The following is a 72,089-nucleotide window of genomic DNA, read 5'->3' as shown; positions in this document are numbered from 1 at the left end:
TGCCAAACACTGTTCTAAGCACTGAGGTAGATACAAGTTAATCAGGTTGTTCCACGTGGGGTTTACAGTCTTAATCCCCATTTTACAGATGAGGTAACTGAGGCCCAGAGAAATTAAGAGACTTGCCCAAAGTCACCCGGATGATAAGTGGCAGAGGCAGGATTAGAATCCAAGTCCTCTGACTCCCAAGCCCATGTTCTACCTGCAAAGCCATGTTCCTTTGACTTTGAGAGCTCACTCCCAGCTCATTGAACTGCTGCATTGGATTCTCCCAAGCATTTAGTACAGAGCTCTGCACATAAAAAGCATATAAAGAGGGAGGGAAGACTTCAATTTAGATACACTGATGTTGTGGGAGAAAGAATAGGACTAAGTCAATCAATTCATTCATTCATTCATTCAATCGTATTTATTGAGCGCTTACTGTGTGCAGAGCACTGTACTAAGCGCTTGGGAAGTACAAGTTGGCAACATATAGAGACGGTCCCTACCGAACAGCGGGCTCACTGTCTAGAAGGGGGAGGAAGACACCAAAATAAAACACATTAACAAAATGAAAATAAATACAATAGTAAATATGTACAAGTAAAATAAATAGAGTAATTAATATGTACAAACATATATACATATATGCAGGTGCTGTGGAGAGGGGAAGGAGGTAAGGAAGAGGAATGGGGAGGGGGAAGAGTGGGAGAGGAAGGAGGGTTCTCAGTCTGGGAAGGCCTCCTGGAGGAGGTGAGCTCTCAGTAGGGCTAGCCTGGCGGATGGATTTGCGGAAGGAGGGCATTCCAGGTCAGGGGGAGAAGGTGGGCCAGGGGTCGACGGCGGGACAGGCCAGAACGAGGCACAGTGAGGAGGTTAGTGGCAGAGGAACGGAGGGTGTGGGCTGGGCTGTAGAAGGAGAGAAGGGAGGTGAGGTAGGAGGGGGCGAGGTGATGGAGAGCCTTGAAGCTGAGAGTGAAGAGTTTTTGCCTGATGTCTAGGTTGATTGGTAGCCACTGGAGATTTTTGAGGAGGGGAGTAACATGCCCAGAGCGTTTCTGCACAAAGATGATCCGGGCAGCAGCGTGAAGTATAGATTGAAGTGGGGAAAGACAGGAGGATGGGAGATCAGAGAGGAGGCTGATGCAGTCATCCAGTCGGGATAGGATGAGAGATTGATCGAGCAGGGTACCGGTTTGGATGGAGAGGAAAGGGCGGATCTTGGCCATGTTGTGGAGGTGAGACAGGCAGGTTTTGGTGACGGATTGGATGTGAGGGGTGAACGAGAGAGCGGAGTCGAGGATGACACCAAGGTTGCGGGCTTGTGAGACGGGAAGGATGGTAGTGCTGTCAATAGTGATGGGAAAGTCAGGGAGAGGGCAGGGTCTGGGAGGGAATATTCTGTTCCTTGAGGACCTATAAAGGACACGTGATCACTGCCCCGAAGGAGCTTCCATTCTATTGGAACCACCAAGGTTCGAACTGTATAGAAGTAGGGTGCTATTGGGAAGAACGCAGGCCTGGGAGTCAGAGGACCTGGGTTCTAATCCCAACTCTACCACCTGTCGGATATATAGCCATGGGAAAGTGACAATTTCTCTAAGCCTCAGTTTTCTCAATAGTAGAATGAGGATTCGATTCCTGTTTTCCCTCCTACTTTGCCTGTGACTTCTTTGTGAGAAACGGATTGTGTTCTACCACATTATCCTTAATCTCTCCCAGCATTTAATACTGTGCATGGAACATTGTAAGCACTTAATAAATACCAAGAGTATTATTTTTGCTAGAGAAGACTGAAACTAAAATGAATAGGGCATAGGAGATGTCAGAGAACATAAGGATATGAACATGACTGTTGTGAAATTTTTTCGGTGATTTTAGAGTAAAACAAGAAGTGACTTTATACGTAAATTCATCCATTTTGTGCAGAGAGAATGAACCTGGTAGACAGACGGACCTGGATTCTAATCCTATATCCGCCCCTTCTCCCCTGTATTACCTAGGGCCAGTAACTTACCTTCCCTGTGCCTCATTTACTACATCTGTAAATTGGGGATTATGACTGAAAGCACAATATGAGGCATGGACTGTGTCCAACCTGATTAGCTTTTATTCATCCCAGTGTTTAGTACAGTACCTGACATATAATAAGCACAAAACGATACCATAAAACAAACAACAAAAAACCCTACATATACATCAAACTGATTCTATTTACTTACATTTCTGCATTCACACCTGCATACTCACAAAAACAAGCATAACTCATCATTCATCTAATCCTTTCCTAATGCATCGCTCAGCCTATGTCTTCTCCTTTCGTCAACCTGTGTCTTTTCACAAGCAAAAAACCTCACAATTGGCTTGAAGTCTTGCCACCCTCTGACTGCACTTCACCTCCTTTGCATCGTTCATTCATTCAGTCGTATTGATTGAGCGCTTACTGTGTGCAGAGCACTGTACTAAGCGTTTGACTCAACTCGTCTTCTCAGCTCTCAAAGCAACTTTCTAGTTGTTACGATCGACTCACCCATTTCATTCATTCATTCAATCATATTTATTGAGCACTTACTGTGTGCAGAGCACTGCAGAGCACCATTTCCATCCTAGTCTGGAACTCCCTCCATTATCTATTCAAAATCAGAGAGAGCATAGGTCTCCTCGAATTCTGAGCACTGCTAAAATCCCCCCTTCCTCCAACCAGCTTCCCCGATTCATTTCCCAGCCCTCTAAACCCACTTCACCTAACTGAAGCGCAAATCAACTCATTTCTATCCTCATTTAGTGCAAAAGGTATGGGCCCAGGAGTTCTCTTCCTGACTGTGAGCTCCTTGAGGGCAGCAAACACATCAACCAGCTCTGTTCTATTGTACTCTCCCAAGCATAACTTAGTGGAAGTCAGAGGACTTTGGTTCAAATCCTGTCTCTGTCCCTTTGCTGCTGTGGGACCTTGGGCATGTCGCTTCACTTCTCTTGTCCTCAATTTCCTCATCTGTAAAATGGCACGCAATAATTGCATATTCATCTTTTCATTCTTTTTTTCCTTCTAGAAGGGGCAGTGATTCTGTCTCTTATGGCATTATAAAGTGGGTAGAGCACGAGCCTGGGAGTCAGGAGTCAGGAAGACCTGGGTTCTAATACCGTCTCCACCTCATGTATGCTGTGTGACCCTGGGCAAATCATTTAACTACTCTGAGCCTCAGTTATCCCATCTGTAAAATGAGGTGTAAGAAAGTGAGCCTCATGTGGAACAAGGACTGTATTCAACCGGCTTAAATTGTGTCTACCCAAGTGCTGGTGACAGTGCTTGGGACATATTAAGAGCTTAGCAAGTACTACTATCATTAGTATTACTCTCCAAGTGCTTAGTAGTACCTCCGGGGGCCTCTCAGGGAAACTTTGTGGCTGGGTGTCGGGGTGTGTGGGGAGCAGTATCCCTCCAACCTCTCCCAGAGCCAGAGCAGGACCTGTGGGTGACTCTGGCCCGAGGAACCCAGAGGATCCGGGTCATAGTGGGTGGGGACGGTTAGGGCCTCTCAGTTCCCTGTCCTGCATTTTACAGAGGAGGAAACCGAGACCCAGAGAGGCTAAATTGCTTGCTCACAGCCACCCCGTAGAACTGTGGCAGACCTGGGACTCAGACCCAGGTCTTCTGGCACCCAGTCCCACTCCCTTTCCAACGTACCACGCGACTCCCCAGGCTGCCCTGGGGCCTTCCTGTCCATAGAGCCTCCTTCCTTGGGTGGAGGATGGGGGCTTCAGAGAGGTGGGGCCGGTCTTCTGCCTGTCTCCAATAGACTGTCCTCTTTGTCAGGGCACTGCCTGATAGGCAGGCTCACAACATCCCGTGAGGCGGGGATGATCGTGCAATCTCGGACACTGGGCCTCAACGGCCTCCTAACCTCCCCTCTCCACTCCCTTTACCGCCGGGCAGAACTCCTGCCGGCCCTGGCGCTGGTGAATGGGGCAGCGAGAACGGGAAAGTGGAGGAGCTGTGGAAGAACGGGCATGTCGAGAAGGAGGAGGGGAATGGGCAGCCGGGCGACGAGCAGGATGTCATCGACATCCAGGGAACAGGCTTCACCGCCAAGATTTTCGCGCCAGGGACGGAGCCATTTTCTCTACAGGTGTGGAGAGGCGACGGGAGGAGGAGGGCGGCTGATCTGTTGGGGAGAGGAGAGCCAAGGTGGAGTGAGGGGCGGCAGCTGCAGACCGAGAGGACATCCCTGGGCTGGGCGCCAGCCATCGCACCACTGCTGAGCAGAGCCCTTCGGCTGAGTCAACCCAGCCTGCCCGTGCCTGTGGAGTGACTTCCTGTGGTGAGGACCGGGCTTAGTCGCCGAGGGTGATGGCGGCCCGGGGGCAAGTTCTAGCTAGACCCCCTGCCCCAGGCCAACCCAGCCCCTCCTCTCATAGGCGAGGACAAGCTGCTCCTGCTCCTCCTCCTTCCGTCCCCGTGGAGGAGAGACATTGGGATCGGAGGCTCCGGGGCCGGCTGGGAGCGGACAGAGGGGACACCCAGGCTGGACCCTGATTGTTGGCCATGTCGGCTGCAGGTCTCTCCGCAGGAGATGGAGCAGGAGATCCACCAGGTGATCCATGGACCGTGAAGGCACCTGTTGCCGCCCCTGCGTCTCCCTGCAGCTGGACTGCAACATCCTAGACAACTTTGCTGAGCTCAAGGCAATCGAGGGGTGCAGGAGGGGGCCTCGTTTCGAGTAGTGGAAGGCAAGCCCTCCCCCTCATCCCATCCTGTCCGGGCCCGAATCATAGGGTGGCCGGCCTGGCTTCCCGCCGCGGGGGTGGGAGAAGGGCATGGGACCCCGTTCATCCTGGGGCCTTGCAGGTCTGCATCTCTGGCCGGTGGGGGGAGATTCTGGGATTGATTCCTCTTTGCCATGTCCCCAGCCTCCCCCCGCCCCGACCATCAGCCCACTTTTGGCTCTCCCCCTCGAGGTCCTCGAGACCCTGGTCCACGTGCGCCACATCCAGAGCCTGCTGAAGAGACTGGATCCGTCCGATGCCTTCAAGGGCCTGGACTGCAGCTCGCTGTCCTTCCTGAGAGTCTTCACAGACGGCGACCTTGGCGGTAGGAGCCGGGGGGGGCGGCAGCGGGGCCTTCTGGGAGTGGGAGAGGTAGGGCTTCCCATGCCTGCTCTGGCCCCGAGTGGGCGGCGGCAGGGCGCTGATGGCGGCCTCCACCGCAACAGACAGCGGCAAGTGGAAGGAGAAGGCCGGGGAGCTGGAGCAGATCGACTGCACGACCCCCGAGCACATCCTGCCCAGGATCAAGGAGCGGCCGCTGGGCGCCTTGCAGCTGCAAAACCGCGACTGGAATGTGGGGCGGCCGCAGAGGCCGGGTTCGGCACCGGAGGGGAAATGGCACAGACCCCTGGTGGGCAACAGCCTCAGCCGGCCTCCCTTGATGCCTAAGCCCCCCCGCCTCCCCAACCCCTTCAGTGCCTCAAGATGCTCACCGTGAGCTGCTGGAAACCAACCCCCGGCAACTGCACGGGGACCTGATCTATCTGTACGTGGTCACGGCCGAGGACTGCCATATCAACATCACCGCCTCCACCCGCTGCTTCTATCTAAACCAGCTAGTGCGGGGTCTCCTCGGACGGGCTCTGGGCTCATGACATGGGGGCAGGATGGGTCGGAGGGGAGGTGAACGCGCCATGTGCCCCTGCAGTTCCAGGGAGTACAGCTTCAACCAAAAGCATGCCAGTCCCCGCTTCCTCAGTCACTCCTTGTTGGAGCTCCTCAACCAGATCAGCCCGGCCTTCAGAAAACTTTTTGCCGCGTTTCCCAAGAAAACGTACGGCGGGGAGCCTCCCCCATTCTGCCCCTGGGTGCAGGGTGACAACGGCCATGGCCTCCCAGCAGCCCCCGCTTGAAGGGATTTGCCCCCAAGTGGTCAGGCGCGGCCCAGGGTCCAGTCCCTGGGGAGGGGAAAGGGCATAGCATCGGCACTCCGTCCGTTCTCTCCGAACTGAGTGGGGAAGCGGTGGACACTGGGGCTACTGAACAGCTGGAGAAAATGAGCCCAAGAGCTGGGCTGGGCTGGGGGGATGCTGGGAGCCCCCGGGCTCGGTGAAGGACTGGGATAGTCAGGAGCGTCCTCGTGCCCTGGGGCTGATGGCTGTGCCCCCTCCCCCACAACTCTGACTGCAGGGTACAGCGCCACCCCTTCAACAAAATCGCCATCCCATTCCCGGTATTCAACTGGACGGCGCCCCAGGCCCAGTACTCCATGGACTGCGTGCGGGATGAGGACACTTACACCTTGAGGCTGGGCTACGAGGAGCACATCCCTGTTCAGGTGCCTGCCTGCCCATCCTCCTCGCCCCTTACCCCGTGGGGACAGCACCCAGGCATTCCCAAGGCCCGTCCACCCTCCCTGGCATGTCACTGCTGCTCCAGGTTAAAGGGGGCAGGGCACGGGCACAACCCTGTCCGTGGAAGTGGCTGTGGGGGTTTGGGTTAAGCACTGTATGCCCTCCCTATCTCCCTGGAGTGAAGCCCTGGCAGAGTCGTGGCATCGCCCCACTGAAAACCTAGCGAGGCAAAGGTGGGGTGCATGCCGTACCCTGCAGAGTGATGGCACCCTGACCCTTGCCCTCCCACCTTCCCTCCCCCACCCACCAGGCGCAGGATTGGAACTAGACGCTGCGGAGAGCGCTTGAACTGCCTCTGAGGAACCTGCCCGAGCGGCTGCTGAAGAACCGAGCCATCTTCAAGGTACGGGGTGACTAGGGGCTGGTTCTGTGTGGGTGGAGTTTGGGGGTGGGCAGCTGTCCCCAGCCTCCCCCCACACCGACTCTCGGCACCTGAGCCCACAGCCTGACCAGCAGCATCCATCCCGGGGACCACTTCATTCAATCGTATTTATTGAGCGCTTACTGTGTGCAGAGCACTGCACTAAGCGCTTAAGCTACTAAACTACTTCCCTGAGCCGAGCCCCTGTCCGCCCCAGATACACAGTGGTCTAACAGCGTCAGCCACCCGGGGGGCCATGGTCGGTGATCGACGGCAATGTGATGGCCATCCACCCCAGCGAGGAGACCAAGCTGCAGATGTTCATCTGGAACAACATCTTCTTCCGCCTGGGCTTCGATGGTCGCAACAACTACTAGGACTTCAGGGGCGACCCGACCACCTATGCCGCCCCCAGCCACGACCTGAGCAGCATGAGTACCTACAACGCCGTGGACGTGGAGGGCCTGTACACGCTGGGCACCGTGGTGGTGGACTACTGCGGCTACCTAGTGCACACAATAAGCGCTCAATAAATATGATTCAAGATTAATTGATTGATAGTAAATTATACTGTGTCAACCTAGCCCAGTAGGCTGGAAAATTATTGAGGGCAGGGATTACAACCTTTTCCACTATTTGTCTTCTCCCAACATTTGGGTACAACTCTTAGAGGAAGGAATTGCTGACAGTCCCAGTGATGGTCCAGATCTGGTCATGCTCTCTCAGCCCTGCTTGTCATTTAGTCACTGCACGGGATTATGGGACCCACTGAAGGCCAGATTCATTGTCTACAGTGCTGACACTGTGCTGGAGCACCGTAGCCCAGCGAGTGGTTGACATAGGAGGTTGGCATAGGTTTGAAGATGAAGGAGAGGTGGATGATTGTTGGGGGTTACTGAACTGCAAAACACCGCCCCTCCTGCTATGATCCCTAACCCGTTGGAAGCCGCTGCCCTGGTCCGAACCCCAACTTAGACACCAGACTGGCTCCATCACTTCCATCCTCATCCTCGTGCTCCAGACCTCTCCATCCCACTCACCCCCGGTCACTCTCACCGAGGCAGAGTGGGGCTGGGGGTTGCTGACCTCTGCAGGGCTGGGCTGATCCCCTTTTTCCCTTCAGACTCCTGGGTTTGGTCAGCCAGAAAGGAAGAAAGACGAGCTCTCGATAGCACTCCTCTCTCCCTCAGACCCTGTGAAGCTCTCCAGACGGCCCACATCCCTGTAGATAAAGCAGGAGCTGCTCTGAGTGGGATCCATGGAGGATGCCTCGGGGCCCAGGCCACGTGGACTTGACAAGCCAAGCGCTCTCTGTTCACGTGGTTTCTGAGGCTCCTGGAAGATAAAGGCGCGTCCCTGCAGCAACAGGGATGCAGCCCTCGGGGTTCCCGTGTAAACAGTGGCATCTGCATCCCAGTGTCCCAACGGTTCTTGTTTTCAGCGACAGTTTAGCCACTGTGAATGGTTTCATCTTTGTCTAATTCATAACCTGAGACACTCGATCTGTCAGTCAATCATCCAACTGTAACTTTTTCTTACAGCCTTTGTGAAGCGCTTACTATATATCGGGCACTATACTAAGTGCTGGAGTAGTTACAAGCTAAACAGATTGGAAAGAGTCCATGTCCCCCGTGGGGATCACACCTTAATCCCCATTGTATAGATGAGGGAACTGAGGCACCGAGAAGTTAAGGGACCCTGCCCAAGGTCACACAACATACATTTGGTGGAACCGGGATGAAAACCCATGTCCTTTTGAATCCCCGGTCCCTGCTCTACTCTCTAGGCAACGCTGTGTCTTCTGACTTGTCCTGATTGAAAATACTCTGAAGCTCTGTTCATACTGACTATATAAATTGTACTCTTGAATCAAGCGTTCATCCACTTTCTCAACTTTCCCTTCTCTCCTTCCTCCTCTATGTAATTTATTCTGTGTCTATCTTCCCCATTAGATCATAATCTCCTAGAGAGCAGGAACAATGCAATTTTATCTCTTTTCAACTCTCCTGAGAGCTTACTACAGTGTTTTGCACACAGGATGTGGTCAATAAATGCCATTGGTAATAATAATAGCAATAATTATGGTCTTTGTTAAGCACTTACTATGTGTCGTAGGACATGGCCTTGAGAACCAACAGCTCTGAGCAGGCAAACCAGACCACGGAGAAGAGTTGGGCAGCACAGCCCAGGAGGTTGATTTCTCTATGGTCAGTCAGAGAGTTTTGGACGGATTTAGGGACGGTGACGGAGATGTAGCAGAGGCCGAGAACTGACAGGTTCCTGAGGAAGAAGTACATGGGGGTGTGGAGGCGCCGGTCAAGGGCGGTGACAGCGACGATGAGGAGATTCCCCGTTAGGGCCGCCAGGTAGACCAGGAGGAACAGCGCCGCCTGGACTAGCTCCAACTCCCGGACCAACGAGAATCCCAGCAGGAGGAATTCCCTCACAGTGGAGATGGTGGTCATTGGTAGGTGATGATGACTTCCTGCGCAGGGCAAAGATCTTGATGAGGTGAACAAATCAACAGGAGTTTTGCCAGTGAGTCTATGGAGGAGCAATGTATGGTATGTTGGAAGAGTGGTATCAATTACAAAATGACCCAGACACTTGGTAAAAGACTTCTACGTAATTAGGACAGAGTTCCAAAGGAGGACTGACACCTAAATTCTCCAAGTGAGGGCAACAAGATGACAAAATTGTAAGAGGGGAAATCGATCACAATAATAGGTGCAGTAATAGCAGCAAACGCCCTTGTAGAATTTGTAGTATCAATCAATCAAGCAATTAAGAAATAGTATTTTTGCACATTTACTGTATGCACAGCACTGTACTAAATATTTGGGGGAATACATGTTCCCTCCCCACAACAACCTTACACTTTAAAGGAGGATAAAGACGTTAATGTAAAATAAATTACGGATATGTACAGAGACTGTAAGCTCGTTGTGGGAAGAGAGTGTGACTATAGAAGCAGGGGATTCCGTTCCCGAGAGGCCCTCCCGCCATCACAGAGCGTGGCTCTAGTACTTCCGGTAGGATCCTCTCCGCAGAACGCCGTCATTGGCGCCCACGACTCCGTTCACGAGAGTCCCTCCCAGCATTACACCGCACGGCCTTGCTGCTCCCGGAAGGATCAGAGGATCCCTCTCAGCAGAGTGCCACCATAGAAGCCCGGGACTCCGTCCCTAGAGGCCCGTCCACCCGCCCGCCATCACACCGCGTGGCCCGGCTGCTCCCGGTAGGATCCTACCCACCGGACGCCTTCGCAAGGGCCGGCACTCCCCCACTCTCCCTCCCTTTCTCCCTCCATCCATCCGCCCGTCCGTCCGTTCGCCCGTCCATCCATCTCCGAGCAGCCCGCTATCGGGCGCTTATGCACCGCGTCCGGGCTCCTGGCCGTCCCCCACCCGGGCATCTGCATCCCTGCCCGACCACACCGAGGGTCCTGGGCTGGGCCCCCACCCCCCATCATCGCTACACTCACCCCTCGAAGCCACCTCCACTCTGTCCAAGTAGCCAACTGGGATCATGGGACATTGTGTCGCCCTGCTTGTTCATAGCTCATTGTATCCCCTTGCTTGTCAGTGGATCCTTGTGTCCCCCTGCTTCCATTCCCCACACACTGCTTAAGCGACCATCTTTGAGGAGCCCCCCAGTCCTCCCTTCCCGATCCGGACCTGACTGATTTTCCCCGTCCCCCGGGAAAAAGGCCCTTGTTATCACCAAATTACTTTAACGACAACTTCATTCGCACCTAGTCAGCCCTCCCATGCTATTTGGCTGTTCACTCCTCTCCCCAGACATCTCCAATCCCTGACCCCCCTTAACAGTTTCGCCATACTACAGAACTGCCATCCATACGACTCCATCCTCCTCCACCTCCGAGACAGGTTTGCCAAGAGCCCCGAACTCTGTTTGCCATTAACCCCTTTGACCTGATTTGACTGACCTATGGACAATTCATCCTTCTGCTTTGAGCATCATCTGCCAATCTTATGGTCGCTTCTGCATGCTAATTGTTAACCGCTCTCTGTGATGTCATCGTCTGCTTATTTTATTATTCCTATCGAATGTTAATTGCTAACGTCTCTCGCTGATGTCATCACCTGCTTATTTTACTTCCATCGCATGTTAATTGTTAACTGCTGTCGGCGATGTCATCATCTGCTTATTTTTTGCCATCACATAGTAGTTGTTATCTGCTCTCTGTGATATCATCATCTGCCTATTTTATTATTGCCATAGCATGTTAATTGTTAACTACCCTCTGGGATATCATCACCTACTTATATCATTGCTACTGTGTTATTACTTCTGCATTTCAATTGTAAACCTCCCGCTGTGCTGTCATTTACCTTGCTAACCTCACCATGAACTATCAGTTCCCCTGCTCCCAACTGCCATTCCCATTCCTCACCTTCCCCTTCCCCTCTCCCACCCAGCTTTTTCCCTCCCTTTTCCCACACCACCAACCCTCCCCCTCATCCCCTACCCAGGATCCCTCTGTACAAGCGCCAACCCTCAACTCCCCCCTCCCAACCCCCTCCCTCCCCTCCTCCCAGCCCCCACCCCAACCCAGTTCTCCTTTCTCATCGCCATCCCTCTTCCGACTCTCCCCGCCAGGGCCCCCGCCAACTCAGCACAATCCAAACTCTCCCCAGCCCTTGAACCCTTCCCCTTCCTCCCTTCCCTCCACAGCTGCTGCCAAGTATGGCCTCTGAAACCCCCGCTCCATTATAGGTAAGCTCCCTTTCATCCTGGATTTATTCCTTCCCAGCTCTCTACTCCTCCTCGCCCTATCTGAAACATGGCTGTCTTCGGGCGACACGGTCTCCTCTGCTGCTCTCTCCAGTGGAGGACTCCTTTTCTCCCACTCCCCCGGACTCACCAGAAAAGGAGGACGTGTCGGTTTCCTTCTCGCCCCCCAATGGCGCTTTCGCACTACCCCTCTTCCCGCTTCCCTTTCCTTCCCTTCCTTTGAACCCCATATTATTCGCCTCTTCCACCCCCTCCAGATTCTTGTAGCCATCATCTACCGCCCCCGCGGCCCCACCTCCAAAATCTTTAACGAATTTGACCCCTTCCTCGCCTTCCTTCTCTACTTTTCCATGCCCACTCTGATGCTCGGAGATTTCAACATCCACATGGATATACCTGGTGACTCCTCTGCCGCCAACCTTCTATCTCTCCTTGACGCTGCCAACCACCTGCTCCACCCCACCTCGCCCACTCACCAACTTGGTCACACGCTCGACCTCATCATCCCCTACCGCTGCACTATCTCCACCCTCACCAACTCTGAAATCCCTCTCTCTGATCATAAGCTTCTCACCTGCCTCATCACTCACGCTCCTCTCCCCGTAAATCTATATTACTACCTCACAGAGACCTCCGCTCTCTCGACCACATCCATCTTTTTGAGCCCCTCACACCCTACCTCGCCTCCCTTTCCTCTCTACCCAATCTTGATGATCAGATTACTGCTCTCAACTCTACCGTCTCTACTCAGCTCGATTCCCTCGCTTCCCTTTCCCTTCGCCGCTCTCGTACCACTAACCCACAGCCCTGGATCACTGCCACTGTCCGCCTCCTTCGCTCTTATGCTCGAGCTGCTGAACGCTGCTAGCGAAAGTTTAAACACCAAGCCAACCTCGTTCACTTCACGTTTATCCTTTTCTGCCTTAACTCTGCCCTCTCCTCTGCCAGACAAAACTATTTCTCCTCCCTTATTGACACCCAAGCCCATCATCCCCGTGAGTTCTTCCGTAAATTTAACTACCTTCTCAGGCCCCCTGTTCCTCCCCCTACTCCTTCCCTCACCCCTAAAGATCTGACTTCCTACTTCATTAGTAAAATTAACTCCATCAGGTCTGAGCTCCCCAAAGTCACTCCTCCCCCTTCTCCAACGCCCTAGCTCTCAACCCTCTCCGCTACTCTCCCATCCTTTCCGGCAGTATCCTCAGATAAGATCTCCTCCCTCCTTTCAAGTGCTACACTGGCCACCGGTGCTTCTGACCCCATTCCCTCTCATCTTATGAAATCTCTCGCCCATTCCCTCCTCCCCTCCTTTACTTAGATTTTCAACCCCTCACTCTCCACTGGTTCTTTCCCCTCTGCCTTCAAACATAGCCACGTGTCCCACAAAATAAAAAAACCCTCTATTGACCCCACCTCCCCTTCTAGTTATCGCCCTATCTCCCTCCTACCATTCCTTTCCAAACTCCTTGAGCCTGTCGTCTACACCCGCTGCCTCGATTTCCTCATCGCCAGCTCTCTCTTCAACCCACTCCAATCTGGCTTCCGTCCCCTACATTCCACCGAAACTGCCCTCTCAAAGGTCACCAATGACCTTCTGCTTGCAATATCCAACGTCCCCCACTCTATCCTAATCCTCCTCGACCTCTCAGGTGCCTTCGACACTGTGGACCACCCCCTTCTCCTCAACACGCTATTCAACCTTGGCTTCACAGACTCTGTCCTCTCCTGGTTCTCCTCTTACTTCTACAGCCGTTCATTCTCGGTCCCTTTTGCGGGCTCCTCATCTCCCTCCCATCCCCTTACTGTAGGGGTTTTTCAAGAGTCAGTTCTTGGTCCCCTTCTATTCTCTTTCTACACTCACTCCCTTGGTGAATTCATTCGTTCCAGCGGCTTCCACTATCATCTGTACGCCGATGACACCCAATTCTACATCTCTGCCCCTGCTCTCTCTCCTTCCCTTCAGGCTCGGGTCTCCTCCTGCCTTCAAGACATCTCCATCTGGATGTCTGCCCGCAATTTAAAACTCAGTATGTCCAAGACTGAACTCCTTATCTTCCCTCCCAAAGCCTGCCCTCTCCCTGACTTTCCCATCACTGTTGACGGCACTACCATCCTTCCCGTCTCACAAGCCCGCAACCTTGGTGTCATCCTCGACTAGCTCTCTCGTTCACCCCTCACATCCAATCCGTCACCAAAACCTGCCGGTCTCACCTCCGCAACATCGCCAAGATCCGCCCTTTCCTCTCCATCCAAACCACTACACTGCTGGTTCAATCTCTCATCCTATCCCGACTGGATTACTGCATCAGCCTCCACTCCGATCTCCCATCCTGCTGTCTCTCCCCAGTTCAATCTATACTTCACGCTGCTGCCCGGATCATCTCTGTGCAGAAACGCTCTGGGCATGTTACTCCCCTCCTCAAAAATCTCCGGTGGCTACCGATTAACCTACGCATCAGACAAAAACCCCTCACTCTAAGCTTCAAGGGTCGCCATCACTTCGCCTCCTCCTACCTCACCTCCCTTCTTTCTTTCTACAGCCCAGCCCGCACACTCCACTCCTCTGCCGCTAACCTCCTCACTGTACCTCGTTCTCGCCTGTCCCGCCTTCGACCCCCCGCCCCCCCCCGTCCTCCCACTGGCCTGGAACGCCCTCCCTCCACACATCCGCGAAGCTAGCTCTCTTCCTCCCTTCAAAGCCCTACTGAGAGCTCACCTCCTCCAAGAGGCCTTCCCAGACTGAGCCCCCTCCTTCCTCCCCCCTCCCCATCGACCCGTCCTACCTCCTTCCCCTCCCGACAGCAGCTGAATATATGTTTGTACAGATTTATTACGCTATTTATTTTACTTGTACATATTTACTATTCTATTTATTTTATTTTGTTAATATGTTTTGTTTTGGTGTTTGTCTCCCCCTTCTAGACTGTGAGTCCGCTGTTGGGTAGGGACCGTCTAAATATGTTGCCAACTTGTACTTCCCAAGCGCTTAGTACAGTGCTCTGCACATAGTAAACGCTCAATAATTACGATTCAATGAATGAATGAATGAATGAATATTATTATAGTGTACTCTTCCAAGCATTAGTACAGTGCTTTACACACAGAGCTCTGCTCTGAGATCAATAAACATTCATTCATTCAATCGTATTTGTTGAGCACTTACTTTGCGCAGAACACTGTACTAAGCTGATTGACTGGTAATAGTAATAAAGGTGTTTATCGATCCCCCCAGTGGACACAAATGTCAAAAATATACCAATCCTGCAAGGCACACTGAAGCACACAAATTCATTCTCACGCCCCAAATTTCATCTAAACATAAGTGCATCCAAACACATAATCATCATCAATCGTATTTATTGAGCGCTTACTATGTGCAGAGCACTGTACTAAGCGCTTGGGAAGTACAAATTGGCAACATATAGAGACAGTCCCTACCCAACAGTGGTCTCACAGTCTAAAAGGGGGAGACAGAGAACAAAACCAAACATACTAACAAAATAAAATAAATAGAATATATATGTACAAATAAAATAAATAAATAAATAAATAAATAGAGTAAAAATATGTACAAACATATATACATATATACAGGTGCTGTGGGGAAGGGAAGGAGGTAAGATGGGGGGATGGAGAGGGGGACGAGGGGGAGTGGAAGGAAGGGGCTCAGTCTGGGAAGGCCTCCTGGAGGAGGTGAGCTCTCAGCAGGGCCTTGAAGAGAGGAAGAGAGCTAGCTTGGCGGATGGGCAGAGGGAGGGCATTCCAGGCCTGGGGGATGACGTGGGCCGGGGGTCGACGGCGGGACAGGCGAGAACGCGGCACGGTGAGGAGATTAGCAGCAGAGGAGCGGAGGGTGCGGACTGGGCTGTAGAAGGAGAGAAGGGAAGTGAGGTAGGAGGGGGCCAGGTGATGGAGAGCCTTGAAGCCGAGGGTGAGGAGTTTTTGCCTGATGTGTAGGTTGATTGGTAGCCACTGGAGATTTTTGAGGAGGGGAGTAACATGCCCAAAGCATGGGCATGTTCTTTTGGCTTGCTGATGCTGGGATCAAAATATCTGGTCTCTTTATCCGAGCGGGACTTAATTGGAGTGGAGGCCAGGCAGCATTCCTGGGAATCTATGGAAAATCTATGTTGGAACCAGGTGATTCCTTTTTCCAGATTGCACCTATCCTCCGATCTCTCTGAATAACCCAAAATGGGCAGACGACTGGAAAAGTGAACCCTAATACCATTTGGCAGTTCACCAACAGAGGAGATTTTTCTTTCATGTTGAGTAGAACACTCAGCATGATGGACGGTTGCATATAAAAGAGGCCATAGAGAGCGACTAGGGCCACCACCGTATTGGCGCTCTGACTTCGGGCATCTCCTCGGGGGAACATCCGGGGCCGTGGAGGTGACGGACCCGCCAGTGGTTGTCTGTAAAGGACAAACACCAAGTAGCAGCTAGGATTAGAACTAAGGTCCTGCTGAGTCCCAGATCCGGGTTCTATCCACTCGGCCATGGTAAGAGCACGGGTTTGGGAGTCAGAGGATTTGGGGTTTAATCTGCTGTGTGCCCTTGGACAAGTTTCTTAACTTTTCTGGGCCTCAGCTGCCTCATCTGCCAAATGGGGATGAAGACTGCGAGCCCCACGTGGAACAATCGGGGCGGGGTGGGGGGGTGGGGATTTTAGCAGTGCTCAGAATTCGGGAACAACTGTGCCGTCTCTGATTTTGAGTGGATAAGAGAGGAAGTAACAACTAGAAAGTTACTTTGAGAGCTGAGAAGACAAGTTGAACGACGGACAGGAGGTGAAGTGCAGTCATAGGGCAGTAAACCTTCCAGCCGATTGTGAGTTTTTGTTGCTTGTGAAAAGATACAACTTGTCCTGAGGGAAGGTTGAGGAGAAGAGAAGAGAAGAGAAGAGAAGAGAAGTGATGCTTTAGGAAAGAACTATAATGAATGATGAGGTATTCTTGTGTTTGTGTGAGTCCAAGTGTGAATGCAGATACTGAGCAAATGGATCAGTTTGATATATATGTGGGTTTTATTTTTGTTATTTGTTTTATGATATCGTTATCAATCAGTCAATCAATCAATCGCATTTATTGAACGCTTACTGTGTGCAGAGCACTGTACTAAACACTTGGGAAGTACAAGTTGGCAACAAATAGAGACAGTCCCAACCCAACAGTGGGCTCACAGTCTAGAAGGGGGGACAGAGAACAAAACAAAACATATTAACAAAATAAAATAAATAGACTAGATATGTGCAAGTAAAATAAATAGAGTAATAAATACGTACAAACATATATACATATATACAGGTGCTGTGGGGAAGGAAAGGAGGTAAGGCGTGGAGTGGATGGGGGACGAGGGGGAGAGAAAGAGGAGGCTCAGTCTGGGAAGGCCTCCTGGAGGAGGTGAGCTCTCAGTAGGGCCTTGAATGGAGGAAGAGAGCTAGCTTGGCGGATGTTGGTAGGGAGGGCATTCCAGGCCAGGGGGATGATGTGGGCCGGGGGTCGACGGCGGGACAGGTGAGAACGAGGCACATTGAGGGGATTAGCGGCAGAGGAGTGGATGGTGCGGGCTGGGCTGTAGAAGGAGAGAAGGGAGGTGAGGTAGGAGGGGGCGAGGTGATTGGGAGCCTTGAAGCTGAGGGTGAGGAGTTTCTGCCTGATGCGCAGGTTGATTGGTAGCCACTGGAGATTTTTGAGGAGGGGAGTAACATGCGCAGAGCATTTCTGGACAAAGATAATCCGGGCAGCGGCGTGAAGTATGGATTGAAGTGGGGAGAGACAAGAGGATGGGAGATCGGAGAGGAGGCTGATACAGTAGTCCAGACGGGATAGGATGAGAGCTTGAACGAGCAGGGTAGCGGTTTGGATGGAGAGGAAAGGGCGGATCTTGGCAATGTTGCGGAGCTGAGACTGGCAGCTTTTGGTGATGGCTTGGATGTGAGGGGTGAACGAGAGAGCGGAGTCGAGTTATGTGCTTACTATATGCTAGGTACTGTACTAAGCACTGGGATAGATACAAGCTAATCAGGTTGGACACAGTCTATGCCCTACATGGTGTTTTCAGTTATAATCCCCAATTTACAGATGAGGTAACCGAGGCACAGAGAAGGTAAATTAATGGCCCTAGGTCATACAGTGGACAAGGAGCGGAGACAGGATTAGAATTCAGGTCCTTTTGTCTACCAGTCTCATTCTCTCTCCACTAGATTGATGAATGTATGTATAAAGGCACTTCTTGTTTGACTCTAAAACCATCCAAAAAATTTTACAACAGTCATATTAATATCTTTATGTTCTCTGACTTCTATTAGCTATTCATTTCAGTTTCAGTCTCCTCAACCAAAAATAATACTCTTGATATTTATTAAATGCTTAATACGTTTCAATCACAGTATTAAGTGCTGGGGAAGATTCAGGACAATCTGGTAGAACACAGTCCGTGTCCCACGAAGGATTCACAGAATAAGTAGGAGGGAAAACTGGTAACGAATCCTCATTTTACTATTGAGAAAACTGAGGTGTAGAAAAATTGTCACTCCCCTGGCTATGCAGCCGACAAGTGGTAGAGTTGGAATTAGCAGCCAGGTCTTCTGACTCCCAGGCCTGAGGTCTTCCCAATAACACCCTGCTTCTACACAGGTCAAAGCTTGGTGCTTCCAATAGAATGTACGCTCCTTGGGTGCAGTGATCACTTGTACTACTACCGTGCCCTCCTTAGGTACTCAATAAATAGAATTGATTGACTTATTCCTTCATCCCCAATATCAATGTCTCTAAATCGAAGTCTTCCTTCCCTCTTCCTGTGTAGGGAGTCGACATCATTTCCCAGAAATATTCAATGTCTCCAAGGTGAACTCAAATATCATTTTGAATTCAAAAACTGTCTCCTCTCCATTCAGAACCACTAGCATGTGTTCTGTCAATTCCTTCAGTCATCTCATCAATTGATTCCAAAATTTGCTAATCGCATACAGAAAGTCGATGCTGCCTCCCAGAAGTGCCTAACGTCTCCACTGTGAGGGAATTCCTGCTGCTGGGTTTCTCGGAGGTCCGGGACCCGCAGCTGGTCCACGGCACGCTGCTCCTACCTGGCGGCCCTAACGGGTAATATCATCGTCGCCGTCACCTCCCTTGACTGGTGCCTCCACACCCCCATGTACCCCCATCAGGAACCTATCCGTTCTCGCCCGCTGCTACATCTCCGTCACCGACCCCAAACCTGTTATCATCTCACTGACTGATCGTAGAACCATCTCCCACCTGGGCTGTGTGTCCAAGGACTTTTGGGTGGCTCTGTTTGCTGCTTCAGAGCTGTTCGTCCTCACGGTGATGTCCTACAATCGCTACACCGCCATCTGCCACCCCCTGAGCTACGAACTCATCATGAACAACACGGCCTGTGGAAAGATGTTGGACGCCTCCGGGCTTAGCGGGGTGCTGTTTGGCGTCCTGTATTCAGCTTCAACTTTCTCCCTGAGATTCTGTGGGTCCCACATCGTGCAGCAGCTTTTCTGTGACGTCCTCTGGCCCTTACTGAAGATCTCCTGCTTTGAGAACCACGTCGCCATTGATGTGAACATCACCGGTGGGGTATCTTTAGGTTTCGTTTGCTTCATCTCCATCATTGTCTCCTATGTCGCACGTTCCAGGCCGTTCTGAGGATGCCGGCCTCCGCGAGCAGGGCCAAATCCTTCTCCACCTGCCAGCCCGACTTCACCGTCTTTACTGCCTTCCTCTCTACGGCAGTCATCTTCTACCTCAAGCACGTGTCAGACTTCCCCTCTACTTGCTGGTGTCCGTGTTCTACACCGTGGTGCCGCCACTCTGAACCCACTCATCTACAGCCTGAGAATCCGGGACTGAAGGCCGCCCTCCTCTAAGGGACAAAATGTCTCTTTCCTTTTGCTGACTATGTCACTCTTTATCAGGGTTCTGACCGTGGAGGTATCAATATAAAGAGCTGTCCAAAGAGAAAGTCCAGAGTTTGAGGATTTGTCAATGTCTGGGACAAAGGTTGATAAGACGTGTGTTACTGTAAGCCCGGTGTGGGCAGGGATTGTCTCTCTTTATTCTGAATGGTACTTTCCAAGTGGTTAGTATAGTGCTCTGCATACAGTAAACACTCAATAAATATGTCGAATGAATGAATGAAAGGCTGAAAATTGATTGTTTGGGCGGCATCATGACTTAGTGGAATGAACATGTGGCTGGGAGTCATGAGATTTGAAAGGTCTGCACGGTTCTGCCACCTGCCCGCTGTATGACCTTGGTCCAGCCATGTACCCTCTTTAGGTCTCTGTAAAATCGGGATTCAATATGGGCTCTCTCTTTCTCTTAAAATCTGAGCCCCTGTGGGTCAGAAAACGTGTCCGATCTGATTAGTTTGTTTCTACTCCAGGACTTGGCAGTCTTTTGCAAGTCAATTCTTAATAAAGTCAATAATGATAATGTTGACAGTACTACTGATAATAACAATAATTCTTTGAATTTTAAGATCACTCTTGGTGGTTTTGAAAATCAGAAAATCTGAGGGTGACAAGGGAGAAGGGACACAATCATAGAAACTGTCCCCAACATCTGACTGCCTGTTTACATGTTTTGATGCCTGTCTCCCCTTCCCAGACTGTGAGCCCGTTGTGGGCAGGGATTATCTCTACTTGTTGCTAAATTGTACTTTCCAAGAGCTTAGTACAGTGCTCTGCACACAGTAGGCGTGGAAGTTGTGGGATGACGTAGGGGCTTTGAAGATTGGGAAAGCTGTGCTCTGGAAGGGGGAAGGAAGAAATGTGGGCTGACAGGTAATGTCTCTATCTCTTTATTTATGTCTCTTTAATGTTTATTTAACATCACTAAGATATTTTGAAAGGCTACAGGGCCATTCAGAGGAGAGAATGCAGTGAGCTCCTCACTCCAGTTTGGTACAGTTGCTCAGCTCTGAGATAGAAGAGGATGGACCCTAGGCTACAACCTATTCCTTCTGAAAGCAGGGGTTTTCCCTTCGTGTACAGCCACCCAGTATCAATGATTCCATCCCATCACCCCGTTCCCAGAGCTTCTCAGCCCCTCCCAAACTGAGACCCCATTCCCTCTCATCTCATGAAATCTCAAGCTCCATCCCTTCTCCCCTCCTTAACTTCCATCTTCAACCGCTCACTCTCCACTGGTTCCTTCCCCTCTGCCTTCACACATGCCCATGTCTCTCCCATCCTAAAAAAACCCTCTCTTTACCCCACCTCACCTTCTAGTTATCGCCCCATATCCTTCCTACCATTCCTTTCCAAACTCCTTGAACGAGTTGTCTACACGCGCTGCCTCGAATTCCTCAACACCAACTCTCTCCTCGACCCCCTCTAGTCTGGCTTCCGTCCCCTACATTCCACGGAAACTGCCCTCTCAAAAGTCACCAATGACCTCCTGCTTGCCATATCCAACGGCTCATACTCCATCCTAGTCCTCCTCGACCTCTCAGCTGCCTTTGACACTATGGACCACCCCCTTCTTCTCAACACGCTATCCGACCTTGGCTTCACAGACCCCGCCCTCTCCTGGTTCTCGTCTTATCTTTCCGGTCGTTCATTCTCAGTCTCTTTTGCAGGTTCCTCCTCCCCTTACTGTGGGGGTTCCCCAAGGTTCAGTGCTTGGTCCCCTTCTGTTCTCTATCTACACGCAATCCCTTGGTGACCTCATTCGCTTGCACGGCTTCAACTATCATCTCTACGCTGATGACACCCAGATCTACATCTCTGCCCCTGCTCTCTCCCCCTCTCTCCAGGCTCGCATCTCCTCCTGCCTTCAGGACATCTCCATCTGGATGTCTGCCCGCCACCTAAAACTCAACATGTCCAAGACTGAACTCCTTGTCTTCCCTCCCAAACCCCGCCCTCTCCCTGACTTTTCCATCTCTGTTGAAGGCACTACCATCCTTCCCGTCTCACAAGCCCGCAAACCTGGTGTCATCCTCGACTCCGCTCTCTCATTCACCCCTCATATCCAAGCCGTCACCAAAACCTGCCGGTCTCAGCTCCGCAACATTGCCAAGATCCGTCCTTTCCTCTCCGTCCATACCGCTACCCTGCTCGTTCAAGCTCTCATCCTATCCCGTCTGGACTACTGCATCAGCCTTCTCTCTGATCTCCCATCCTCGTATCTCTCCCCACTTCAATCCATACTTCATGCTGCTGCCCGGATTGTCTTGGTCCAGAAACGCTCTGGGCATGTTACTCCCCTCCTCAAAAATCTCCAGTGGCTACCAATCAATCTGCGCATCAGGCAGAAACTCCTCACCCTGGGTTTCAAGGCTCTCCATTACCTCGCCCCCTCGTACCTCACCTCCCTTCTCTCCTTCTACAGCCCTCCCCTCACGCTCCGCTCCTCTGTCGCTAATCTCCTCACCATACCTCGTTCTCGCCTGTCCCGCCATCGACCCCCGGCCCACGTCATCCCCCAGGCCTGGAATGCCCTCCCTCTGCCCATCTTCCAAGCCAGCTGTCTTCCTCCCTTCAAGGCCCTACAGAGAGCTCACCTCCTCCAGGAGGCCTTCCCAGACTGAGCCCCTTCCTTCCTCTCCCTCTCGTCCCCCTCTCCATCCCCCCATCTTATATCCTTCCCTTCCCCACAGCACCTGTATATATGTATATATGTTTGTACGTATTTATTACTCTATTTAGTTATTTAATTATTTTATTTGTACATATCTATTCTATTTATTTTATTTTGTTAGTACGTTTGGTTTTGTTCTCTGTCTCCCCCTTTTATACTGTGAGCCCACTGTTGGGTAGGGACTGTCTCTATATGTTGCCAACCTGTACTTCCCAAGCGCTTAGTACAGTGCTCTGCACACAGTAAGCACTCAATAAATACAATTGATTGATTGATAGTATAACAACAACAAAAATAATTGCATTTGTTAAGTGCTCACTATGGGTCAAGCACTGTTCTAAGCGCGGGGGTAGATACAACGTAATTAGGGTGTCCTACCTGGGGTTCACAATCTTATTCCCCGTTTTCTAGATGAGGTAACTGAGGCCCAGAGAAGTTAGGTGGCTTGCCCAAGGTCACACACCAGACAAGTGGCAGAGCCGGGATTAGAACCCACGTCCTGTGACTCCCAAGCCCGAACTCTTGCCACTGAGCTATGCTGTTTCTCACGCTGCTTCTCTGAGTTGATCTCCTCAGGAGTCTGGGGGAGGGTTTTAGGATAGATTTAGCGTCATTTCTAGTTCTTTCTAGATTTCCAATCAGAAGACGTCAGAAAATACAACTGATTAAATGGCCGATTGATTGTTCGAGGTCGTGAACAAGATGAAACTCAGAGAAGCAGCGTGGCCTCGTCGACAGGGCAAATCTCTTCACTTCTCTGGGTTTCAGTTTCCTCATCTGTAAAGTGGGGATTGAGAATGTGAGTCCCATGTGGGACCGGGACTATGTCTAACCTGTTGAGCTTGTATCGAATCCCAGCATTTAGTTCAGTGCCTGGCACATGGTAGGCGCTTAAGATGTTCCATTGAAGAAAAAAAATAAAGAAGCTGAAGCGCCTACCCGTTGACCCAGATGGTCACTACCAGAGGGAACCGTTAAGATGCTGTTGCCACGGGAACCCTGCAGATAAGTGCCGTCACCGGGTCCTCATCTCTGTGGGGACTCAAAGGCTGGGGACGGACCGCCATGATCCCGTCCTCCGGGGTCCCCCCTCAGCGGCTTGAAGGCTTTCTTCCCTATGACTGCACTTCACCTCGTCTCCATCGTTCAACTCGTCTTCTCAGCTCTCAAAGCAACTTTCTAGTTGTTACTCACGATCTACTCTCCTGCTTCCAGCCTAGCCCGGAACTCCCTCTCTTATCCACTCAAAATCAGAGAGAACACAGTTCTTCCCGAATTCTGAGCACTGCCAAAATCCCCCCTCCTCCAACCAGCTTCCCCAATTCATTTCCCAACATTCTACACCGACTTCACCTACCTCAAGCGTGAATCAACTCATTTCTAGCCTCATTTAGTGCAAAAGGCATGGGACCAGGAGTTCTCTTCCTCACTGTGAGCTCCTTGAGTGCGGCATATACATCTACCAGCTCTGTTCTACTGTACTCTCCCAAGCATAGCTTAGTGGGAGTCAGAGGACATTGGTTCTCATCATGCCTCTGTCTCTTTGCTGCTGTCGGACCTTGGGCAAGTCGTTTGACTTCTCTGGGCCTCAGTTTCCTCATCTGTAAAATGAGGGTAAAGACTGTGAGCCCCATGTGGAACAAGGACTGTGCTTAACTTGTATCTACCCCAGCGCTTAGGACAGTGCTTGGGACATAGTAAGAGTTTAACAAGTACTACTATTATTATTACTCTCCAAGGGTTTAGTGCACACAGTAAGCTCTCGAAAATACTCTGAAATCACCAACTCTGAAATCCCTCTCTCTGATCATAATCTTTTCACCTGACTCTTCACTCACACTCCTTTCCCCTGTAAATCCATATTACTCCATCACAGAGACCTCCGCTCTCTTGACCCCATCTATCTTTCTGAGCACCTCACTCCCCACCTCGCCTCTCTCTCCTCTCTACCCAATATTGATGATAAGATTACTGCTCTCAGCTCTACCCTTTCTACTCAGCTAGACTCACTCGCTCCCTTTTCCCTTCGCCTCTCTCGTACCACTAACCCACAGCCATGGACCACTGCCACTGTCCGCCACCTTCGCTCTTATGTTCGAGCTGCCAAACGCTGCTGGCGAAGGGCTAAACACCATGCCAACCTCGTTTACTTCAAGTTTACCCTTTCCTGCCTTAACTCTCTCTGACTTTCCCATCACTGTTGACGGCACTACCATCCTTCCCGTCTCACAAGCCCGCAATCTTGGTGTCATCCTCGACTCCGTTCTCTCGTTCACCCCTCACATCCAAGCCGTCACCAAAACCTGCCGGTCTCAGCTCCGCAACGTTGCAAAGATCCGCCCCTTCCTCTCCATCCAAACCGCTACCCTGCTCGTTCAAGTTCTCATCCTCCCGTCTGTACTACTGTATCAGCCTTCTCTCCGATTTCCCATCCTCTTGTCTCTCCCCACTTCAATCCATACTTCACGCCGCTGCCCGGATTGTCTTTGTCCAGAAACGCTCTGGGCATGTTACCCCCCACTCCTCAAAAATCTCCAGTGGCTACCAATCAACCTGCGCGTCAGGGAGAAACTCCTCACCCTCGGCTTCAAGGCTCTCCATGACCTCGCCCCCTCCGACCTCACCTCCCGTTTCTCCTTCTACAGCCCAGCCCGCACCCTCCGCTCCTCTGCCGATAATCTCCTCACCGTGCCTCGTTCTCGCCTGTCCCGCCGTCGACCCCCGGCCCACGTCATCCCCCTGGCCTGGAATGCCCTCCCTCCCAAAATCCGCCAAGCTAGCTCTCTTACTCTATTCAAGGCCCTACTGAGAGCTCACCGCCTCCAGGGGGCCTTCCCAGATTGAGCCCCCTCCTTCCTCTCCCCCCTCCCCCTCTCCCCCCCACCGCCTTACCTCCTTCCCTTCCCCACAGCACCTGTATATATGTATATATATTTGTACGTATTTATTACTCTATTTTTTTATTTTACTTGTACATATCTATTCTATTTACTTTATTTTGTTAATATGTTTTGTTTTGTTCTCTGTCTCCCCCTTCTAGACTGTAAGCCCACTGTTGGGTGGGGACAGTCTCTATATGTTGCCAACTTGTACTTCCCAAGCGCTTAGTACAGTGCTCTGCACACAGTAAACTCTCAATAAATACGATTGATTGATTGATTGATTGAAAATACGGTTCAAGACTAATTGATTGATAGTAAATTATTCTGTGTCAATGTAGCCCAGCAAGCTAGAAAGCCCGTAAGGGCAGGGATTCCAACCTTTCCCGCTATTTGTTTTCTCCCAGCATTTGGGAAAAATCACTTACAGCGAGGAATTGCTGATAGTGCCAGTGGCGGTCCAAAGCTGGTCACAGTCTCTGAGCTCTGCCCTTCATTTAGCCTCTGCAAGGGATTCTGGGACCCAAGGAAGGCCAAATTGACTTCCACAGTGCTGGAGCAACGTAGCCTGGCGGGTAGTTGGCGTGGTAGCGTGGTTTGAGGAGGACGACGGAGACATGTGAGATGGTTGAGGGTTACTGAGCTGGAAAACACCTCCCCTCCTGTTAGCACCCCTACCCCACTGGGAGAGGCACTCATTGTCTGAACCCCAATTTAGGCCCCAGATTGGCTCCATCTCTTCAATCCTCATCTTGGTCCCCCTGTTTCTCCAACCCACTTACCCCCGTTCACTCTCACCAGGGCAGCGTGAAGCTGGGGGTCGCTGACCTCTGCAGAGCTGGGCTTGTCACCTCTTTCACCTCAGACTCTTGGGTTCAGTCAGCCAGGTCCCTCTCTGCTCTCCCTCAGACCTCGAGACGCTCTCCAGACGGCCTCTGTCCCTGTAGATAAAGCTGCTCAGGAGCTGCTCTGAAGGAATCGCTAGAGGATGGCTTGGGGCCCTGCAGAGGGGCCCGGTCGCCGCAGCATCAACCATGGTGCCGGCCCTCGGGATTCCTGTGGAAAAAGTGGCATCTGCATCCCAGCGTCCCAACGCTTCCTGTTTTCAACGACAGTCTTTGGCCACTGTGAATGGCTTCACCTTTGTCTAATTCACAATCTGAGACACTCAATCTGTCAGTCAATCAACCAATTTAAACTTTTTCTTGTGGTCTTTGTGAAGCGCTTACTGTATGTCAGGCACTATTCTAAGTGCCGAAGTTTGTACAAGCTAATCAGCTTGGACAGATTCCATGTTCCCCGTGGGGTTCACATCTCAATTCCCATTTCACAGATGAGGGAACTGAAGCACAGAGAGCTGAAGCAAACTTGCCTAAGATCACACAGCAGACATGTGGTGGAACCGAAATCAGAATCCATGTCCATCTCAGGCCCTTGCTCTACCCACTAGGCAAGGCTGCTTCTTCTGACTTGTCCTGATTGCAAATCCACTGAAGCTCTGTTCATACTGACTAAAGAAACTATACACTTAAATCAAGCGTTCTTCCAATTTCTCATCTTTCCCTTCTCTCCTTCCTCCTCTAGGTAATTTATTCTGTGTATCACTCTCCCCCATTAGACCATAATCTCCTGGAGAGCAGGAAGAATGCAATTATATCTCTTTTCAACTCTCCTGAGAGCTTATTACAGTGCTTTGCACCCAGGATGTGGTCATTAAATGCCATTGAAAATAATAATATTAATAATTATGATCTTTTTTAAGTGCTTACTATGTGCCAAGCACTCTTCTATGTGCTGTAGTAGTTACAAGATTAGATGCAGCCCCTGCACCACGCTGGGATCACAGTCTCAATCCCCATTTTACAAATGAGGTCACGGAGGCTCAGAGAAGTGAAGTGACTTGCCCAAAGTCACAGGGAAGACACGTAGCATAACAGGGATTAGAACCTGCTACCTCTGACTCCCATGTCCGGGCTCTGGATGGATGGATGGATAGATGGATGGACGGATAGATGAATGGTTGGGAGGATGGATGGATGGAAGGAAGGAATGATGGATTGAAGTGAGAAGATGGCTTTGACAAGACAGATGCAGCTGCAGTCATCCTTTCTTCCCTTCTCCCATACCACCTCCCATTTTCCAACTTTCTTTCCCACCCCCCAGAGTCATGCTAAGGGGCTTAACATTATATTTTCATAGTTATTACTAATAATGATATCATTATTGTGTTTACTAAACGATTGTGTGGCTAAATTGTTCCACGTGTTAGAGTAGAAACAAAAGAATCAGTTCGGACACAATTCCTGTCCCACAGGGACTCAGGGTATAAGATGAAGAGAGATCCTAGGAATGTTAAGTCACTGCCCCTAGGTCACAAAACAGGCCACTAGCAGAGCTGGCATCAGAAGTCAAGTCTCAATCAATCAATCAATTACATTTATTGAGCATTTACTCTGGGCCCAGCACCGTAATAAGCACTTGGAAAAGTTCAATATTCCAGAGTTGGTAGACACATTCCTTTCCCACAATGAGCTTACAGTCTTGAGCGATTCTTTAAGGCTATGATTTAATTAAAAACAATTATGGTATTTGTTAAGCACTTGCTATGTGCCAAGCACTGTACTAAACACTGGGGTAGATACAAGGTAATCGGGTTGTCCTAAGTGGGGTTCACAGACTTAATCCCCATTTTACAGATGAGGTAACTGATGTTTGGAGAAATAAAGTTGTTCTCCCATGGTCTCACAAACGACAAGTGGCAGAGCAGGGATTAGAATGGCCCCCAAACAGGATTTACTTGGGAGAGTTCAGTTTAACAGAGTTGTTAAACACATTCCCTGCCTACAATGAGTTTAGAGTCTAGAGGGACTCCACTTCCTTTAGGCCATGATGCCTCACCAAAACTGGATAGTCAATCCTACTTCAGTCTTAGCTGCCTCCCACCCAGACTTTGACAATTCATCGACGTCCAGCGTTTTCTGTGAGCCCCTGAAGGACAGTTGAGTATTTGGCTAGGTCCAAGGGCAATTCCTTGGTCAAGTGGTGGTGTGAGATTATTTGCACAAGGAAGGAGACATTTTGTCCCAGAGTAGAGGTTGGGTGAGTGACCCTTTTAGGATCCTGCCCATGGTGACCTTCATTTCCTATTTCCTCAGGGTGTAGATGGGGAGGTTTAGGGCGGGGGGCACTACCGTATAGAACACGGACACCAGCAGGTCCAGTACTGAGGGGGAATCTGAGGGTGGCTTCAAGTAAGCAAATAAAGAAGTCATGTCAAAGAGAGTGATGGCAACGAGGTGAGGCAGGAAGTTAAATAAAGCTTTGGCCCGTCCCTCGGCGGCAGGCATCCTTAGCACGTCCTGGATAATATGAGATTATGATGAGAATGAAGCAGACGAAACCTAACACTAGCTCGGCAGTGACGCTCACATCGACGACGACATGGTCGTCGGAGCAGGTGATATGCAGCAGAGAGGGGACGTCACACAAAAACTGCTGGATGACGTTGAACACGCAGAAGGACAGGGAGAAGGTCGGAGCTGAAAACAAGACTCCAAACAGGCCCCCACTGTCCCATGAGGCGGCCTCCATCTTCCCACAGGCCATTCTGTTCATGATGACCTCGTAGTGCAGGGGGAGGCAGATGGAGGTGTAGTGGTCAAAGGACATCACTGTGAGGGCAAAATATTCTGAACCTTCAAAGAAAATCACCAGACAGACCGATACTGCACAGCTTAGGAAGGAGATTTCTCTACGGTCGGTCAGGAAGTTGTGGGTGGATTTGGCGGCGGTGACGGAGATGTAGCAGAGGTCGAGGACAGACAGGTTCCTGAGGAAGAAGTACATGAGAGTGTGGATGCCCCGATCGAGGTCGGTGATGGGGACAATGAGGAGATTCCCCGTCAGGGTCGCCAGGTAGAGCAGGAGGAACAGTGTGGCATGGACCAGCTGCAGCTCCCGGATCTCCGAAAAACCCAGCAGGAGGAAACACATCACCGCGGAGACAATGGACATTTTGGGGAGGCAGCATTGACTTTCTGCAGTGGATGTGGGAAAAACCAAAGTTAGAGTCCATTGCTGGGATGAGTGAAGAAACTGACAGGACATTTGCTAGTGATTCTCTAAGGAAAGGAGGCAGTTACTGGATTTAAAATAATCTTTGAGTGCATTATCCTGCAGGGATAAGGAAAGATCCAGATTTTCACAATATTTTGGTCGATTTAAAAGGAATTCCTGAGTTGGTCTCCCCTCCGCCACCCCAACAGAGTTGGTAGACACATTCTCTGCCCACATCGAGTTTACTGTCTGAAGGGAGATCTTTTTCTATCTTCGTCTTCAACCCTCTCCACTCCCTGAACTAGTTCCCTGCTTCCATTACCCAATACCTTGCATGCACACAGATAAATACACAAACATACTCAGCTTCTAGCACAGGGAACCTGATTGCAGCAGCTCCTGTAAAGTGGAAACTGAATTCGCTCAGTAATTTTTATTGAGCTCTTACTTTGTGCAGAACACTGTATTTAATGCTGGGGAGAGTACAACAGAATACTAAACAGACACAGCTCCTGCCCACCACGAGTTTACAGTATAGAGGAATAATGCATTGCAGTTGGGTTGATTTCAGTGAACGTTTTATCACGGGATTCAGTACCATCCACCTGTTCTAATTCTACTCTTCATTACCCGCTTTCTTCATCCAACCCTCCAAAAAAGGAACCTTTCTTACCGTGACTCGCTTTCGATGCTTTATCATAACACCTCTGGCTCCCATCCCTTTCTTTGGTCTGGAAATGCACCCTTTTCAATACCCCAGCCCAAGATATGCCAGCCTCAAAAACCCTCTGGAATTCCACCTTCTCAAGGAGAATTTAGCTAATTCACTTCTTTCCACCATCTGTCAGTGACCATCTCCAGACTTAATGCATCTGCAGACTCCCAGGATATTGCTACTTTAGCTTCTTACTGCTATTTTATTTAGGCTCAATAATCTAGGCTGTAAGATCCTTGAGAAAACATTTCTACCAACTCTTATATATTGTATTCCTCTAAGCATTTAGTACAGTGCTCTGCACACGGTAAGTGCTCAATAAATGTCTCCGATTGGTTGACTGATCCATGCCTGCTTCACCCCTAGATAGTGAGCTCCTTGTGGGCAGGGAACATGTCAACAAACTCTTTTTTAGGGTACTCTCCTCAGCACTTAGAATAGCGCTCTGCACACATTAAGCACTAAAAAATATGACTATCAAGCACTAAGAATAATAATGATAATAATGATAGTATGTGTTAAGCGCTATGTCCCACGCACTGTTCTAAGCGCTGGGGGAGATATAAGGTAATCAGGTTGTCCCACCTGTGGCTCACAATCTTAATCCCCACTTTACAGATGAGGTAACCGAGGCCCAGAGATGTGAAGTGACATGCCTGAAGTCACACAGCTGACAAGTGGTGGAGCTGGGATTTGAACCTACGACCTCTGACTCCCACCCCCATGCTCTTTCCAGTAAACGAGGCTGCTACTCATCCGCATATCCATTGTTCCATTCTTTTGTCCTCCCAGTTGTAAGTGACATTTTGCCTATATAAACTATTAGATTGGGAAGTCTTTGAGGGCAGGGATCATGACTTTTACCTCTCTTTTTACCGTATTTCTTAAGTTCTCATTATGTGCCAGGCACTTTACTAAGCTATGGCGTGAATATAAGAAAATTAGGTTGGATCCAGTCCCCGCCCAACACAGGGCTCATAGTCTCAGTCCCCATGTTACAAATGAGGGAACTGAGGCACGGAGAAGAGAAGTAACTTGCCCCAAATCCTTCAGAAGAGAAGCAGCCCTGCCCAGTGGAAAGAGCACGGGTCTGGGCTCTAATTCCAGCTCTGACAATTGCTTGCTGTGTGACCTTGGGTAAGGTACTTATCTTCTCTGTGCCTCAGTTCTTCTATTCTCCCTCCTGCTCAGACTGTGAGCCCCTTGAGGTACAGGGATTGTGTCCAACCTGATTAACTTGCCCAGTGCTTAGAACAATGTGTGAAACATAGTAAGCACATAACAAATACCATTAAAAAAGGAAAAAGAGGTGGAGCCGTTATTAGAACTCAACTGCACTGACTTGCAGCCCATGCTCTTTCTGCTAGGACACACTGCTTCTCTATTGCAGTGTGGGTAGGGTTAGGTAGGGACTGTCTCTATATGTTGCCAACTTGTACTTCCCAAGCACTTAGTACAGTGCTCTGCATACAGTAAGCGCTCAATAAATACGATTGATTGATTGATTGATCTTACATCTGCCCAAGATTTGGTGAGGGACGTCCTGTGAGGAGAAATTGGTGGTGAAATATCTGGCTGGTGCAGTTTCATTAATTCCCTCTTGTCCCAGCCCGGAGGGTTGAGCGGATGGTTGAAGTCACCACGGCAAGGGGATGACGCCATGCCATAATGCCTTAGCCCGGCAGCCATGGTAACCGGGGTTTTGGGGGTGAATGGAGAGGACCAAGGGACTACCGTAGGGGCAAGGTTTTCTCTCTGCTTGTGTATGCAGCCCAGGTACCAGCTCCACCCTGGGCCCTGGGCATGAACGTCTTCCCAGAGTGACCCTCTCACTCACATTGATTTGCGTGATGGTCTCTCCCTATTTATCCCCAACCCCGGTCACTCTCACTGGACCAGTGTGGGATTAAGGGACCCCTGAAACTCTCTAGGCTGGGCTGTTTCCCGTCTCTCCTCTGACTCCTGGATGCAGCGGCCACGTGGAGACAGCGAGGAGCCATCAGCCTCTCTCTGCTCTCCCGCGAACACTGACATGTGCTTTCCAGGCAGGGCCACTGTTCCCTTAGGTAAAGCCACCGCTGCTCAGAGGAGGATCCCCGGAGGACCGGATCACGGCGGCTCGTCTCTACGGTCTTTGAATCCCCACATAGATGAGGATCCGGTGATGGCACCTATCTGTAGGGTTCCACGGCAACAGTATCTTAACGGTTCCCGCAGTTAGTGACCATCTGGGTCAACGGTTGGGCGCTTCAGCTTCTTTTTTTCTTCAATGGTACCTGTTAAGAGCTTATTATGTGCCAGGCACTGTACTAAATCCTAGGATTCGATACAAGCTCATCATGTTGGACATAATCCCTTTCCCACATGGGGCTCACAATTTCAACCCCCATTTAACAGATGAGGGAACTGAAGACCAGAGAAGTGAAGATACTTGCCCAAGGTCAAGCATCAGAAAGGTACAGATCCAAGATTAAAACCCAGGTCATTCTGACTCCCAGGTCCATGCTGTATTGACTAGGCCACGCTGCTTCTCTGAGTTTCATCTTGTTCATGACCTCAAACAATCAATCGGTCATTTAATCATTTGTATTTTCTGACCTCTTTTTTAAATGGCATTTATTAAGCGTTTACTATGTGCAGAGCACTGTTCTAACGTCTTCTGATGGAAAAACTAGAGTGAACGAGAAATGACTCTCAATCCATCCTAAAACCCTCCCCCGGGCTGGCTTGGGGGATTAACCCAGAGAAGCATCATGAGAAGCAGCGTAGCTTAATGGCAAGACCCCGGGCTTGGGAGTCAGAAGACATGGGTTCTATTCCCGGCTCCATCACCTGTCTACTGTGTGACCTTCGGCAAGCCATTTAATTTCTCTGTGCCTCAGTTACCTCATCTGGAAAATGGAGATTAAGACTGTGAATCCGAGGTGGGACAACCTGATCATGTTGTACCTAACCTAGCACTTAGAACAGTGCTTGATGCATAGTAAGCACTTAACATATGCAATCGTTATCATTGTTATTATTATTATCAGTTTGTGGGGGTTATGGGTTCTGAGAACGGGGTGATGGGAGGGAATCACTGATACTGATACTGAATGGGTATACACGACGATAAAATTCCTGGTTTCAGAAGAAATAGGTTGTAGCCTAGGGCTCGTCCGCTTCTACCTCAGAGCTGAGACACTGTACCAAAATGGGGTGAGGCGATCACTGCATTTTCTCCTCTGAATGGCCACTTTCAAAATATCTCAGTGATGGAAAATGGAGAAATGATCTGCCAGTCCATATTTCCTCCTACCCACTTCCAGTCCATCAGAGCACAGCTTTCCCCATCCTTAATGCCCTCTGTCACGTCACCACTTCCACGATACCTCGCACGATTAATTTTTCTTCTCCCTAAGTCATCTTCACCCAACTACCAATCAGCATCTTAGGCCAATTTTCCATTTTAGCACTCACACCCACCATTATAGCTTTATACATAGTGGCTTTGATAAAACGTACTCTTTGAGCAAATAGTCATCTATTTACCATTCTTTCCATTCTCTTCTTCGTCCTCTCATTAATTGATTCTGTGTCTATCTCCCTTATTAAATTTTATGCTCTTGGAAAGCAGTGATGGTGTATAATTTATATTGATGCCCCTGAACTGTTCACTACAGTACTTTACACCCAGGATGCATTTAACAAATATCATTGATAGATGAATACATGGGGGGGTTGTTGGATGGATGGTGGAAGGGTGGGTGGGTAGATGGATTGATAGATGGCTGGCTGTATGGGTGGATTGTTTACTGTGTAACCTTAGGCAAGGCATTTCACTTCTCTGTGCCTCAGTAACCTCATCTGTAAAATGGGGATTGAGACTGTGATCCCCACGTGGGACTGTGTAAACCCTGATTAGCTTGTATCTGCCCCAGCACTTAGTACAGTGTCTGAAACATAGTAAGCGCTTGACAAATACCACTATTATTATTACTATGGATAGATGGTTGGGTGGACGGTTGAGTGGATGGATGGATGGATGGATGGATGGATGGATGGATGGATGAATGAATGAATTAATGGATGGACAGACAGATGGGTTAACAGACAGACAGTTGGACGGATGGATGGTAGGACAGACGGATGGATGGATGAAAAAGGAAACATAAATTTTGTCCTTTAGATGACTTCCACATCTTTTGGACCGTGCTGGGGGTGCCGACCGCCGAGGGCCGGGCCAAAGCCTTCTCCACCTTGCTGCCCCACTTCGCCATTGTCACCCTTTTCATCACTTCCGGCTCCTCTGCTTACTTGAAGCTGATATCTGACTCCCCCTCAGCGCTGGAACTGACGCTGTCTGTGTTTTTATTATGTCGTGCCCCCCACCCTGAACCCCCTCAGCCTGAGAAATCGGCACGTGAAGGCGGTGATTGAAAAAACGGTTAGGGCAGAAGCCGCCCCAAGGAACTTTCCATTACATTGTCAACTCCTTGGGAGCAGGCATGCTCTCGACAGCAGATGCCCCGAAATAAAAACAAAAATAATAATTAATTACTGTATTAGTTAAGCGCTTACTGTGTGCCAATCACTGTTCTAAGCGCTGGGTAGATACAAGGTAGTCAGGTTGGCCCTCAAGGGGCTCACAATCTCAATCCCCATTTTGCAGATGAAGTAACTGAGGCACAGAGACGTTAAGTGGCTTGCCCAAGGTCACACAGCAGGCAAGTGACGGAGTCGGGAACAGAACCCACGTCCTCTGACTCCCAAGTCCAAACTTATTCGCCTAAACCACATTGCTTCTCGTGAAATTCATTCATTCAATCGTATTTATTGAGCATTTACTGTGTGCAGAGCACTGTACTAAGCGCTTGGGAGAGTACAATATAATACCTATGCCCAATACAACCCCTTATTGACACCCATGCCCATCACCCCCGTCAGCTGCTCCGGACATTTAACTCCCTCCTCAAGTCCCCTGTTCCTCCCCCTCCTCCATCCCTCACACCCAACGATCTGGCCATTTATTTCATTAGGAAAATTAACTCCATCAGGTCTGAGCTCCCTAAAGTAATCCCTTCCTCTTCTCCACCCCGCCCCCGCCCAATCTTCTCTTCTACTTTCCCATTCTTCCCAGCAGTATCTTCAGAGGAGATCTCCTCCTTTCTCTCAAGTGTCACCCCATCCACCTGTGCTTCGGACCCCATTCCCTCCTTAACCTCTCACCTCTCACCCCTTCCCTCCTCCCCTCCTTAACTTCCATCTTCAACGGCTTACTCTCCGATGCCTTCTTCCCCTCATCCTTCAAATATGCCCACGTCTCCCCCATTCTAAACAAACCCTCTCTTGACCCCACGTCCCTTTTTAGTTATCGTCCTATTTCCCTCCTACCCTTCCTTTCCAAACTCCTAGAACAGGTCGTCTACACTCGCTGCATCAAATTTCTCGACTCCCACTCCCTTCTTGACCTCCTCCAATCTGGCTTCCGTCCCCTACACTTCACCCAAACTGCCCTCTCAAAGGTCACCAATGACCTCCTTCTTTCCAAATCTAATGACTACTACTCTATCCTAATCCTCCTCGACCTCTCAGCTACCTTTGAAGCTTTGGACCATCTCCTTCACCTCAACACATTATCCAACCGTGGCTTCACGGACTCCATTCTCTCCTGGTTCTCCTCTTATGTTTATGGCCATACATTCTCAGTCTCCTTCATAGGCTCCTTCTCCCCCTCCCATCTCCTTACTTTAGAGGTTCCTCAAGGGCCAGTTCTTGGTCCCCTTCTGTTCTCTATCCACACTCACTCCCTTGTGAGCTCGTTTGCTCCCACGGCTTCAACAATCATCCCTATGCTGATGACACCCAAATCTACATCTCTGCCCCTGCTCCCTCTCCCTCCCTTCAGTCTCGTATCTCCTCCTGCCTTCAAGACATCTCCATCTGGATGTTTGCCCGCCATCTAAAACTCGAAATGTCCAAGACTGAACTCCGTATTTTCCCTCCCAAAGCTTGCCCTCTCCCTGACTTTCCCATCACTGTAGACGGCGCTACCATCCTTCCCGTTTCACAAGCCCGCAACCTTGGTGTCATCTTCGACTCTGCTCTCTCGCATCCAATCCGTCACTAAAACCTGCAGGTCTCACCTTCACAACATCGCCACGATCCGCCCTTTCCTGTCCATCCAAACCGCTACCCTGCTCGTTCAATCTCTTGTCCTATCCCGACTAGATTACTGCATCAGCCTCCTCTCTGATCTCCCATCGTCCTGTCTCTCCCCACTTCAGTCTATACTTCACGCTGCTGCCCGGATCATCATTGTGCAGAAACGCTCTGGGCATGTTACTCCCTTCCTCAAAAATCTCCAGTGGCTACCAGTCAACCTATGCATCAGGCAAAAACTCCTCACTCTCGGCTTCTAGGCTCTCCATCTTCTCACCCTCTCCTACCTCACCTCCCTTCTTTCCTTCTACAGCCCAGCCCCACCCTCCGCTCCCTATCCCCCCGTCCTACCTCCTTTCCCTCCCCACAGCACCTATATATATGTTTGTACAGATTTATTACTCTATTTTACTTGTACGTGTATACTATTCTATTTATTTATTTTATTTTGTTAATATGTTTTATTTTGTTGTCTGTCTCCCCCTTCTAGACTGTGAGCCCGCTGTTGGGTAGGGACCGTCTCTATGTGTTGCCAACTTGTATTTTCCAAGCATTTAGTACAGTGCTCTGCACACAGTAAGCCCTCAGTAAATATGATTGAATGAATGAATGAATGAATGAATGAATGTATATAAGAGCAAACAGGCACATTCGCTGCCGGACCTGGATCCTAATTCTGGCTCCATCACTTGTCTGCTGGGTGGTCTTGGGGAAGTCACTTAGCTTCTCTATGCCTCGGTTTCCACACTCGTAGAACAGGGATTCAATGCCTTTCCTCCCTCCCCCTTAGGCTGTGAGCTCCCTGTAGCAGGAGAAGGACGGTGTTTGACCTGATTACCCTGTATCTACACCAATGCATAGCACAGTGCTTGGCTCAGAGTAAGTGCTTAACAAATACATTCAAAACCCTTGTTGTCCTAGTCTGTTGCTTACCGATCTTCATGACCCAGCAGCAGAATGGCATAGTGGATAGAGCACAAGCCTTGGAGTCAGAAGGTCATGGGTCCTAATCCCCACTCTGCCACTTGTCTGCTGCGTAACGTTGGGCAAGTCATTTAACTTCTCTGGGACTCAGTCCAACGTCGCCCCCCAGTTCTTCTGTGACCTCCGCTCCTTGTTGAAGATCACCCGCTCTGAGGACCACGTCACCATCAATGCGTGTGTGACTACCGGGGTTGTGTTCGTTTTCGTCTGCTTTGTCTCCATCATGGCCTCGTATGAGCACATCTTCTGGGCCAAGCTGAGGACGCCGGCCTCCGAGGATCGGGCCAAAGCCTTCTCCACCTGTCTGCCCCACGTCCCCGTGGTGATTTCATTCATCTCCACGGGAACTATCGCCCACATTAAGCCACCCTCAGACACTTCCTCGACGCTGGACTTGCTGGTGTCCTTGTTCTACAGCGTGATGATCCGTTCCCTGAACGCCCTCCTCTACAGCCAGAGAAACTGGGACGTGAAGGCCGCCCTGGAAAACGTCCTGAGGTGAAAATTCTTCATGTAGAATGGAATGCCTCTAGCCTGTTAAAAGTGGAAGATATCACTGACTCTATCCACAAATTAATCAGCAGTATTTATTGAGTGCTTGCTGTATGGAAAGCACTCTACTAAGCATAAATCCATTGGAGGACAGAGATATGTGCAATCTGAAGATTTTGGCACCTCGATAATCAATTAATCATATTTATTGAGTGCTTTCATTTTTTTAAATGACATTTGTTAAACGCTTACTATGTGCCAAGCTCTGCTCTAAGCACGAGGGTAAATACAAGCTACTCATGTTGGACACAGGCCAGTGTCCCACACAGGGCTCACAGTCTTAATCCCCATTGGACAGATGAGTTAACTGAGGCATGGAGGTGTTAAATGGCTTGCCCAAAATCTCACGGCAGACAAATTGCAGAGCCGGAATTAGAACCCTTGTCCGCTGCCATATTTATTGAGTGCTGACTGTGTACCAAGCACTGTACAAAAAATAATACCCTCCTGCAAGATTAGGATAGATAGTGGTAGACAGGGAACACATCTATCACCTCTATTGTAATGTCTTCTCCAAAGCGCTTAGTAGAGTGCTCTGCACACAACAAGCACCTAATAAATACTATTGATTGACTGATTTCAGTAGTACAATTCATGCCTCGATCTTGTCTATCTCACCGTCAACTCCTTGTCCATATCCTACCTCTGGCCTAGAACACCCGCCCCGTTCATAACTGACAGATCACCACTCTCTCCATCTTCAAAGCCTCATTTAAATCCCATCTCCTCCGAAAGGCCTTCCCCGACTAAGCTCTTATTCCTCCTGATCCTTCTCCCCTCTTAAACATCTCTGCACTTGGATCTGTGACCTTTGAGCATTTGATATTCCTTTACTCTTGTTGAGCAGTGGACTAAAACCCAGCCCACAAACTTCACTCCTCTAACGCCAACCTTCTTACTATACCTCTATTGTACTCTCCCAAGGGTTTAGTACAGTTCTCTGCACACAATAAGTACTCAAATAGTATTAACTGATGTTGTTAGGCTATTTTAAGTGCTTATTTATTAGACCGTTTCTCCCAGCCTGTAGGGGGGCAAGTGCGGAGATCCAGCCCCCCGCCACCGCCCCCAACCCTAGAGCAATTGTATTCCTCTATCATGTCCTTGAAACTGTGCCAGCCTAGGTTTTCAGGTTTTAAAATCCGGGATAAGTATTGGCAAACCAGACCTTCTGGTCTGAGACACCACTGTAGAATATCTGGTGCTACACACAACAACTAAATTGATAGAACTTTTTCTCGTGTGTCCTCATGATACACATTTCACATCATGTTATGTAAAAGGTGTGATCTAGTGGACACCCGAAGACAGGGGGGTCAGTTAAGACATGTCAGCCAAGCGTGGCTTAGTGGAAAGAGCATGGGCTTTGGAGTCAGTGAACTTGGTTTCTAATCCCGGCTCCACCACTTATCTGCTTTGAGACCTTGTGCAAGCCACTTAATTTCTCTGTGCCTCAGTTACCTCATCTGTAGAATAGGGATTGAATGTGTGAGCCCCCCGTGGGACAATCTGATTTCCTTGTATCTACCCCAATGTTTAGAACAGTGCTCAACACATAGTAAGCACATACAAATACCATAATTAACATTATCATTATTATAGAGTGCTTACTAAGCATGGGAGAGTAAAATACAACAGAGTTGGTCGACACAATCAAAGCAATCAATGGTATTTTTTGCTTGCCTTGTTCAGAGCACTGTACTTAGTGCTTGGGAGAGTCCAGTACAACCGAGTTGGTAGACACATTCCCTGCCCACGAGAAGCTCAAAGTCTAGAGCACAGAGACAGTCATTAAAATAAATTTCGTCTATGTACATAAGTGCTGTGGAGCTGAAGGTGAGGTGATACAAATCCAAGTGCAGAGGTGTCACAGAAGAGGGAGAGAAAGTCAGGAAAAGAGGGCTTATTTGAGGAAGGCCTGTTTGAGGAGATGTGATTTTATTAATGTTTTGAAGGTGGGGAGAATGGTAGTCTGGTGTATATGGAAAGGGAGGGAGTTCCAGGCTAGGGGGAGGCCCTGGAAAAGGGGTCGGCGGCGAGGTAGATGAGAGCAGGGCACTCTTAGAAAGTTGATGCTAGAGGATTGGAGTGGGAAGGTTGACCTTTAGTAGTAACAATAATAATAATGATAATGATGATGGTATTGGTTAAGTGCTTACTATGTGGCAAGCACTGTTCTAAGCACTGAGGTACATACAAGACAATCAAGTTGTCCCATGTGAGGCTCACAATTTTAGCACCCATTTTACAAATGAGGTACCTGAGGCCCATTGAAGTTAAGTGACCTGCCTGAAGTCACACAGCTGATAGGTGGTAGAGCCTGGATTAGAACCCACGACCTCTGACTCCCAAGACCAGGCAAGTTAATGTCAGAAATTGTCTAGTATCTCAGAAGGCAATGTTACCTTCTGAGGTAAGAACCAAAGAGAAAGTAATGAGTTAGTGCCTACGAAGACCTGGATATTAATTGGAAAACGCTCCCACTTTACTTCTCATTTCCCAGTGTCCTCTGATCCTACCAGGCTGGGTAAAACCATCTTCCAGAAGGAAATGGCCAATCTCACGGAGGTTTCGGAATTCCTCCTGCTGGGTTTCTCGGAGGTCCAGGAGATGAGGCTGGTCCAGATCATGCTGTTCCTCCTGGGCTACTTGGTGTCCCTGACAGGGAAGCTCCTCATCGTCGCCATCACCACCCACGACCGGCACCTACACACCCCAGTGTACTTCTTCCTCAGGAACCTGTCCGTCCTCGACCTTTGCTATATCTCCATCACCGTCCCCAAATGCATCCACAGCTCCCTGACCGCCCACAGAGAACTCTCCCTCCTGGGCTGTACTTTCCACGTGTTTATGTTCATGCTCTGTCTGTGCAGAAACTTCCCTGCTCACGGCGATGTGATTCGACCGCTACGTGGACATCTGCCTCCCCCTGAGCTACAGGGTCATCATGGATGATGGGGCCTGTGGTAAAATGGCGGCTGCCTCGTGGCTCTTTAGCGCACTGAGGGCCATGATGTACATCATCATCACCTTCTCCTTCCCCGTCTGGAGGTCCAACGTCCAATGTCAAATTCTGTGAAATCCCTGAACTCATCAGTCTCGCGGGGCCCAGTGGAAATCTCCAGGAATTTTTTGACAGAAATCGTCTCAGTCGGCCTCACCTTCCGTTATTTCCTCACAATCGTCATTTCATACGCGCCCATCTTCCGGGCCATGCTGAGGATGCCGACCGTCGAGGGCTGGGACAAAGCTTTCCCCACCTGCCTGCCCCAGCTCGCCATCATGACTTTATTCGTAGCTGTGGCGCCTTCGCCTACCTCAAGCCCGTGCCATACTTCCCCTCGGCCCTGGACCTGCTGGTTTTCGTGTTCTAGACCGTGGTATCCCCTGCCCTGAATTCCCTCAATTACAGCCTGAGGAGCCGGGACACGAAGGTCTCCCTGAGGAGAATGATAGCAGGGATATGCCTCTAAAATTGAAGCAGAACATCCTCCATGAGGTTATGGGCCCTTCTAGCCCGAAAACCGCCGGGTCTCCACCCCTTGGCATCGTTCTCAGGGGAGTCACTGGTGATGATGGTGTTTCCTGTGGAGAAGGATGACTGGCCTGGTTACTGAGACCTCAGGATCAAGGTACGTCGGGCTTGAATTGATTACAACAACAGCGGCCTACAGAGAGTGGTGGATGTGGAGATTGGCTATTCGTCTGTAGTATTTGTAAAGCGCTTATTACCAATCGATCAATCGTATTTATTGAGTACTTTCTGTGTGCAGAACACTGTACTGAGCGCTTGGGAGAGAGCAGTAAAACCATAAGCAATTACCTGCCTACAACAAGTTAACCATTTTAGATGGGGAGGCAAACATTACTATTATAAACAAATTACAGATATAAACATAAGTGCAGGAGTGTGAGAGCAGGATGAATAAAGCGTGTAAATCCAAGTGCAAGGGCAACGCAGAAAGGAGTAGAAGAAGGAATGGGAGATTAATCAGAGAAGGGCTTCTGAGGAGAGGTAATCTTAATAAATCTCTAAAGGTGGAGAGAGTGAGAGCTCAGAGGAAGGTCGTATAACTAGGCTACTTTCCAGAGTCTCATTCGGTATCGGGATGTCTTTACATTATAAATTCATTGTGAGCGGTGACTATGTCTGTTTACTTTTGTATTCTAGTCCGCCAAGCGCTTGTTACAGTGCTTCGCATGCACCAAAGACAATTGAGTGAATTGCTGACCATGGGCATTCTCGTGGGTGAGGGAGGTAACCCTGGGACAGACTAGGTATTGCTGAACGTTCGGGGATAATGTCACCTCTGGACTCCTGAGTCTTCCATGAAACGAGTCTCTCAGAGTGAGCCCGGGGCTTGTCCTCCTGGGGGAAGCCCCTCCCCCCGTCTCGCCCAGAACAGCGACGAGCCCGGATTATTGGTTTTATGCCAGACTCTTTCCCGTCACAGCCACAAACCCGCATGAGGAGATGAGGAGGAAGAACTCAGCATGCCCAATCCTGGACTGCCCCAATGAGTCAAAGTCAATCGCTCACTCAATACATCCATCGTAGTTATTGAGTACTTATCGGTTTCAGAGTACTGTTCTGAGCACTTGGGAGAGCACAATACAAATTAGTTGATAGACAGGATCTGTGCCCACACGGAACTTACAACTGACTGTGTGCAGAGAACTGTAGTAAGTGCGTGGAAGTGTCCAGAACAACAGAGTGGGTAGACACAATGTCAGCCCTCAAGAAGCTTATAGTCTAGTGTAAGAAATAGATATTAAAATGGGTTACAGATAGGGGAAGCATCAGAGTATAAGAATACGTCCGTGTGTGAGAGGCAGCGTGGCCTAGGGGAAATACAAGAGGCCTGAAAGCCAGAAGACATGAGTTCTAATCCCAGCTTCACCACTTATTTGCGTTGTGATCTTTAGCAATTCACTTCACTTCTCTTTGCCTCAGTTACCTCATTTGTAACATGGGGATTAAGAATGTGACCCTCATGTGGAACATGGACTGTGTCCAAACTAATTAGCTTGTATCTACCCCAGCACTTAGGATAGTGTGCCTGGGACATAATAACTGCTTAACAAATACCACCAAAAATAGGGTAGGTGGTGGATCTGGGATTAGAACGCAGATCCTCTGCCTCCCATGCCTGTGTGCTTTCCACTTGGGTTATGCTGCTTTCCAATCATAGACCGGAATGGAAGATATAGAATACAAGTCCAGGTTCTAAAGGAGGGCCAGGTAAAAAGCCAGGAAGGCAGAGAAGATGGAACGGGAAGGCTAGGTATGCGAAGGGTGGACAGACGTTGGATGTGGGTGGCAAACCAGTCGCTGTGGAAAAGATACTGACAGCCCAAAGAAGGAAGGTCTCTGAGTTGGGAGGCATGGATTAATGATAATTACAGTATTTCTTAAGCGCTAACTATGTGCCAAGCACTACTCTAAGTGCCGGGGTAGATACAAGGTAATCAGGTTGTCACACGTGAGGCTCACAGTCTTAAACCCCATTTTAGGGTGAGGTCACCGAGGCACAGAGAAATTAAGTTGTTTGCCCAAGGTAGCACACCAGATAAGTGGCAGATCCAGGATTAGAATGCACATCGTCTGACTCCCAAGCCTGAGCTCTTGCCACTAAGCCATGCGGGTAACCTCTGCTTGAAACCAGTCGAGACCAAGCTGCCAGGACCCCAAGAGGAAGTCAGAGGACAATGAAACTGAGGTTACACTAGCCTGAAAACTCGCTGCCAGCAGGGATTGAGTCTTCCAACTCTGTTCTACTGTACTCTCTCAAGCGCTTAGTACAATGCTCTGCACACAGGAAGTGCTCAATATTGATCAATTATTCACCCTACCCTCAGCCCCAGTGCATTTATGTACATTTCCATCATTTACTGATTAATATTAATGTCAGTCTCTGCCTCTAGACTGTAAGACATTGTGGACAGGGAATGCTTCTACTGACCCTGTCCTATTGTGCTCTCCCAAATGCTTAAAACAGTGCTCTGTACGCAGTAAATACTTAATACCAGTGATTGGATGTCTTCTCGACTGCCTTTTAGGCTATGAATAAAAGAATCAAGTCGTAGGGAGCGGGGGAAGGCGATGAGACAGGCAGTATGTGCATACAAACCGTACCCAACGGCTCAAGGCCAGACTCAACAACAGGAGATAAAGAGACCAGGGCAAGAAAAACAAGCTTGCACCTGCAAGGCTCGGAGGCAACCTCAAGGCCATATCCGCAGCCAGCGATGGTTGGCAACGGGTGGCTGGGGGCGAGCCAGAGCAAACGCTTCGTGACTGGACAGAGCTTTTGTTAGCCTAGTGGCTGGAGGGCGGTGTGTGCTACATGGCAAAGCCTCGATACGCCATCCCCCGAGAAAACCCTGCCCCCGGGCAACGGAGGGTATAAGAGACGAACAAGACAAGGGGGGGGGGGGCGCGCCTCTCTCTCTCTATCGCCTCTCTCCCCCTCTCTCTCTCTCTCTCTCGCTCTCTCTCTCTTTCAACCATGTAACCGCTGATAGCAAATAAACGGCAACCAAGCTTTGAACCTCTGGCTGACTCTTCCTGGTATGAACACGCGGGCCGCGTCCGGAGATGTCCGAAGACCCGGAGAGGGTAAGAACCCGAGAGTTGCCCCCGAAACCAGAGGGAACAACGAGTGGCGCCCAACGTGGACTCGGATACCCCCATTTGGGAAGACCAGGGAGAGTGTCCCGTAGGCCAGGTAGCTAAAGGTCAGGCGGGAAGATGGGGACGGCACGATCGTTGCCCATATATAAGCCAGAAGATAAGGAATTGTACACCCGGCACTGTTACAAGATATTGAGAAGTAAGGGGGCAAAGATTGAGCTGAAAACAATAAGGGAAATTATAGGGAAGATAACTATGACCTCCCCGTGGATATTTAGTTCCGGGATCACGGAGGAGCGGTGGGACGTTATTGGGGAACAGATGACGGCCTATGAAGACTCCCACCCGGGGGAGCTAAAGGACGTGGACTTCCTTATACACGGTATGCTCCGTGCAGTCTTTCAAGGGCCAGAGAGACTCTCCTGGCAGCCATCCAAGAATTGGGCCGTAAACCCCCTAATTGGGACTCCTTTCATGGGATGGCCCAGAATGAAGGGGAAACCTCTGATGACTTTTTCACTCGTCTTAGTGAGAGAGAAGAGACGATGGTTAAAAGAATTGTATGTGTATGAAGGTTAGAGTAAGCATGTATGAAGGAGAAAGGGAAGAGACACGAGGGAATTTTAGTCAAATGTCGGTCTTCCTGTAATACTCCTGTGTTGCCTGTGCGAAAACTGGGCTCCCCTCTGTCTTATCGGTTAGTCCAGGACTTGCGTGCAATTAACTCTTACGTTTTGCCTATGCATGCTGTGATTCCTAGTCCCACGGCAGTAGTTAGCTCCATGAGCCCCAAAGCAACCTGTTTTACTTGGATTGATCTAACTGGTGCTTTCTTTACTATCCCGGTGTCCTGTGAGAGCCAGTACCTTTTTGCCTTTACCTGGGAAGGTCGTCAACTAACCTGGACGAGGCTTCCCCAGGGTTTTGTTCACTCCCCAACTATCTTTTCGAGAGCATTGTGCAGAGCCTTCTCTCCCCTCATATTACCCGAAGGGATCGGTATGTTCCAGTATATGGATGATATCCTTATTGCTGGGGACACGGAGGATCTGTGTCGGTCAGGTTCCCTCCAGGTCCTAGCATGTTTGCATCAGCTTGGTCTTAGAGTTAGTCGCGAGAAACGGCAGTGGTGTCAGCCCCAGGGAAAATATCTTGGGTTCATGTTGCGGGAGGGAGAAAGAGCAATCGCTCCCAAGCGAGCGAGCCTGATTCAATGCATGCCTCGCCCCACTACTAAGCGGGCCCTGAGAGGTTTTCTAGGTGCGGCTGGGTTTTGTCGAGCTTGGATTCCAGAATTTGGGTTGTTAACCAGACCCCTTTTTGAGCTCCTAAAAATGACTTCCCCAGAGCCCCTGAACTGGACTCCCGAGGCTGTAGAAGCCTTTCAGACACTAAAATCATGCCTGAGTTCAGCCCCTGCCCTGGGACTCCCTGACTACAGTAAGCCGTTCTATTTGTACATTCATGAACGCCACGGAGTGGCCTCAGGTGTTTTGTGCCAAACTCTCGATCCTCACTATCGACCAGTAGCCTATTATTCAGGTGTCCTTGATCCTGTCATTCTAGGTCAAGTACCTTGTATCCGCTGCATAGCTGCGGTGGTAATGCTGCTTGAAAAGTCTCAGGATATCCTCTTGGGACATCCCGTTGTTGGTCGGACTCCGCATGAAGTTGTGCGCCTCCTTCATGGAGCAGCCACGCAAGCCTTATCTGTGGCACGCCTGACTAAATATGAAGTTGCTTTATTGAAAAATCCGCAGGTACATGTGGAGCGCTGTGGCTCCTTGAATCCAGCTACCCTGCTTGAGTCCTCTCCCATGACTGACCAAATTCAAGATTGTGACGACGTAGTTCGGGAAACTGTCGCTCCTCGATCTGACCTTCGCGATGAGCCTTTGTCCTCTTCTAATCTAACTTTGTTTACAGATGGCTCCTCCTTTATGGACCAAGGGGTGCGCCTCACCGGCGCTGCTGTTGTTACCCTAACCTCTGTGCTGTGGACCGGCTCACTCCCAGCTTCTTGTAGTGCGCAGGCAGCTGAGCTTGAAGCCCTTACACAGGCATTATTACCCGGTAAAGGGAAGAGTGTGACCATCTATACAGACTCTAAGTATGCCTTTGGGGTCTGTCATGCTACAGGTGCCCTGTGGCAAAGTCGGGGGTTCCTCACTTCAGCGGGTCGTCAGGTTGCTAATGGGGATTGTATAGAGTGCCTATTACTCCTCTTGCTCCCAGCCGAGGTGGCCGTCGTGCATGTGCATGCCCACACCCGAGGAAGTGATTCCCCGAGTTTGGGCAATCGCCTAGCCGACGAGGCCTCTCGTTGGGCAACTCGGTATGCCCCCCTTGTATATGTAGCTCCTGTTATGACCCTGGCCCCCACGTCTATGCCTGGCACTCTGTTGCCCTCCCTGATTATTGATAAGGAAAGAGCTGAGTGGCCTCGGCAATATGAGGCACTGGAACGGGACGGACTCTCTTGGGTCCCTGATGGACGCCCTATTTTGCCCGCTGCTGCACTGCGACCAGTTTGTCTGGGTCTTCACCAGGAGACTCACTTTGGTGCAGATGCCTTGGCAGCCACAGTTCTTCGAGTTTGGTTTGCCCCAGGTATCCATCCTGTTGCCAAACGTGTCACAGCCAGTTGTGCTACTTTCCAGAGCTTCAGTGCTCACCCTGGTCATCGGGTTCCCTTGAGGGGGACGCCCTTGGGTCTATTCCCCTTTTGAGGGTTTGCAGGTTGATTTTGTGACACTTCCAAGGGCTGGTCGTTTCCGATATTTACTAGTCATTGTTGATCACCCGACTAGGTGGATGGAGGCTTTCTCTTCCTCCCGAGCAACTGCTCTTACAGTGGTGAAATGTCTCTTGCGGGAAGTCATTCCCAGGTTTGGGCCACCAGCTACCTGCTGTTATTGATTCTGATCAAGGATCACATTTTACTGAGTCTCTTCTATCTGAAATTTATCGACCTGTCTCTATATGTTGCCAACTTGGACTTCCCAAGCGCTTAGTACAGTGCTCTGCACACAGTAAGCGCTCAATAAATACGATTGAATGAATGAATGAATGAATCGACCACTTGGAATTGAATGTTCTTTGCATGCACCATACCAGGGCGATGATGCCCTGCGAGCCTATGTTTTGTCTCTCCAGGGAATTCTAGCTGAGCTGCAGGCTGCTGGAATCCTTCATCAGCGCATCCCTCTCACGGATCATCTGCATCCATTCATCGCTGGAGATTGGGTTTGGGTTAAGCACATGGTCGGCAACGGTTCACTTAAGCCATCCTGGGAGGGGCCCTACCAGGTTCTCTTGTCTTCCTTTTCTGCAGTTCGTGTTGCTGAGCGCCCCTCATGGATCCACCACTCCCAGGTGAAGCCAGCCGTTTTTGATGCTTCTCCTCCTGATTGTACTCCCCCAACGGTTTCTGCTGACTCTCAAGATTCCGAGCCACCCACTGTCCCAGCTTTATGGCTGCGTCGTACTTCTACCGGATGGGCTTCGGTCCTGTGAGATTTTGTCTGGTTGCTTATTTGTGTGTCTTGCCGCTGGTTTGGTTTTTTGCTGTGCTGTGTTTTTCAGCTCCTGAAGGCCTGCCTCTGATGTGCTTCATCTACCCTGATGCTTCTACAAACCCCGACAACACGCCTGTCCAAAGCTGAAGTCATGGACATGCAGCGCCGTCTGGACGCTGTGTTTCGCTGAGGAGGGGGATTGTTGTGTGTGCTCAGTTGTGCCTGGATTGTTGTGTGTGCTCAGTTGTGCTTGAATTTTTCTGTTGGATTTTTCTATCTTTTCTTTTTGCCTGGATGTTTTTGTCTTTTCCTTATCCTTTACTTTAGGCGCCGGCTTTGCAGAAGACCTTTGTTACCACGAGGAGGGTCGTATGTGATCCTCCCGGTGGCCATGGGCCTCGGAAGGATCAAAGGGGGGTTTTGCTTTTGCTCATGTGCCTCCCGTGCCTCCTTCGTCTCTTTTGCTCCATTGTTCCCCGGGTGGTCCGCGAGATTAAGGTCGAGATGCTCCCATTGCGCGGACGCCTTTAGCTGTCCCCGCCATAACGGGAGGGGGACACGTAGGGAGCGGGGGAAGGCGATGAGACAGGCAGTATGTGCACACAAACCGTACCCAACGGCTCAAGGCCAAACAGACTCAACAGCAGGAGATAAAGAGACTAGACGATATCAGCGTGGCCACTGCAGTTAGCTTAGTTTTCATCTCCTTCGACTCCATCATTGTATCGTACGTGCACATCTTCCTGGCCGTGCTGAGGATGCCAGCCACCAGCCGCCGAGAGCCGGGCCAGAGCTTTCTCTACCTGCCTGCCTCACCTCGGCGTCGTGACGTTATTCGTAGTGAATGGATCCTTCGTCTAGCTCAAGCCCGTTTCTTCTTGGCCCTGGACCTGATGGTGTCTGTGTTCTATACCGTGGTGCCTCCCAATTTGAACCCTCTAATATACAGCCTGAGCAACAGAGACATGAAGACCACACTGAGGAGAATGATAGCGGGGAAATGCCTCTAAAATGGCAGTAGAGCCTTCTTCTCTCTGAGGTCAGAGGTTCTTCTAGCCTGGAAGTTTCTGGATCCCCACCCCTTGGGATCAGTCACATGAGAACTACTGGTGACCGTGGAGTCTCCCATGGAGAAAGATGGACAGCCAGTTGCTGAAACCTCAGGACCCAGGACCACCATGCCCGAATAGATCATAATGCCAGCTGTCTACAGGGAGTGGTGGCCTTGGAGATTGGCAATTTGTTCATAGCATTTGTAAAGCGATTATTATCACTCAATCAATCGAGTGCTTACTGTGTGCACCGCCCTGTACTAAACTCTTGGGAGAGTACAATATAACAGAATTGTGTATTTGCAGGACACTATCCTAACAGCTGCGGTAGACAGGGGACAATCAGGTTATACCCAATCCCTGTCCCACACGGGGCTCACAGTCTTAACCTCCATTACATAGATGAGGTAACTGAGGACCCGAGAAGTGAAATGAGTCACACATCAAGTACATGGCAGAGCAGAGATTAGAAACCAGGTACCCCTCTGACTTCCAAACCCGTGCTTATTCCATTAGGCCCACCCAGTACATTAGCGTTAACTGCGACCAGACCAAAATCAGTCCTTGATCAGGACTGAGATGGCATGAAAATGAGGTGGCCCTTATTAATCAGTCAGTCAGTCAGTTAATCGTATTAATTGAGTGCTTACTGTGTGCATAGCGCTATACTAAGTGCTTGGGAGAGCACAACATAACAATTTAATGGACACATTCCCTGACCACAGCAAGTTTATGGTCTCGAGGGGTAGACGGACATTAATTGACACAAATAAATGACAGAGACGAATGTAAGCGCTGTGCGGCTGGGACGGTGGGATGAATAAAGGGAGCAAGTCAGGGTGACGCAGAAGGAAGTGGGAGAAGAGGAAAGGAGGACTGTAAAGGGAGACAGAACTGTAAGATAGGACTAAGAAATCCAATAGTCATGGCACCCAACCGGACGCTGGGGTTTTGGTGCTGTTAGACAAGGGGGCAGGGAAACTGTGCGGGTGGTCAACGGGGTCACTCAAGGATACTGGACCCAGAGCAGGAGACAGAACTACCAGAAACCAGATTATCCAGTACAAAATCAGATGCATGATCAATCAAGCACTTGGTACAATGCTCTGCACACATAGGCATTCAATAAATACGATTGAATGAATGAATCAGTCAATCAATCAATTTTATTTACTGAACACTTACTGTGTAGAGAGCACTGCACTGAGCCCTTGAGAAACTACAATATAGCAGACTTGCTAGACAGGTTCCCTGCCCACAGTGAGCTTACAATGTAGCTGGGGAGACAGATGTTAACGTAAATGAATAAATTATAGGTATGGACATAAGTGCTGTGGGGTGGAGGGAGAGGTGAATAAAGTATATAAATCCAAACACCAGGATGGTGCGGAAGGGAGTGGGAGAAGAGGAAATGAGTGCTTAGTCAGGAAAGGCCTCTTGGAGGAAATTTGCTTAAGGCTGTGACGGTGGGGAAAGTGAGAGCACAGAAGAGGACCACTCAAATAGTCAGTTTGCCAGAGTTTCGTTCGTTATCAGAAATTCTGTACATTATGCATTCACTGTGAGCGCTGAATATGTCTGTTTATTGTCTTATTGTATGCTTCCAAGAGTTCATTACAATGCTTTACACCCAGAAAGCATTTAACGAAGAAAATTGAATGAATTTGTGACCATGAGCATTCTCATGGGTGAGGGGGGTAACATTAGTGATACAGTCTGAGCACTGCTGAACCTCGGGCCTAAGGTCACCTCGGGGACTCCTGAGTCTTCCAGGTAACGAGTCTCTCGGGCCGAGCTTGGGGCTGGTCCTCCCGGAGAAACCCCATCCCCACCGCCACGCCCAGTACAGCAAATGCTGTCTCTGAGGAGCCCAGAGCACTGGTGTTATGCCAGACTCTTTCCCATCACGGCCTTAAACCCACATGAAGGGACAAGGAGGAGGAACTATGCATCCCCAATCCTGGGCCGCCCTGGTGAGTAAAAATCAATCTCTCAATCCATTCGTCGTAGTTACTGAGCACTTACTGGGTGTAGAGCACTCTACTGATACAATTGAAATGATAGGATCTGTGCCCACAAGGAGCTTACAATTGACTGTGTGCAGAGCGCTGTACTAAGTGCTAGGGCGAGTCCAGTAAAACAGAGTGATGACGATGATTATGATGATGGTATTTGTTAAGCACTTACTATGTGCCAAGCTTTGTTCTAAGCCCTGGGGTAGATACGAGGTAATCAGGTTGTCACACATGTGGGGCTCATAGTCTCAATCCCCATTTTACAGATTAGGTTACTGAGGCACAGAGAAGTTAACTGACTTGCTCAAAGTCACACAGCTGATAAATGATGGAGCCGGGATTAGACCCCACAAACCCGGGTTCTTTCCATTAAGCCACGCTGCTTCTCTAGTGGTTAGACACAATGCCTGTCTTCAAGAAGCTTAGAATCTAGTGTAATAAAAAGAGACATTAAAATGAATCACAGATAGGAAAAGTAGCAGAATATAAGGATACGTATATGTGTGAGAAGCAGAGTGGCCTAGTGGAAAAATCACAGGCCTCAGAGCACCTGGGTTCTTATTCCAGCTCCACCACATATCTGCTTTGTGACCTTGAGCAAGTCATTTCACTTCTCTGTGACTGAGGTACATCACCTGTAAAATGGGGATAAAGACCGTGACCCTCATGTGGAACATGGACTGTGTCCAACCTAATTAGCTTGTATCTACTCCAGAACTTAATATCATACCTGGCACCAAGTAACCTCTTAATACCACCAAAAAAGGGTAGGTGGTGGAGCTGGGATTAGAACCCAGGTCCCCTGACACCCAGGCTTTCCACTAGGCTACTTTGCTTCCCAATCCCAGAACAGGATGGAAGATATAGAACGCAAGGCCGGGCTGTAAGGAGGGGTCGGGTAAAAAGCCAGGAATACAGAGAAGATGGAACTGGAAGGATGTGTGTGAGTTGAGAGACCAGACGTGGGATGCGGGTGGAACATCCACCGCTGTGGGAAAATACTGACCGCCAGAAGAAGAGAATTAGGAGTTAGGAGGCATGGACTGCAAACATCTAATTGAAACCAGTCGAGACAAAGCTGCCAGGATCCCAAGAGAAGGACAAAGGATAATGAAGCTGAGACTAGACTACCCTCGAAGCTCTCTGCGGCCAGGGAACCTGTCTTCCCATTCTGTTTTACTGTACTCCCCCCAAATCTTAGTACAGTGCTCTGCACCCAGTAAGTGCTCAATAAATACCATCGATTGACCGAGTGCCTACTGGACTGCCTTTGAGGCTATGAATAACAGACTATATCTACCTCTATCGGATTTCCTTAGTCATATTTGGTTGGGTTGAAGAGGAACCTACCTGCAGAGAACACTCAAAATAAGGAAAGGAATTTATATTCATTTTCATAAATTACATATTTATGTTAATGTTCATCTCCTCCACTAGAAACTCACTTTGGGCAGGGAACGTTTCCACTAACTCTGTTCTATTGTGCTCTCCCAAGCACTTAGTACAGTGCCCTTGCACACAAAAAGCTCTCAGGAAACACTATTAATATTGAATAAATATTAGGCAATGTGGGTCATTCATTCATTTCTAGACTGTGAGCCCGGTGCGGACAGGGATTGTCTCTCTTTGTTTTTGAATTGTACTTTCCAAGTGCTTAGTACAGTGCTCTTCACACAGAGCACTAAATCAATCAATCAATAAATACACAATCAATCAATAAACATAATCAATAAATAGTATTGAATGATAATATCAGGATGCCATTATGGCACACACCAAAAAGGTGATTGCAGAAATGATCAATTAATCAGTGGTATTTATTAAGCACAAACTGTGTGCCAAGCACTTAACTAAGTACTTGGGAGAGTGAATAGAACAGAGTTGGGAGAGTATAGTAGGTTAGAGTTGGTAGACAATATAAAAACATATTTGTAAAGTGTGCATATGTGGGTGTGTGTTTGTGTGTGTGTATGTGTAAGAGAGAGAGAAAGGGTGGGGGGGTGTGGTGATAGGACTCCAGAACCTTTTTCAGTGCTCTAAAGTCATTGCCTTCCCATCCTGGGTATCTGTGAAAGTGAAAATGCAGACTTAGAAACAAAAACGGAGGGAGGATGAAAGTTGAAAATAAAAATGAGGATTTTCCGATTCATTCCTATAAATGTGCTTCTTCTCTGTGCCTCTTTGGGAAATTCACAGATAATCCATGAAAATGGGAAACACCACCAAGCTGACAGAACTCCTCCTGCTGGGATTCTCGGAGGTCCGGGAGCTGCAGCTGGTCCACACCGCACTGTTCTTCCTGGTCTACCTGGTGGCCCTGATGGGGAATCTCCTCATCGTCGCCATCACCGTCCTCGACAGGCGCCTCCACACCCCCATGTACTTCTTCTTCAGGAACCTGTCCATCCTCGACCTCTGCTACATCTCCATCACCATCGCAAGTCTACCCACAACTCCCTGATCAATGGCAGAGCCATCTCTCTATGGGGCTGTGTGGCTCAGATCTTATTTGTGGTTTCGTTTGCTTTCTCGGAGTTGTTCCTCCTCACGGCGATGTCCTATGACCGCTATGCCGCCATCTGCTGCCCCCTGCGCTACGAGGTCATCATGGACAAAGGGGCCTGGGGAAAGATGACCGCCACCTCGTGGCTCAGCGGGGGCATATTCGGGGTGATGTACACAACAGGAACATTAACACTGAGCTTCTATGGCTCTAACTTGATCCAACAGTTCATCTGCGACATCCCTTTCTTACTGAAGATCTCCTGTTCCCGAAACGCACATTGTCATCGATGTCAGCATGGTCACTGCATTTAGCTTGGCTTTCATCTCTTTCATTTGCATTGACTTATCGTACATGCACATCTTTCTGGCTGTGCTGAGGATGCCGGCCGCCGAGGGCCAGGCCAAAGCCTTTTCCACCTGCCTTCCTCACCTCATTGTTGTTACCATTTTCCTCTCGACTGGAACCGTTGCCTACCGCAAACTCATATCAGTCTCCCCCTGCACCCTGGACCTGCTGGTGTCCATGTTCTACATCATGGTGCCCCCCGCTCTGAACCCCCTCATCAACAGCCTGAGGAACCGGGACATGAAGGCCGCTCTGGGGAGGATCCTGCGGGGGCATACAGTCTTCCAGAACAAAGATTCCTTTTTTTTTGACCGGACATTTGCCCCCAGAGTGTTTTTAAGCCCCCCGGCTGTGAACTGCACTGTACTAAGTTGGAAATTTCTCCTTCTCTGGTGATCAATCAATCAGTGGTATTTACCGAGGGCTTACTTAGTGCAGCACACTGTACTTAGTGTTTAGGACAGTCCAACACAACAGAATTGGCAGAGACGTTCCCCTCCCACAAGGAGCTAACAGTCTTGAATACTATTCACTACCCTGTCTCCCTTCCCCTGACTTCCCAGATTCCAAATCCTTCCCTGACTAAATTGCTATTTATCCAGTATCATGACGGAGATTCCGTTTTCAGCTGATCCATGTCATGTCTACTACAGATCACTCTCCCCACTTTCACAGCCTATTGAAGGAAAATCTCCTCCAAGAGGCCTACCAAGCCCACATTTCCTCTTCTCCCACTCCTTTCCCCGTCACCGTTGCACTTGGATTTGCTTCCTTTATACACTCCTCCCTCAGCCCCACAGCACTTATGTCCATATCCATCATTCATTTTTTATATTCATTTCTGTGTCCGCCACTAGTCCGTATACTTACCTTGGGCAGGGAACGCGTCTGCCGACTCTGTTATATTGAACTGTCCCAAGCACTTAGTAAACCGTTCTGCGTACAGTAAGCCCTGAATAACTATCACTGTTTGATTGATTAGCTAATATGTTCCCGGATGACTTTCCATGCAATATTTTAACATTAAGTGCCTAGTCTCCCTTCTCTAGAATCCAGCTGCTCTCCCAGAATTGATTCCCAATGCTTGGGAATATTGTGATGTGGTATTTGGGGTGGCGATGTTATGTTGGTTTCCCCCGCCTCCACCCAACTTATTTATTCACTATCCCTTCTGGGTTGCCTGAACCCTAAGGTCTTAACCTCTAAGGACTTGGATACTTACCCCACCCCCTCCCCATAACACTTATGTCCAAATCCTTACACTCTATTGCTTCCCGTCTGTAATTCACTTGAATATCTGCCTCCACCATAAGATTGCCAGCCCCTTGAGACAGGGATCCTGTTTAAGAAGCCTAGTGGTTTGTCCAAAGACATAAAACAGTGCTCTGGTAGTGCTCACCAAATAGGGAAGCAGAATAGCCTAGAGGAAAGGCCCAAGGCCTGGGAGTTAGAGGATCTGGGTTCTAATCATCTCTTCACCACTTGTCTGCTCTGTGACCTTGGTCAAGTCACTTCTCTGTCGTTCAGTTTCCTCATCTGTAAAATGGGGATGAAGATTGTGAGCCCCGTGTGAAACGGAGACTGTGTCCAACCTGATTAGCTTGTATATATCTCCAGTGCTTATACAGTGCTTGACAAATAGTAAGTGCTTAACACATGCTACAGTTACTATTATTATTATTATTATCTTCAGTGCATAAGAGGACAAAAACAGAGAGAGGAAAGAGTTAGTTAATGGGGGATCCTAGATCATAAGGAGGGAATCAAAAAGAGATCCTTGAACATAAAAATGATTCCAGGTGACAACTTCCCTACCCAGAAGAAGTGAAAAGTCTAGAGAGGGAGACAGGCAGTAATCTAAATAAATAATTTACGATATACAATTCTTAATTTATTAATATGAAGTGCTGTGGGGTTGAGAGTAGCTTTATTATTCTCATGGGGAAGCCAGGATAATTCATTTATTCACTCATTCAATCATATTTGATAGCACTGTAGATTCTGGGGGTTTTCAGTCACGAGGTCCCTCAGAACAAAAGAGGAATCCTGCTTTCTCCAAAGGCAACAGAGAGGTCACATGGGAAGGATTATAAATTGCCACTCGAGAGGTGCGCAGAATGTGAAAGACACCATCTTTTGGGAACTCCACAACAAGAGAATGATATCTCCTCTTGGGTGCAACCAGCAATCAATCAGTGGGATTTACTGAACGCTTACTGTATACAGGGCACTGGACTAAACGCTCAGGAGAGTACAATAATACAGAGTTGGGAGATATGTTCCCTGGCCACAGTGAACATACAGTCCAGAGGAGGAGACAGACTTTAATTAATCCATCAATGGAAATTATGGAACGCTTCCTGTATGGAGAGCTCTGTACTAAGCGCTCTGGAGAATGCAATATAACAGAGTTGGTAGACAGGTTCCCTGACCACAACGAGCTTGACATCTACAGACAGAGGGGCTGAACAGCATAAAGGGGAGGTTTTTAACTCTGGGAGAAATGTGACGAGGAATAGCCGGTTTCCAGCCATTGGTAAGTGCCAACGTGCATCAGGAAATCCATTTCAGTGACCCTCAGCTGTTTCATTGTTCATGTGAGCACCTGGATGATCCTTGTCTTCCTCTAGTTTGATAATTGCTTCCTATATTCCAGGTACAGGGCTAGGCTCTTGGTTAGATATAAGACTGGACAGAGTTCATTCCCCACATGGGGCTCACAATTTAAATTGGATGGAAAACAGGTATTTTTTAAAGGTACTTGTTAAGCACTTAGTGTGTGCCTTGTAATAATAATAACAATAATAATGATTATGGTATTGGCTATACGCTTACTATGAGCCAGGCACTGAACTGAACGCTGGAACTGTTCTAAGTGCTGGAGTTGATACAAGATTGGACATAGCCCACGTCCCACATGGAGCTCACACTCTAAGTAGAATGGAGAACGGGTATTTTTATTATTGATACGTGTTAAGCACTCAGTACGTGCCTAGAACTATTCCAAGTGTTAGGGGAAATACAGGATAATAATAATGATGGTATTTGTTAAGCACTTACTATATGCCAATCACTGTTCTAAGCATTGGAGTATATACAAGGTAATCAGGTTGTCCCATATGGAGATCACAGTCTTAATTTCCATTTTACAGATGAAGAAACTGAGACACAGAGAAGTTAAGTGGCTTGCCCAAGGTCACACAACAAACAAGTGGCAGAGGCAGGATTAGAACTTAGGTTTTCTGGCTCCCAAGCCTGTGCTCGTTCCACTAAACCATGCTGCTTCTCTAATAAACAGATTGACCATAGACTCTCTCCCACATGGGGCTCACAGTTAAGGTAGCGAGGAGAAAAAGTAATTAATCACTATTTGCAAATGAAGGAACTGAGGCCAGAGAAGTTATGTGACTGGCCAAAAGTTTCACAGCAGGTCACATTGCAAGCTAGTGGCATACCTATAATTGAAACTCTGTCTCCTGGTCTAGATATCTCCTCGAATTTTGTTTGGTCTCTGTGCTTCTGTCTCCCTATCTCTGTTTCTCTGTGTCTGCCTGTCTTTAAGTCACACTGCCGTTTCGTGTTTTTCTTTGTGTTCATTTGGGAGAGGAGAGTGGTGGTCTGTCAGATATGAAGGAGAGGGCGTTCCAGAGCAAATAGGCTAGTGTGACTAGATAAATAAGAGGAATTGCAGTATCTCAATCTTCATAAATATTTAAGAACATGGAACGTTCCCGGGAGAATAAATTGGTTTATGTGCTTGTCTTCATTCCAAGCCAGAGGCAGAAGAATGAGAAATCTGAGAGGTCCGATGCAACCTAACAATTTCACGTTTCTTGTGTGTTTCTCGGAATGATACTCAATTGTTTTCTTGTTACCCTCAAGTAGTCCTCAGACCACATGGCCAATCGCACAGTTGTGAGGGAATTCCTACTGCTGGATTTCTCAGAGGTCCGAGAGCTGAAGCTGGTCCAACCTGTGCTGTTCTTCGTGGTCTACCTGGCGGCCCTGACAGGGAATCTCCTCGTCGTCGCCGTCACCGCCCTCGACCAGCGCCTCCAGCTCCCCATGTAATACTTTCTCAGGAATCTGTCAGTCCTCGACCTCTACTACATCTCTGCCACCGTCCCCAAATCCATCCTCAACTCCCTGATCAATAACAGATCTATCTATTTCAGAAGCTATGTGGCCCAGGTCTTTTTGGTGGTTCTGTTTGCCGATTCAGAGCTGTTCATCTTCACGGCGATGTCCTATGACCGCTTCGCAGCCGTCTGCCGCCCCCTGCGCTACAATGCCATCTTTGACTAAGAGGCCTGTGGAAAGATGGCCTCCATCTCCTCGCTCAAGGGAGGGCTTTTCGGGGCGAGGTACTCAGCCAGGACGTTCACACTAAGCTTCTGTGAGTCCATCATGATCCAGCACGTCTTCTGCGACGTGCCCTCCTTACTGAAGATCGCCTGCTCGGAAACGCACGTTGTCTTTGACGTTAGCCTGGCTGTGGGTATCGGAATTAGTTTCATGTCCTTTGTCTCCATCGTCATCTTCTACATCCTCATCTTCTCGGCCGTGCTGAGGTTCCCGTCCACCGACAGTCAGGCCAAAGCCTTTACCACCAGCCTGCCCCACATCGCCATCAGAACTCTTTATCTCTCGATGGGAAAATTTACCCACCTCAACACTGTGTCAGACTCCCCCTCGACGCTGGACCTGCTGATGCCCGTGTTCTACCTTGACCTTGAGGAACGTTTATGGCTGAAACCCATTACTCCTGTCTGCTCTCTGCTCTTCTTCCACTCTGAAATTGGCTGTGTACCTCTTATACACTTTGATACTTACCCCAGCCCCACGATACTCGTATAAATAGTCTCATGCTCTAATAATTCCCCTAACCCTGATCTACTGTCATGTCTATCTCCCCCTGTAGTCTGCAAGCTTCTTGAAGGCAAGTATCATGTCTACCAACTCCGTCGCATTGTACTTTCTCAAGTGCTTATTACAGTGCTCTGCAAACAGTAAGCACACAATAAAAATCCATTGATTGATTGATTGTTATCCCAATCTCCATCAATGCATGGGAAAAGGAAGCTATAAAGCTCAGAAGAGACGATGGGAGCGACAAAGAAGGCAGAGAAGGAACATGGGCAGAGAGAAATCGGGAAGATCCAGGAAAACACGGCTGGAGTGGTCAGAGGATGGTGAGAGGCTGCTCTGGGGTTGGTGGTGGTCTCACATAGAAAGAGCATCCAGGGCCAAGGGGGTAGGGGTGTAGAGGAGTAGGATTACCCAAAAATAATTGCTACAGGAAATGGACCACAATCAGAGGCCATTAGAGGACCAGGTAGAACAGATCCAGGAATAATTGACCAGGGGAAAAGCAGACTCTAGAGAGAAAGACTATAACTTTCATTTCATTAATAGTACTTAAGGGTTTACTATATTTCAAGTACAGTACTAAGTGATGGGATAAGCGATGAAGCATGGGCTAGTGGATAGAGCACAGGACTCCTCAAAAATATCCAGTGGCTACCAATCAATCTGCGCATCAGGCAGAAACTCCTCACCCTCGGCTGCAAGGCTCTCCATCACCTCGCCCCCTCCTACCTCACCTCCCTTCTCTCCTTCTACTGCCCAGCCTACACCCTCCGCTCCTCTGCGGCTAATCTCCTCACCGTGCCTCGTTCTCGCCGGTCCCACCGTCGACTCCAGGCCCACATCATCCCTCTGGCCTGGAATGCCCTCCCTCCCAACATCCGCCAAGCTAGCTCTCTTCTTCTCTTCAAGGCCCTACTGAGAGCTCACCTCCTCCAGGAGGCCTTCTCAGACTGAGCCCCCTCCTTCTGTTCCCCATCCCCCCGCCTTACCTCCTTCCCTTCCCTATATGTTTGCACGTATTTATTACTCTATTTATTTATTTATTTTACTTGTACATATCTATTCTATTTATTTTATTTTGTTAGTATGTTTTGTTTTGTTCTCTGTCTCCCCCTTCTAGAATGTGAGAACACTGTTGGGTAGGGACCGTCTCTATATGTTGCCAACTTCTACTTCCCAAGCGCTTAGTACAGTGCTCTGCACATAGTAAGCACTCAATAAATACGATTGATTGATTGATTGGTTGATTGAGGACTGGGAATAGGAAGGAACTGATCTGCCACGTTGCTGTGCCACCTTGGGCAAGTCACCTCACTTCTCTGTGCCTCAGTTGCTTCATCTATAAAATGAGGATTAAGACTGTGAGACCCATATGGGAAAGGAACTCCCTCTCAGGCCCCCTGTTCCTTCCCCTCCTCCATCCCTCACCCCCAACGATCTGGCCTCCTACTTCATTAGTAAAATTAACTCCATTAGATCTGAGCTCCCCAAAGTCACTCTCCCCCCCTTCGCCAACCCCCCTGCTCTCAACCCTCTCCGCTACTCTCCCGTTCTTCCCAGCAATATCTTCAGATGAGATCTCCTCCCTCCTCTCAAGTGCTACTCCAGCCACCTTTGCTTCTGACCCCATTCCCTCTCATCTTATGAAATCTATCGCCCCTTCCCTCCTCCCCACCTTACCTTCCATCTTCAACCACCCACTCCCCACTGGTTTATTCCCCTCTGCCTGCAAACATGCCCACGTCTCCCCCATCCTAAAAAAAACACTCTTGACCCCATCTCTCCTTCTAGTTATCGCCTTACCTCCCTCCTACCATTCCTTTCCAAACTCCTTGAATGAGTCGTCTACACCCGCTGCCTCACATTACTCAATGCCAACTCTCTCCTCGACCCATTCCAATTTGGCTTCCGACCCCTACACTCCACCGAAACTAACCTCTCAAAGGTCACCAATGACTTCCTTCTTGCCATATCCAACGGTTCCTACTATATCCTAATCCTCCTCGACCTCTCAGCTGCCTTCGATATTGTGGACCACCCCCTTTCCCTCAACACGCTGTCCAGGCTTGGCTTCACAGACTCCATCCTCTCCTGGTTCTCCTATTATCTCTTCAGCCGTTCATTCTTAGTCTCCTTTGCGGGCTCCTCCTCCCCCTCCCATCCCCTTCCTGTAGGGGTTCCTCAAGGGTCAGTTCTTGGTCCCCTGCTGTTCTCTATCTACACTCACTCCCTTAGTGAACTCATTTGTTCCCACGTCTTCAACTATCATCACCACGATGGTGACACACAAATCTCCATCTCCGCCCCTGCTCTCTCTCCCTCCCTCCAGGCTCTTATCTCCTCCTGCCTTCTGGACATCGCCATCTGGATGTCTGCCCACCATCTAAAAATCAATATGTCTAAGACTGAACTCCTTATCTTCCCTCCCAAACCCTGACCTCTCCCTGACTTATGCGTCACTGTAGACAGCACTACCATCCTTCCCGTCTCACAAGCCCGCAACCTCGGTGTCATCCTCGACTCCGCTACCTCGTTCACACCTCATATCCAATCCGTCACAAAAACCTGCCGGTCTCACCTCCCCAACATCGCCAAGATCCGCCCTTTTCTCTCCATACAAACCGCTACCCTCCTGGTCCAGTCTCTCATCCCATCACGACTGTATTACTGCATCAGCCCCCTCTCTGATCTCCCCACTTAAGTCTATACTTCACGCTGCTGCCCGGGTCATCTTTGTGCAGAAACGCTCTGGGCATGTTACTCTCCTCCTCAAAATTCTACAGTGGCTACCAGTCAATCTACGCATCAGGCAAAATCTCCTCACTCTCGGCTTCAAAGCTGCCCATCACCTCGCGCCCTCCTACCTCACCTCCCTTTTCTCCTTCTACAGCCCAGCCCGCACCCTCCGCTTCTCTGCCACTAACCTCCTCACTGTGCCTCGTTCTCGCCTGTCCCACCATCGACCCCCGGCCCACGTCCTTCCCCTGGCCTGGAATGCCCTCCCTCCACACAAAAACCAAGCTAGCTCTCTTCCCACCTTTTTTCTCTCCTCCTCCCCATCCCCCCCATCCTACCTACTTCCCCACCCCACAGCACCTGTATATATGTTTTTACGGATTTATTACTCTATTTTACTTGTACATATTTACTATTCTGTTTATTTTGTTAATGATATGCATCTAGCTTTACTTCTATTTATTCTGATGACACCTGTCCACATGTTTTGTTTTGTTGTTTGTCTCCCCCTTCTAGACTGTGAGCCCGTTGTTGGGTAGGGACCGTCTCTATATGTTGCCAACTTGTACTTCCCAAGTGCTTGGTACAGTGCTCTGCATACAATAAGCGCTCAATAAATATGACTGAATGAATGAATTATCATTATTATGAACCAGTCGAATCCCTTCCTATCCTTTTGTGCCTATTCAATAGCTCCTCTACCTCTCATTCATTCATTCAGTCGTATTTATTGAGCGCTTACTGTGTGCAGAGTACTGTACTAAGCGCTTGGGAAGTACAAGTTGGCAACATATAGAGACGGTCCCTACGCAACAGTGGGCTCACAGACTAGAAGGGGGAGACAGACAACAAAACAAAACATACCAACAAAATAAAATAAATATAATAAATGTGTACAAGTAAAATAAATAGAGTAATAAATATGCTGTGGGGAGGGGAAGGAGGTAAGGCTGGGGGATGGGGAGGCAGACAAGGGGGAGAGGAAGGAGGGGGCTCAGTCTGGGGAGGTCTCCTGGAGGAGGTGAGCTCTCAGTAGGGCCTTGAAGGGAGGAAGAGAGCTAGCTTGGTGGACGGGCAGAGGGAGGGCATTCCAGGCACGGGGGATGACATGGGCCGGGGGTCGATGGCTGGACAGGCGAGAACGAGGTACGGTGAGGAGATTAGCGGCAGAGGAGCAGAGGGTGCGGGGTGGGCTGTAGAAGGAGAGAAGGGAGGTGAGGTAGGAGGGGGCGAGGTGATGGAGAGCCTTGAGGCCGAGGGTGAGGAGTTTCTGCCCGATGCGCAGATTGATTGGTAGCCACTGGAGATTTTTGAGGAGGGGAGTAACATGCCCAGAGCGTTTCTGGACAAAGACAATCCGGGCAGCAGCATGAAGTATGGATTGAAGTGGGGAGAGACATGAGGATGGGCGATCAGAGAGAAGGCTGATACAGTAGTCCAGACGGGATAGGATGAGAGCTTGAATAAGCAGGGTAACGGTATGGATGGAGAGGAAAGGGCAGACCTTAGCAATGTTGTGGAGCTGAGACCGGCAGGTTTTTGTGATGGCTTGGATGTGAGGGGTGAATGAGAGGGCGGAGTCGAGGATGACACCAAGGTTGCGGGCTTGTGAGATGGGAAGGATGGTAGTGTCGTCAACAGAGATGGGAAAGTCAGGGAGAGGACAGGGTTTGGGAGGGAAGACAAGGAGTTCAGTCTTGGACATGTTGAGTTTTAGGTGGCAGGCAGACATCCAGATGGATATGTCCTGAAGGCAGGAGGAGATGCGAGCCTGGAGAGAGGGGGAGAGAGCAGGGGCAGAGATGTAGATCTGGGTGTCATCAGCGTAGAGATGATAGTTGAAGCCGTGGGAGCGAATGAGGTCACCAAGGGAGTGAGTGTAGATCGAGAACAGAAGGGGTCCAAGCACTGAACCTTGGGGAACCTCCACAGTAAGGGGATGGGAGTGGGAGGAGGAGTCTGCAAAAGAGACTGAGAATGAACGACCGGAGAGATAAGAGGAGAACCATGAGAGGACGGAGTCTGTGAAGCCAAGGTCGGTTAGCGTGTTGAGGAGAAGGGGGTGGTCCACAGACCACCACAGACCACAGACCACCCAAATCCATGCTCAACTCCCTGAACGACCATAAAGAAATCTCCCTTCTGGGCTGTGCTGCCCAGCTCTTCTTAGTGGCTTACCTTGGTGTTTCAGAGCTGTCTTTTCTCACGACGATGTGTTATGACCACTACGCTGCCATCTCCCATCCCCTGCGATATGACCTCATCATGGACCGAGAGGCCTATGGGAAGATGGCGGCCATCTTCTGGCTCAGCAGGGGGCTCTTCTAGGCGATGCACTTAGCCGGGATCTTCACATTAAGCTTCTGTGAGTCCAACATGATCCAGCAGTTCTTCTGGGACGTCCCCACCTTAATGAAGATCGCCTGCTCAGAAACGCAGGTTATCATTGACATCAGTGTGGCTGTGGGTATCGTATTTAGTTTCATGTCCTTTATCTCCATCGTCGTTTTCTACAACCGCATCTTCTCGACCTTGCTGAGGTTCCCGTCCACCGAGAGTCAGGCCAAAGCCTTCTCCACCTGCCGGCCCCACCTGGCCGTCGTCACCGTTTTTCTCTCGACTGGAACCTTTGCTTAGCTCAAGCCCGTGTCAGACTCCCCCTCGACCCTGGACCTGCTGGTTTCCGTGTTCTAGTCTGTAGTGTCCCCCACCCGGAACCCACTCTTCTACAGTCTAAGGAATAGGGACATGCAGGCCGCCGTGGGGAGGTTGTTGGGTGTGACATGATGGTCCTGACGAAATGAGACATATGACAGGCTCCATGGGGAGGGGACTGGGTGTGAAAGGACGGCTCTGAGAAACAGGGACATGCAGGCCTCCCTGGGGAGAGGGTTGCCTGTGAGGGGATAGTCCTAAGGAACGGAGACACATGAAGGCCGCCATGGGGAGGGGGCTGAGCATGAGAGGATGGTCCTGAAGATGAGAGTCATGCAGGCTGCCCTGTGGAATGTGCTGGGTGTGAGGGGATGGCCCTGAGGAACAGGGACATGAACACCGCTCAGAGGAAATGTTTGAGCTAAGACCCATTTACGGAGAGTCAAATAAATCTTTCCACATCAATTTGCCCCCTCCTACCTCACCACCCTCTTGTCCCACTATAACCCAGCCCACCCACGTCACTCTTCCAATGCCAGACTACTCATTGTACCTCTATCTCGTCTACCTCACTGTCGACCCCTCACCTACGTCCTGTCTCTGGCCTGCAACGCCCTCCCTCTTCATGTCCAATAGACAATTACTCTCCCCACTTTCAAAGCCATATTGAAGGTACACAATGATAATAATAATAATAATAATAATAATAATAATAATAATGACATTTATTAAGCGCTTACTATGTGCAAAGCACTGTTCTGAAAGCTGGGGAGGTTGCAAGGTGATCAGGGTGTCCCACAGGGGGCTCACATTCGTAATCCCCATTTTACAAATGAGGTAACTGAGGCACAAAGAAGTTAAGTGACGTTCAAAGTCACACAACTGACAATTGGTGGAGCCGGGATTTGAACCCTTGACCTCTGACTCCAAAGCCCGGGCTCTTTCCATTGGACCACGCTGCTCCTCCAAAAGGTCTTCTCAGACCTAGACCTCTTCTCTCAGTCCCTTCTGCGTCATCTGTGCCCTTGGATTGGCACCCTTTATTCACTCCACCTACTGCTCCACAGTACTTATGTCCATATCTGTTATTTAGTTATTTATTTATATTAATGCCTGCCTTGCCCTCTAGACTGTAGCTCATTGTGGGCGGGGAATATGTATACCAACTTCGTTTTACTGTCCTCTCCCTTGTGCTTAGTACAGTGCTCTCCACATAGTAAGCACTCTGCCGTCGAGTCATCTCCGACCCATAGCGATGCCATGGATACATCTCTCCCAGAATGCCCCACCTCCATATGCAATCGTTCTGGTAGTGGATCCATAGAGTTTTCTTGGTAAAAATCCCTAAGTGGTTTACCACTGCCTCCTTCTGCACAATAAACTTTAGTCTCCACCCTCGACTCTCCCCTATGCTGCTGCAGCCCAGCAAAGGTGAGATTTGACCTGTGAACAGTTTAGACCATGAACAGCGAGGCCTTAGATTTCATTCCTCCAACCATTCCCTGGTATTTGTTAAGAGCTTACCTTGTTCCAGCCACTGAACTAAGCACTCGGGAGAGCTCAGACACAATTAGGACAATCGGGTTAGACCCAGTCGCTGTCCAACATGGGGCTCACAGTCTTAGTCTCCATTTTAGAGATGAGGGAACTGAGGCCCAGAGAAGTGAATGCATTTGCCCAAGGCCACACAGCAGACATGTGGCAGAGGCAGGATTAGAATACACGTGCTTCTGATTCCAAAACCGGTGCTCTATCCACTAGGCCACACTGCTTCTCCTCGGCTTCCTCCTGAAATAAAAATATTTTTGAATGGGTATTTCATTACCTGTTCATGTATCCTTTTGACCTTACGCTCACTGTGGACAGGGAGCGTGTTTATCAATCATATCTCATTGTCCTCGCCCAAGGTTCTAGTACAGTGCTGTGCACACAGTAAGAGCTCAATAAATATCTTTGATTGATTGACTCCTCTAGACCGTAAGCTCCTTGTAGGCAGGGAATGTGTCTACCAATTCTGTCATATGGTACTTTTCCAAGCACCTCATACAGTGTTCCGTATACAGTAGGCACTCACAAAATACCATTGATTTACTGATCTAAATGAACTGGATTGATATATTGATCTACGAGACAATTTTCCTCCCGTCATCCCCCTCCCCTAGACCTCTCCTGGAGACCCTCACAGCTGAAAGTGGAGTATAAAGCCGAGAGGGCAGAGTGGAGGGGGAGTGTTATATCGTTCCATTGTTCTCTCCCAAGAGCTCAGTACAGTGCTTTGCACACAGTAAGCTCTCAATAAATATCACTGAAAGAGTGAATGAATTAATGAATGAGTGCTGGCTGACTATGCTTCCTGCTTCTGTCCCTGCTAGTAAGAGCAGGGTGGTAGATACAATATAAACAGGTTGGACACTGTCCCTCACCAACATGGGGCTCACAGGCTAAGAGGGAGGGAGAGCAGGTGCTTTATTCCCATTTTACTGACGAGGTAACAGGGAAGTAAAATGACTTGCCCAAGGTCACACAACTGAACCCTGGTGGATTTGGGATGAGAAGCCAGGTCCTCTGACTCCCAGGCCTGGACTGTTTCTATTAGTCCACATCACTTTTGCTGAGATATTCAGACGGTCCTAATTACTGGCATGTAATGAGGTTCAAATCCCCAAGGTTTTTATTAATTCCGGAAAGGAAATGATGATTAGTCCATTGATGTTGTTCTAGGAATGAATCCCAGAGAGGGAACCACGGAACTGGGCAGCTATTTAGGTTGTGAGGGCCAGTACTACAAGGATCCCATGATCCCGGCCTTCTGAGATATCTGGAAAGTCAGCAGAGCCCCGGGCCTGTCCTCTCACGGGGAATCCCCCAGGAAATAACCCTGCCATCTTCTGAGGGGATGGTGCAGCCAACCAGACATCCAAGGGGAGGAGGGAGGATCCTGACATCCCCCTCCCGCCCAGACCTTCCTGTCACCCCAACCTGCGTCCAGGACCAACGAGAGAAAAAGAACTGTGCTACTTGCTAAGTGTTTAGTATGTACCAAGAACTGTTGGTGAGTACTGTGGTAAATATAAGACTGTAAATTATCTGTGGGCAGGGAAAGTGTCTGCTAACTCTGTTATATTCTCCTAATAATTTAGTCCAGTACTCTGCACACAGTAAATGCTCAATAAATATAATTAATTGATTTACACAAGAAAATCCGATCAGGAACAATCTGAGAGGTTACACTAAATAGGTTTAGATATATGCCCATATCTTTATATCCGTATGGAGATTAGTAATAGTACTAATAGTAGTATCAATCAAAAAATCATTGATATTCAGTAAGCACTTACTATTCACTGAGCGCTGTACTAAGCCTGTGAGAATTATAGTAGATAGACACAATTCCTGACCAAAAGAAAATTACAATCTAGTAATCTCTTTCTCCACCTCCTTATAGGCAAGGACTGAGTCTACCAATTATGTCGTATTGTACACTCCCAAATGCTTAATACAGTGCTCTGCTCACGGTAGGTGCTCATTAAATACCATTAATTGGCTTGTAGGGGGAGATAGACATTAGATTAAATAATGGAGGGGGAAAACAGTAGAGAATATGAATATAGGTATAAGTGCTGTAAGGCTGGTCTGAGTATCGAAGTGCTTATGGATATGAAGGGGGGGGGACTACCAGGCCAGAGAGAGGACGTAAGCAAGTGGTCAGCGCTGAGATAGATGAGATCGAGATACAGTGAATAAGTGGTGTTTAAGGAGGAAAGTGGCTGGGTTATAGTAGGAGATTAGGGAGGTCAGGTAGAAGGCAGGTAGTTTGTAAGCTCACTGTGGGAGGGGAATGGGCCTGTTCATTTTTATATTATACTCTCCCAAGCGCTTAGTACAGCTATGCACACAGAGAGAACAATAAATACGATTGAGGGACTGACTGATTAGAGGAAATAGGTGATTTCAATGCCTTAAGGCTGGAGGTAAGGAGTTGGTGTTCGATGTGGAAAGAGATGGGCAACCACAGGAAGCTTTTGAGGAGAGGGGAGATGGGTGGATATAACAAAGCAAGCATGAGAATCTGTGGAGGATGTGGGTTCTAATTCCGGATCTGCCACTTATCTGTTGTGTGGCCTTGGGCAATCCACTTAACTTCTTTGTGCCTCAGTGATCTCATCTGTAAAATGGGGATGAAGGCTGTGAGACCCACGTGGGACAACTCACTTACCTTGTATCTACCCCAGAGCATAGAACAGTGCTTGGCACATAATAAGCGTTTAACAAATGTTATTATTATTATTATTATTATTATTATTATTATTGTTATTATTACAGTACAACTAGGAAATGGCAAACACGTTCACTGCCCAAAATAATCTTGCAGTCTCTAAGCTTTTCTCTGAGTATTTTCGTCCTTGTCTTCATTCACCCCTTTATTTACCTCTCCCTTAGACCCAAACACTTAGGTTCATATCCATAATTTATTCATTTATATTAATGTGTGTCTCTCCCTCAAGTCTATTTTGGGCAGGGTACGTGTCTACAAACTGTTACAGTTTATATAGTACTCTCCCAAGGGCTTAGTACAGCGCTCAGCACGCAGTAAGTGCTCAATAAATGTGATTGAAATCAGGATCTATCACAAGAAGTCTAAAGGCATCCCGCTGGAGGTCAACAGTGTCTCTATGGTGATGGGATTCCTCCTGCTGGGATTTTTGGAGGTCCGGGAGCTGCAGCCTGTCCATGCCACGCTGTTCCTCCTGACCTACCTGGCGACCCTGACGGGGAATCTCCTCATCGTCACCGTCACCGTCCTCGACCGACGCCTCCACTGAGAAATGCACTTCTTTCTCAGGAACCTGTCTGTGGCCAATCTCTGCTACATCTCTGTCACCATCCCCACATCCATTCCTGTCTTTCTAAAGCAGTGCCACTCCATCTCCTCCCCGGGCTGTGCGGCGCAGGTCTGTCTGGTAATCCTGCTTGCCATCTCTGAGTAGCTCGTCCTCACAGCCATGTCCTACGACCGCTATGCCGCCATCTGCCTTCCCCTGTATTATGACATCATCATGGACTGAGAGGGCTGTGGGAAGATGGCCGCCGCCCCAAGGCTCAGCGGGGGGCTGACAGAAGTCGTGTTTGTGGCTTCCACCTTCTCCCTGAGCTTCTGCGGGCCCAAAGCCGTCCCTCAGTTCTTCTGCACCGCCCCGTCCCTGCTGAAGACCTCCTACTCCGAGGCCCACGTCGCCAATGATGTAAACGTCACCACAGAAGTTTGCTTGGCTTTGCTCTGCTTCGTGCTCATCACCATCTCGTACGTGCACATCTTCTGAGCCATGCTGGGGCCAGGCCAAACCTTCTCCACCTTTCTGCCTCACCTCGTCGTCGTCACCACTTTCTTCTGCACAGCTGCCATTGCCCACCTCAAGCCTACATTCAGACTCCTCCTCAGCTCTGGACCTGCTGGTGTCCGTGTTCTACACCGTAGTGCCCCCCACCCTGAACCCCGTCATCTATAGCCTGAGGAACCGGGATGTGAAGGCCGCCCTGAGCCTTCTCCTTGGAGAAATCTCTTCCATCCTGAAGAGAAAATACCCATTCCCCACGTCAGACTGATGGTTGACACTGGTAAATTAACCCAGGATGAGTAACAATAATACTAATAACAGTGGCATTTCTTAAGTGCGTACAATGTGCCAAGCATTTTACCAAGCGCTGGGGCTGATTCAAGATATTCAGGCCCTACATGGAGGTCACGGTCTAAGTAAGAGGGAGAACAGGACTAAATCCCTATTTGGCTCATGAGGGAACTGAAGCACAGAGAAGTGAAGTGACTCACCCAAGGTCACCCTGCAGGTAAGTAGGGGAGCCGGGATTAGGACCCAATTCCTCTGCCTCCCAGGCCCGTGCTCTAGGAAGACGGGTCCCACTGTTTCCCAATGGTCAGGGATCTTTACACCTTAGTGCGCTTTCTCCCCCATCTAGACTGTAAGCTCGTTGTGGGCAGGGAAAGTGTCTACTACTTCTGTTGCATTGTGTTCTTCAAATTGCTTAGGGCAGCACTCTGCACATACAAAGCACTCAATAAATTTGATTAATTGATTACTCCTTCGGCGTGATGCTCCTTCTACTAAGCATGGTAAGCATGAGACCCTCGTTCCCACAGACCAAACCAGTCAGTCAGGTCGGACACTTTTTCTTATGGTATTTGTTAAGCTCTTATGATGTGCCAGGCTCAACTTAGCACTGGGGTAGATTCAAAGTAATCAGGTTGGAAGAGTCCCTGTCCCACATGGGGCTCACAGTCTTCATACCCATTTTGCAGTTGAGGGAACTGAGGCCCAGAGAAGTGAAGACTTGCCCACAGTCACCCAGCAGACAAGTGAGTGTCAGGATTAGAACCCAAGTCCTTCTGACTCCCAGGCACGCGGTCTATCTACTAGGCATGTCTCCTGTTGGTCATCTTCAGTTTTATGCCATACGAGTGACCCAGAAAGTAACATTTGAAATCAGAACAGTTTGAGCTGGAATTGACTTTGCCTCAGGAACAATTCTATCAATGATATTTTCATCCAGATTACCCAGGATTGTGTATTCAGTCAATTATCAGTAAATCAATCAATCAATCGATCGGTCAGTGGTACATATTGAGCACTTACTGTGCAGATCACTGTACTAATCGCTTGGGAGAGTCCAGTACAACAGAATAGGTAGACTTGTTTCCTGTCAACAATGAGTTTACAGTCTAGAGGGGAGACAGACATCTATGTAAATATAAATATGAATCAATCAGTGGTTTTACTGAGCACTTACTGTGTGAAGAATACTGTACTTCCCACCTTCTAGACTGTAAACCTGTTACTGGCAATCAATCAATCAATGGTATTTATCGAGCATGTACTATGTGCAAAGCACTGTTCTAAGCGCTTGGGACGGCAGAAAACAAGAGAATAAGCACAAATGTTCCCTACCCATAATGAGTTTGCAATATAGGGAGGGAGGGCAGGGAGCATATCCACTAATTATGTTGTATTGTACTCTCCCAAACGCTTAGTACAGTGTTGTGCACATAGTAAGTGCTGAATAAATAGATGAAAAAGACAGTTAAGTATATATATCAAATCAGAGAAGCTCCACTGTAGTGAGTAGTGCGAACAAGAATGTAAGGTTGTTGAGGGCAGGAAATGTGTCTCCCAAATTTTTTGTATTATACTCTCCCAAGCTCTTAATACAGTGCTCTGCACACAGTAAGCCCTCAACAAATACCACTAATTAACTGAATACGTAAGAGAAACAGTGTCGTCTAGTGGATAGATTACGGGCCTGGGAGTCAGACGGACATGGGTTATAAGCCCAGCTCGGCCACCTGTGGGCTGTGTGACCCCGAGAAAGTCACTTCGCTTCTCTGTAACTCAGTTCCCTCATCTGTAAAATGAAGATTAAGAGTGTGAGCCCCTTGTGGATGTCATGGACCCTGTCCAACCTGATTAGCATGTATCTACCCCGGGACATAGTACAGTGTCTGGCACATAATAAACGTTTAAAAAACACCTTTTATTGACCTGTCCTGTAATTCTTCCCTCGTGACCCCACCTGGCGATCGGGTAGCCAATCAATTTATCAATCATCAGAATTTAACCCTGCCCCTTCCCATTTCTTCTGACCTTTCTCATCCCCTGAACTTCAAGCTTTGTCCCTCTCAACCCTCTCAATTTCTCCCTCTCAACCCTCTCACCCCACTCCATGGCTTTCAAAATTATTCCTTGTTTCCCTGCTTCCCTTCCCCTCCCACCCCTCAACAACCCCCAACGACACACCTCCATGACTCCCTGGAGCTAAATCCATGAAGCATTCTAACATTGCAAAACTGAAACTGGGTGTAACTGTAGAAATACTCGTAGGCTGTCCACAGGTGTGAGTTCAATCAACCAAATCATTAATCGTATTCATTGAGTACTTATTTTCTGCAGAGGGTTGTACTAAGTGCTTGGGAGAGTACATTAAAACAGAGTTGGTAGACACATTCCCGTCCACTAAATCAATCAATCGCTGGTATTTAATGAGCACTTACTGTATGCAGAACACTTTACTAAGCAGAGTACAGTAGAGTTGGTATTCATTCAATCGTATTTATCGAACGCTTAGTGTGTGCAGAGCACTGTACTAAGAGCTTGGAAAGTACAATTCAGCAACAAATAGAGACAATCTCTGCCCACAATGGGCTCACAGTCTAGAAGCGGGGAGACAGACATGAAAGCAAATAAACAGTCAAAGCATTTGGGAGAGTAGTTCGTAGTCAGCCAGCCAATCATATTTATTGAGCGCTTAATGTATGCAGATCACT

At 49.1% G+C, this 72,089-nt stretch overlaps 1 protein-coding gene across 1 annotated transcript; it reads left to right on the top strand.

Moving 5' to 3' along the window:
- Positions 1-40,037: 40,037 nt before the first annotated feature.
- Positions 40,038-57,802, top strand: LOC119922189 (olfactory receptor 14A16-like). The gene is made up of 7 exons (XM_038742164.1): positions 40,038-40,147; positions 40,368-40,492; positions 40,540-40,721; positions 40,802-40,861; positions 53,248-53,424; positions 56,128-56,153; positions 57,580-57,802. Exons 1-7 carry the CDS (start codon positions 40,038-40,040, stop codon positions 57,800-57,802), a joined length of 903 nt encoding a protein of 300 aa, XP_038598092.1.
- The last annotated feature ends 14,287 nt before the right edge of the window (positions 57,803-72,089 follow it).

The sequence above is a fragment of the Tachyglossus aculeatus genome, unplaced genomic scaffold, assembly GCF_015852505.1.
Source record: "Tachyglossus aculeatus isolate mTacAcu1 unplaced genomic scaffold, mTacAcu1.pri scaffold_100_arrow_ctg1, whole genome shotgun sequence".
In the NCBI taxonomy this organism is placed as follows: domain Eukaryota; kingdom Metazoa; phylum Chordata; class Mammalia; order Monotremata; family Tachyglossidae; genus Tachyglossus; species Tachyglossus aculeatus.
Note: the sequence above shows the minus strand (reverse complement) of the source record. Positions and strands in the feature narration are given on the sequence as shown.

What these genes read in the sequence shown, in the direction of transcription:
- LOC119922189 (XM_038742164.1), top strand. Translation starts at nt 40,038, where the DNA reads ATGAGGCTGGTCCAGATCATGCTGTTCCTCCTGGGCTACTTGGTGTCC. An exon ending in TGAGGAGCCGGGACACGAAG is followed by an intron (nt 40,862 to 53,247) that starts GTCTCCCTGAGG and finishes CTGCGCTACGAG; the next exon opens with GTCATCATGGACAAAGGGGC. An exon ending in AATTGCTTCCTATATTCCAG is followed by an intron (nt 56,154 to 57,579) that starts GTACAGGGCTAG and finishes ATACTTTCTCAG; the next exon opens with GAATCTGTCAGTCCTCGACC.